This window comes from Leuresthes tenuis, unplaced genomic scaffold, assembly GCF_036924035.1.
Source record: "Leuresthes tenuis unplaced genomic scaffold, fLeuTen1.0.hap1 SCAF_5, whole genome shotgun sequence".
In the NCBI taxonomy this organism is placed as follows: Eukaryota; Metazoa; Chordata; class Actinopteri; order Atheriniformes; family Atherinopsidae; genus Leuresthes; species Leuresthes tenuis.
This window is the reverse complement of record NW_027325359.1, coordinates 36,229,805-36,301,893: the sequence shown is the minus strand read 5'-3', so window position 1 is coordinate 36,301,893 and position 72,089 is coordinate 36,229,805. Positions and strand designations below refer to the sequence as shown.

At 49.2% G+C, this 72,089-nt stretch overlaps 1 protein-coding gene across 1 annotated transcript; it reads left to right on the top strand.

Annotated features, from left to right (window-relative positions):
* The first annotated feature begins 32,873 nt into the window (after window positions 1-32,873).
* LOC140306720 (Iroquois homeobox protein 5a-like) lies at window positions 32,874-35,762 on the top strand. The gene is made up of 3 exons (XM_072385312.1): window positions 32,874-33,317; window positions 33,769-34,165; window positions 35,087-35,762. Exons 1-3 carry the CDS (start codon window positions 33,087-33,089, stop codon window positions 35,611-35,613), a joined length of 1,155 nt encoding a protein of 384 aa, XP_072241413.1. The 5' UTR covers window positions 32,874-33,086; the 3' UTR covers window positions 35,614-35,762.
* The last annotated feature ends 36,327 nt before the right edge of the window (window positions 35,763-72,089 follow it).

The window sequence follows — 72,089 nt, the reverse complement described above, 5'->3', positions numbered from 1 at the left end:
TTCTTCCTGTTCCTGGGAGCATATATCAGGGCGTCTGAAGTGTAAAACTCCTTCTTCCTGTTCCTGGGAGCATATATCAGGGCGTCTGAAGTGTAAAACTCCTTCTTCCTGTTCCTAGGAGCATATATCAGGGCGTCTGAAGTGTAAAACTCCTTCTTCCTGCTCCTGGGAGCATATATCAGGGCGTCTGAAGTGTAAAACTCCTTCTTCCTGTTCCTGGGAGCAGATATCAGGGCGTCTGAAGTGTAAAACTCCTTCTTCCTGTTCCTGGGAGCATATATCAGGGCGTCTGAAGTGTAAAACTCCTTCTTCCTGTTCCTGGGAGCATATATCAGGGCATCTGAAGTGTAAAACTCCTTCTTCCTGCTCCTGGGAGCATATATCAGGGCGTCTGAAGTGTAAAACTCCTTCTTCCTGCTCCTAGGAGCATATATCAGGGCATCTGAAGTGTAAAACTCCTTCTTCCTGCTCCTGGGAGCATATATCAGGGCGTCTGAAGTGTAAAACTCCTTCTTCCTGTTCCTGGGAGCAGATATCAGGGCGTCTGAAGTGTAAAACTCCTTCTTCCTGTTCCTGGGAGCATATATCAGGGCGTCTGAAGTGTAAAACTCCTTCTTCCTGTTCCTGGGAGCATATATCAGGGCATCTGAAGTGTAAAACTCCTTCTTCCTGCTCCTGGGAGCATATATCAGGGCGTCTGAAGTGTAAAACTCCTTCTTCCTGCTCCTAGGAGCATATATCAGGGCATCTGAAGTGTAAAACTCCTTCTTCCTGCTCCTGGGAGCATATATCAGGGCGTCTGAAGTGTAAAACTCCTTCTTCCTGTTCCTGGGAGCAGATATCAGGGCGTCTGAAGTGTAAAACTCCTTCTTCCTGTTCCTGGGAGCATATATCAGGGCGTCTGAAGTGTAAAACTCCTTCTTCCTGCTCCTAGGAGCATATATCAGGGCATCTGAAGTGTAAAACTCCTTCTTCCTGCTCCTGGGAGCATATATCAGGGCGTCTGAAGTGTAAAACTCCTTCTTCCTGTTCCTGGGAGCATATATCAGGGCGTCTGAGGTGTAAAACTCCTTCTTCCTGCTCCTGGGAGCATATATCAGGGCGTCTGAAGTGTAAAACTCCTTCTTCCTGCTCCTGGGAGCATATATCAGGGCGTCTGAAGTGTAAAACTCCTTCTTCCTGTTCCTGGGAGCATATATCAGGGCATCTGAAGTGTAAAACTCCTTCTTCCTGCTCCTAGGAGCATATATCAGGGCGTCTGAAGTGTAAAACTCCTTCTTCCTGCTCCTAGGAGCATATATCAGGGCGTCTGAAGTGTAAAACTCCTTCTTCCTGTTCCTGGGAGCATATATCAGGGCGTCTGAAGTGTAAAACTCCTTCTTCCTGTTCCTGGGAGCATATATCAGGGAGTCTGAAGTGTAAAACTCCTTCTTCCTGCTCCTAGGAGCATATATCAGGGCGTCTGAAGGGTAAAACTCCTTCTTCCTGTTCCTGGGAGCATATATCAGGGCGTCTGAAGTGTAAAACTCCTTCTTCCTGTTCCTGGGAGCATATATCAGGGAGTCTGAAGTGTAAAACTCCTTCTTCCTGCTCCTAGGAGCATATATCAGGGCGTCTGAAGTGTAAAACTCCTTCTTCCTGCTCCTAGGAGCATATATCAGGGCGTCTGAAGTGTAAAACTCCTTCTTCCTGCTCCTAGGAGCATATATCAGGGCGTCTGAAGTGTAAAACTCCTTCTTCCTGTTCCTGGGAGCATATATCAGGGCGTCTGAAGTGTAAAACTCCCCAAAAACACAACCCTGGTATATATTTAGTGTGAAAGTTCCTGCTTTAACGAGCCGTTCTGATTTTCATTTCTAAAGTACGTTGCTCCTTAAGTTGGCTCCGCCTCCTCTACTAAGCCCCGCCTCCTCTGCTAAGCCCCGCCCACTCACATCCACCCTGCTGGACGGATGAAGCCAGCTTCTGGTGGAAATGTTCTGCTGTCAGCTGCACTGAGGAGCATGCATCTTCCATCCAGCAGCAGCCTCAGAGGATATAAGAGCCCAGTGGATAAACTATATCTGAGGCTAATGTTCCAGCAGAGTTAGCTAAAGACTGTGAATGTGCAGCAAACACTTTTCATCCCACTGTTTTAACAACTTGGTCCAGTTCAACGCTGGACTGAAGGAACTGAGCCACAAAGAGGATCAGTTCCAACTCTCAGAGCCTGAACTTCAGAGCAGGGAAATGGAAGCATCTGAGAAATAACTCCTCATGGTTTATTTACTGATTTATTTCTTCCTTTAGCAGCAGCTAACGCTAACAGCTTAGCTAATGAAATAACTCCTCATGGTTTATTTACTGATTTATTTCTTCCTTTAGCAGCAGCTAACGCTAACAGCTTAGCTAATGAAATAACTCCTCATGGTTTATTTACTGATTTATTTCTTCCTTTAGCAGCAGCTAACGCTAACAGCTTAGCTAATGAAATAACTCCTCATGGTTTATTTACTGATTTATTTCTTCCTTTAGCAGCAGCTAACGCTAACAGCTTAGCTAATGAACATACACCAACTTCTAAGGAGTTACTGCTGTTCCTTCCTGAAAGATGAACATTATTGTTCCCACATTACTTTGTTAGCAGCAGCTAACGCTAACAGCTTAGCTAATGAAGATGACGTACTACGAGTTACGCTGTGCACATCTCCGGCTTGGTCCATTACTGCTGATGAGAAAGCATTGTTTGCTAGCATCTGCTGCTAACTTACAGCTAACTACTAACTCACAGCTAACTGCTAACTTACAGCTAACTGATAGTTTACAGCTAACTGCTAACTTACAGCTAACTGCTAACTTACAGCTAACTTACGGCTAACTTACAGCTAACTGATAACTCACAGCTAACTGCTAACTTACAGCTAACTGCTAACTTACAGCTGACTTCCAGCTAACTACTAACTTACAGCTAACTGCTAACTTACAGCTAACTGCTAACTTACAGCTAACTTACGGCTAACTTACAGCTAACTGATAACTTACAGTTTGCTGCTAACTTACAGCTAACTGCTAACTCACAGCTAACTGCTAACTTACAGCTAACTGCTAACTTACAGCTGACTTCCAGCTAACTACTAACTTCCAGCTAACTACTAACTTCCAGCTAACTGCTAACTCACAGCTAACTACTAACTCACAGCTAACTGCTAACTTCCAGCTAACTGCTAACTTACAGCTAACTGATAACTCACAGCTAACTGCTAACTTACAGCTAACTGCTAACTTACAGCTGACTTCCAGCTAACTACTAACTTACAGCTAACTGCTAACTTACAGCTAACTTACGGCTAACTTACAGCTAACTGATAACTTACAGTTTGCTGCTAACTTACAGCTAACTGCTAACTCACAGCTAACTGCTAACTTACAGCTAACTGCTAACTTACAGCTGACTTCCAGCTAACTACTAACTTACAGCTAACTACTAACTTACAGCTAACTGCTAACTCACAGCTAACTACTAACTCACAGCTAACTGCTAACTTCCAGCTAACTGCTAACTTACAGCTAGCTGCTAACTCACAGCTAACTGCTAACCTGTTTCCCTCTGGGATCAGTAACTATCTGTATCTATAGAGCTGGAGTGTTCAGGTCTGACTGTAGGAACAGCTTCATTAGCTTCATTAGCTTCATTATGTCTGTGTTGCTGCATTAGCAGCTGCTGACCTCACTAAAAGGGTGGAGCTGAGCTCCTGCTCCACCCTGAAAACAGACTGTTAACAAAGAGGTGTTAAAACAGGGCCGCTGTGCTTAATCAACACGTATTTTAACCAAACCCCGTCTCATACATCTCACTAAGGCCTCAGAAAATGTGTCAGATCATTTTAAAAAAGGGCCGAACATGTGTCCTTTAGCTCAGACCTCATCTAATTGACCTTGGGTTTGCAGAGATGTCCACCTGCAGAGGTAAGTGTTGCACAGCGATGACGCAGCATCACTGATGATCCAGGAGCAGCAACAATCCTCTCCTCAGCTGTGATTCAAACAGACTTATGTGCCGGCCACAGTTTCTCACGGCTCTGGGGCTTGAATGTTGCACCGCGCTTGTAAGGCGCTTTGGATAAAAGGATTATTCACTCATTAAGTCGTGCAGGTGTGTGTTACCTGAGTTCATCTCTGCTGAGGAGTTAAACTGACAAAATCCAAATTAAATACATAAAAGGCTCCAAAAAAAGACCAATAAAAGCTACAAAAATTTATTCAGGCAATAATTTGTTAAGAAAAAGTACTTTTTTAAAAAAAAAAAGCTTAATTTACTGATTTCATCATTTAGTTTTCATTTAACGTTCATTATACCCGTATTTGTTGCCTTCATTTTTTCTCACCTAACAAAAATATTAATTATTGCATTTAATTTTCATTTTAGAAGGTATTTTTAATAGATTACATCATTACATTGTTTGTGCTTCATTATGCAAATCTTTCAAAGTGTGTACAGTAAATAGAAATAAAATAGTTAAACTAGTTTATATGATGATAAATGCCAGTAAAATGCAATGAAAGTATTAATCATTATAATAATAATAGTACTAATAAAGTATTATATATCTGATTCTGAAAACATCCTTTTTGCAGAAATAACTCCATAAAGCTTGAAATGAATTAAAATGATGTGTAAAAGTAAATCTGCATCAGGATTTAAAAACAAATCTTCATATTTACACATATTCAGCTCTTTAAGGTTAAAGAGCCTGAAGCAGGTGAAATAATTTGGTTTGATTTGTCAGAACAAAGCAGCAGAAGATAAAAAACGAGCTGCTGTTAGCGTCACAAACCTCGTCAATAACCTAATAAACTAATAATCAATAACCTAATAAAGTAATAATCAATAACCTAATAAACTAATAATCAATAACCTAATAAACTAATCATCAATAACCTAATCAAACTAATAATCAATAACCTAATAAACTAATAATCAATAACCTAATAAACTAATAATCAATAACCTAATCAAACTAATAATCAATAACCTAATAAACTAATAATCAATGACCTAATAATCAATAAACTAATAAACTAATAATCAATAACCTAATAATCAATAACCTAATAAACTAATAACCAATAACCTAATCAAACTAATAATCAATAACCTAATCAAACTAATAATCAATAACCTAATCAAACTAATAATCAATAACCTAATAAACTAATAATCAATAACCTAATCAAACTAATATCAATAACCTAATCAAACTAATAATCAATAACCTAATCAAACTAATAATCAATAACCTAATAAACTAATAATCAATAACCTAATCAAACTAATAATCAATAACCTAATAAACTAATAATCAATGACCTAATAATCAATAACCTAATAATCAATAACCTAATAAACTAATAACTAATAACCTAATAAACTAATAATCAATAACCTAATAACCAATAACCTAATAACCTAATAATCAATAACCTAATAAACTAATAACCTAATAAACTAATAATCAATAACCTAATAAACTAATAACCAATAACCTAATAAACTAATAATCAATAACCTAATAACCAATAACCTAATAAACTAATAACCAATAACCTAATAACCTAATAATCAATAACCTAATAATCAATAACCTAATAATCAATAACCTAATAAACTAATAACCTAATAAACTAATAACCAATAACCTAATAACCTAATAATCAATAACCTAATAATCAATAACCTAATAAACTAATAACCTAATAAACTAATAATCAATAACCCAACGCAGCGAGCGTTTCTTCCATCATGGCGGCCCAGAACCTGACCCGGTTGAGCCTGAGCGTTAGATTCAGCCCCCCCCCCTGATTTAAAGGTATCCAGCAGCAGCGTGACGACCTCTCCAATAACCTGCTGCATTTACAGTTTTCTTTACTAAGCTGCAGCGCCTGCAGCGGCGTGGCTGGACCCGGCGCCGGCTGAACACGGCGGGTTAACCGTGATAAGGTGCCGGAGCCCCCCAGCCTCATTCCCCATGCAGCGAACCCCCAGTGAACACACACTAATGCAGGAGCCTAATCCTATTAGCATTCATATTAGTTCCTGTATCACCATCTGAGGAGGGGCTCATTCTGAGGGTAAATAACTTATCAGTTTCTCCATAATTCACATCAGTGAAGTCAATTTGCTGAAGTGCTGCAGAGGAAACTTATTTCTCTCAGATTCTGAGCTGCAGGAGAGGAAACCCTGTCCTGGTCACGGCCAGATTAACCCCCTGGGGGGCCAAAGCGGCTGCTGAGCCTCCATTGATCCTCCGCTATAAATATCACTTTCACTTCTGGTTCGGGCCTCCGAGATGAGCTGATCCGAGCTCTGACAAGTCCCTCCTTTTGTTTTTCAGGCAGAAAACACGAGAATATTTCGGGATTTCTGTTACTGGAAATGGGGAAATGTGCTGCTAACTGTCCTTTGGATGGCTTTGTACATTCTTTATATATTTCATATAAATAATAACGTCTGTTAATCGATTCATCAGAAAATTTAAGACCCAAATCAACAGCTTATTCGGTGTAATATCAGCAGGAAACATGACATCCTTTTCCATTCCCGATGCCAATATTTAGCAACACGTAGCTTTAATCATCGACGAAACCTGGTGAAACGAATCTACTTCCGGTTCCTGACTTCCGGTTAGTAACTCAGCAGTTACTCTTCTTATTTTTATTTTTTTATATATATACATGCTAAAGCAGATAAGCTCAACTCAAACTGTCAGAATCTGAGAAATAAATAAGCTAAAAGTAATACTAATAATTTTATTTCTCCTGGTTTTCAGCCCGATGATCAACAGACGAAGCCCCGCCCCCTAATTTGCATAATGACGCAAAAAGCGGAAACCGGAAATAAAGGAGGAAAAATTCAAAGAAAAGATGGAGAAGGGGAAATATTAGAGAAATAAATGGATCTAAACATTAATTTCATAAAAATAAGTTTGGAGGAACAAATAAAGTAAAATGGAATCAATAAATGATCATTTAATTAAGCGATTAATAAAATACTAATTAAAGATCAAAGTGATTCACATGATTAAAGCAGAAATGTTTTCATTTGTTGGCAATTTATTCATTGATCTTTCGTATATTTAGTTTTATTTTGGATAAAATAAGTTTTATTTTTCATACGCAGCAGCTAATAAGTTACTTTAAAAACTCATTTTTAAAAACATTAAACTGTTCAAACATGAAATAACAGAGAAAGTGAAGATTGAGGCTTTTCTTTTCCTTTAAAGTGTCTGTTGGTTGATGAGATATTGATTCAGATTCAGAGTGTGAGGAGCTGCTGACGAGCTGTTAACACTGACCTGTCAGGAATGAACAAGCTGCTCGTCTGTGATGAAAGGCAGCGCCATTCACAACGAAATAAGGATATTTAAAATAGTTCAAGATGAACAAATACATTATTGAAAACATCCGTGAAGTGACGAGCAGACGCGGGTGTATAATTACGTCTCCAAACCCACAAACTGCGCCTGAAAGTGGTTTTGAAGAAGGAGAAACGTGTCAGCAGATGAAGAAAGGCTGTCAGGACGGCCGGGCTTTGAACCTGATCAGAGGCATCATTTAAAGAAAGAACAAAGGCAGCAAATGTGGAAAAAACGCTACCTGAGAGCGCCGGAACAAAGGAGGACCAGACGTTTGGCTGCAGCTCTCAGCTCATGAATAAACATGTTCCGTCAGGCTCGGCTTCTCTGGACTCACCTCCTCTGCCTCGGTGACGACCAGCGCCGGGACGCCTGCTTCCTCGGCTTCGTCCTGATTGGCTGCTGCAGAAGTCCGGTCCAGGAGAGGGTGCTGAGCCCGGTTCTGGTCCGGAGGGGAGGCTGGGTGGAAAGAAACGGGAGGAAGGTCAGACGTGCGTGTGTGTGTGCACGTTTGTGCGTGTGCACGTGATCGTGTGCACGTTTGTGCGTGTGTGTGCACGTTTGTGCGTGTGTGAGCGTGTGCACGTGTGTGTGTGTGTGCACGTTTGTGCGTGTGTGTGCACGTTTGTGCGTGTGTGAGCGTGTGCACGTGTGTGTGTGTGTGTGCACGTTTGTGTGTGTGTGCACGTGATCGTGTGTGTGCACGTTTGTGTGTGTGTGCAGGTGTTCGCGAGCGTGTGTGTGCACGTGATCATGTGTGTGCACGTTTATGTGTGTGTGCGTGCACATTTGTGCGTGTGTGCGCGTGTGGGTGTGCATGTGTTCGCGAGCGTGTGTGTGCACGTTTGTGTGTGTGTGCACGTGACCATGTGAGGGGAGGCTGGGTGGAAAGAAACGGGAGGAAGGTCAGACATGTGCACGTTTGTGCGTGTGTGAGCGTGTGCACGTGTGTGTGTGCACGTTTGTGCGTGTGTGAGCGTGTGCACGTGATCGTGAGTGTGTGTGCACGTTTGTGTGTGTGCACGTTTGTGTGCACGTGATCGTGTGTGTGCGCGCGCGCACGTTTGTGCGTGTGTGCATGTGTTCGCGAGCGTGTGTGTGCACGTTTGTGTGTGTGCACGTGATCGTGTGTGTGCACGTTTGTGTGTGTGCACGTGATCGTGTGTGTGCACGTTTGTGTGTGTGCACATGATCGTGTGTGTGAGCGTGTGCACGTTTCAGTGTTAGATCTGATGGTGAAATCCAGAATGAACCATTTCATGAACTTCTTATCAGTGAATAATTGCAGCTGTGGTTAACGACCTTGTTGGTGTGACTAGTTTTTAGAGATGGTTCTGGTTCTGATTTTCTGGTTCTGATCGGCTCAGGTTCCATCGTTCTGTTTTATTAGCTCTGGTACCGTCTGTGTGAGCTGGGTCCTGAACAGAGTGGGTCAAAGTGCATCTATCTGTGGTAAGTGGGAAGATTTCCACCTTCCATGTGTGTGACCTGGGTTTAATTCCCCTCAGGAAAGACCCCCTAACTGCCTGCCTGTGTAAGTCACTTTGGATAAAAGCGTCTGCTAAATGCATAAACAACAAAGGCTATGATTCAGCACCATCCTAACCCCATCCTAACCCCACCCTATCCCCATCCTATCCCCACCCTATCCCCATCCTAACACCACCCTATCCCAATCCCATCCCCATCCTAACCCCATCCTATCCCCATCCTAACCCCATCCTAACACCACCCTATCCCCACCCTATCCCCATCCTATCCCCATCCTAACACCACCCTATCCCAATCCCATCCCCACCCTATCCCCACCCTATCCCCATCCTATCCCCATCCTAACACCACCCTATCCCCACCCTATCCCCATCCTAACCCCATCCTAACCCCATCCTATCCCCATCCTATCCCCATCCTATCCCCACCCTATCCCCATCCTAACACCACCCTATCCCAATCCCATCCCCATCCTAACCCCATCCTATCCCCATCCTAACACCACCCTATCCCAATCCCATCCCCACCCTATCCCCACCCTATCCCCATCCTATCCCCATCCTAACACCACCCTATCCCCACCCTATCCCCATCCTAACCCCATCCTAACCCCATCCTATCCCCATCCTATCCCCATCCTAACACCACCCTATCCCAATCCCATCCCCATCCTAACCCCATCCTATCCCCATCCTAACACCACCCTATCCCAATCCCATCCCCACCCTATCCCCACCCTATCCCCATCCTATCCCCATCCTAACACCACCCTATCCCCACCCTATCCCCATCCTAACCCCATCCTAACCCCATCCTATCCCCATCCTATCCCCATCCTATCCCCACCCTATCCCCATCCTAACACCACCCTATCCCAATCCCATCCCCATCCTAACCCCATCCTATCCCCATCCTAACCCCATCCTAACACCACCCTATCCCCACCCTATCCCCATCCTATCCCCATCCTAACACCACCCTATCCCAATCCCATCCCCACCCTATCCCCACCCTATCCCCATCCTATCCCCATCCTAACACCACCCTATCCCCACCCTATCCCCATCCTAACCCCATCCTAACACCACCCTATCCCCACCCTATCCCCATCCTAACCCCATCCTAACACCACCCTATCCCCACCCTATCCCCATCCTATCCCCATCCTAACACCACCCTATCCCAATCCCATCCCCACCCTATCCCCACCCTATCCCCATCCTATCCCCATCCTAACACCACCCTATCCCCACCCTATCCCCATCCTAACCCCATCCTATCCCCATCCTAACCCCATCCTAACCCCATCCTATCCCCATCCTAACCCCATCCTAACACCACCCTATCCCCACCCTATCCCCATCCTATCCCCATCCTAACACCACCCTATCCCCACCCTATCCCCATCCTATCCCCATCCTAACACCACCCTATCCCCACCCTATCCCCATCCTAACCCCATCCTATCCCCATCCTAACCCCATCATATCCCCATCCTAACCCCATCCTAACACCACCCTATCCCCACCCTATCCCCATCCTATCCCCATCCTAACACCACCCTATCCCCACCCTATCCCCATCCTAACCCCATCCTATCCCCATCCTAACCCCATCGTAAACCCATCCTATCCCCATCCTAACACCACCCTATCCCCACCCTATCCCCATCCTAACCCCACCCTAACCCCACCCTATCCCCATCCTATCCCCATCCTAACCCCACCCTAACCCCACCCTATCCCCATCCTATCCCCATCCTAACCCCACCCTATCCCCATCCTATCCCCATCCTAACCCCATCCTATCCCCATCCTATCCCCATCCTATCCCCACCCTATCCCCACCCTATCCCCATCCTAACACCACCCTATCCCCATCCTATCCCCATCCTATCCCCACCCTATCCCCACCCTATCCCCACCCTAACCCCACCCTATCCCCATCCTATCCCCATCCTAACCCCACCCTAACCCCACCCTATCCCCATCCTATCCCCATCCTAACCCCACCCTATCCCCATCCTATCCCCATCCTAACCCCACCCTAACCCCACCCTATCCCCACCCTATCCCCATCCTAACCCCATCCTAACCCCATCCTAACCCCATCCTAACCCCATCCTATCCCCATCCTAACCCCATCCTAACCCCTTCCTAACCCCATCCTAACCCCATCCTAACCCCATCCTATCCCCACCCTATCCCCACCCTATCCCCACCCTATCCCCACCCTATCCCCACCCTATCCCCACCCTATCCCCTTCCTATCCCCATCCTAACCCCATCCTAACCCCATCCTAACCCCATCCTAACCCCATCCTATCCCCATCCTAACCCCATCCTAACCCCTTCCTAACCCCACCCTATCCCCATCCTTACCCCACCCTAACCCCACTTTACCTTCACACACATCCACATGTCCTCAGAGTCAAACCTTCCCCCTGGTTATATTAATAGTTTATCATATCATCTGCTCAGGTAATCATTTCATTTCATTAACCATTTTTTAAACCTGAATCTCTTCGATAAGTAAACCTGTCGTGTCTTAAAGCCCTGAACCAGAGACGGTCTTCAGCATGAGAGGCTGAAACACAGCGCAGGCAGGGAAGCTGTGAGGCCACATCCTCACCTTCCTCTCAGCCCTTCATCTCAAAGCCACAGATCCACCGTGCACAGCACCTCTCAGAATAAAGGTGCGATCACACTGCATCCTGTCGTGGTCTGCTGCACTTTGACCAACCCCCGGGTTTCCCCAGCTGCAGCTGATGGCACAGAAGCTGCAGGGTGGTGGTGTTTCTGTGATCACATGCACACTCACGTGCACAGATTCAGCGCTCTTTGTGTCCGGCTCCTTCTGCCTCCTTCTTCTAAGCTGCACAAAACTGTTTCTTAAAGCAGTATTTTCAGGTTTTCTTTGGTTCGTTTGAGAAAATATTAAAATTTCTCCTTCAAGGACTGTCATAGAATCCTAAACCTGATGTTTCTCTCGTGTTTTTAATCATTTACCATCCAAAGCTGAGCAGATAGAAACGTGTTGAAGCATCACAGAACAGAAGCACCTTCTCACCTCTGTGCACAGAGTCCTGGTCCTGGTCCTGGTCCTGGACCCGGTCCTGGACTGGATCTGGCCCTCCCGGTGACTCAGACTCTGCTGGACGCTGGTCTGATACATGGACCTCCAGCAGACTATGTTGAGCTTGCTGCTGTTTGAGACCCCCGGGACTCTGTTCTGGGGTCAGGGGTCGGTCATCCTGAGTCACTGCAGCTGGGGGCTGCTGGGAAACGCCTTCCATCGCGGTTCAGCTCTGAAAGGAGACATCAAACAGACCGTAAAAATGAGTAGAATTAGTTGAACTCGTCTCATGATGCTGCATTTAATGACTTCCCAGTCAGGAAAGTCAAACTTTACATTTTACATACATACTTGTTGTCAAGAGTAAAACCAACATGGCAGCCATGTTGTTCCCCACTTATCATATAAGACTTCTGTCCCTGCTCATGCTCAGCTCTGATGATGCAGGTGAAAAACAAAAAGAACACCTTTAAAAGGCACCTGAGTGGCAGCAGCATCTGTCCTGTGGAGGCCGGCTGAGCTAATTCTAAATTCTTGCTAATGCTAAATTCTTATATTGTCTTTATTTGACTACATTACCCACAATGCACCTCTAACAGATGATTTCCATTTATTAATCCCTGAAGGTAAATTATATCCCTTCAGTATTAATCATTATTAAAGCTCAGCTGCTGTTACAGATAATGAAATAAAATATGAACCAGCTGAAGTGTAGCAGAGAGGAAGGACCCTTCAGAGGTCTCCATCAGTGGGTTGGGCTGCTGTTTCTGTAGCTTTTAACTCTGAATCTACACTGAACTGCAGAAACAAATGAGCTGAAAACGAGGAAAAGCTTCTTTGTTTTGATGTTTGAATCAAAAATAACAAAAGAAAAATGTTTAATTTAGTTTGGAACGATGTTTCCTGCTGTCATTGAACACAACATAAAGTTGAATACTGGATGAAGCCTGATCAGGCCCCTGGAACTGAGCGATCAGGCCCCTGAAACTGAGCGATCAGGCCCCTGAAACTGAGCGATCAGGCCCCTGAAACTGAGCGATCAGGCCCCTGAAACTGAGCCATCAGGCCCCTGAAACTGAGCCATCAGGTCCCTGAAACTGAGCCATCAGGCCCCTGAAACTGAGCGAAAAGGCCCCTGGAGCTGAGCCATCAGGCCCCTGGAACTGAGCGATCAGGCCCCTGAAACTGAGCCATCAGGCCCCTGAAACTGAGCCATCAGGCCCCTGAAACTGAGCCATCAGGCCCCTGAAACTGAGCCATCAGGCCCCTGAAACTGAACGAAGAGGCCCCTGAAACTGAGCGAAGAGGCCCCTGAAACTGAGCCATCAGGCCCCTGAAACTGAGCGAAGAGGCCCCTGAAACTGAGCCATCAGGCCCCTGAAACTGAGCCATCAGGCCCCTGAAACTGAGCCATCAGGCCCCTGAAACTGAGCCATCAGGCCCCAGAAACTGAGCGATCGGGCCCCTGAAACTGAGCCATCAGGCCCCTGAAACTGAGCCATCAGGCCCCTGAAACTGAACGAAGAGGCCCCTGAAACTGAGCCATCAGGCCCCTGGAGCTGAGCCATCAGGCCCCTGGATCTGAGCCATCAGGCCCCTGGAACTGAGCGATCAGGCCCCTGAAACTGAGCCATCAGGCCCCTGAAACTGAACGAAGAGGCCCCTGAAACTGAGCCATCAGGCCCCTGGATCTGAGCCATCAGGCCCCTGGAACTGACTGATATTAGTTCTGAAACTAAAAAAGCCCAAAAGATGAAATGATCCCAAACTGAAGCAGCACCTTCTATACTTCCCGGCTGATGAAATGAGAGGTAGATTATTAAACTATTTATTATTAATTATTAAACTGCTGCTTCCTCACCTCCTGTGATTGGTCTGTTTCATGCATCCTTGTTTATTATCTGATCCGTGTGAACAAACCTGAAATCTCAGCGTACAGCAGAAGCTCCTCTGAAGCCATGATCTGCTCTGTGAAGTGTCTCACTTCCCAGCCGAGTCCCAGGGGCGGTAATTATGTCTGCGCTCAGATAACAAGCTCCATACTCGAATAATAACTATTAAAAAGGAGTGTTTTCCACTTAATTAAACACACTGTCTTTAAGCAGCCTCTGGACATTTGCCCCGAGGGCTGAGCTCATTCATCAGCTGCAGCGGGACAACAAACGCGCTCCTTTCATGTGAAAATCCTCCCAAAACAGCTGGTCCCACGGAGAATATGGAGGCCGCTGCTCTGCTGCTTCCCCTGAATATTCAACTTTGTTCATGCAAATTGTGAACAGAACTTTTTCTGCAGCACAGGGTCATCCCGGGCCTGCGGGGGTCTCGCCTTGGCGATGATGAAAGAGCTTTTCCGAGCCATTAGGTCCTCCTGCAGGAGCCTCTCGGCGGGTTTAATACCAGGAGAAGAAGAGCCGCGTTCACCTTTAATGAAAGATGCTTAAAAAAGCGTGAAAGTGCCAAATCCTTAATCTACTGGAGCCATCTGCAGAGGAGCAGCTCGCATCATTTCACCCGGCGCTGCAGAACAGCTCTTCACATTACTCTGGCCTCATTAGGCCAAATCAACATTGGTGTGGCGTCACGGGTCTGCTGCAGCGGGAGCTGGAGAGGATTCATACGTTCACAGAGAACCGTTTAAAGCTGTTAAAGCGGCAGAAGAAGAGATTAAAGCACTGAGATCAGCCTCCTCTGACAGGCTAAAAAGAAATGAAAACCAACTGCTTCCCTGTAGGAAGAACAGGTAAAGAGTCCAGAACCAGAATCCCGATCCAGATCCAGAGTCCTGATCCAGAGTCATGATCCAGATCCAGAGTCCAGACCCAGAGTCCAGAACCAGAGTCCAGACCCAGAGTCCTGATCCAGAGTCGTGATCCAGATCCAGAGTCCAGACCCAGAGTCATGATCCAGATCCAGAGTCCAGACCCAGAGTCCAGAACCAGAGTCCAGACCCAGACTCCTGATCCAGAGTCCTGATCCAGAGTCATGATCCAGACCCAGAGTCCAGAACCAGAGTCCAGACCCAGAGTCCTGATCCAGAGTCCAGATCCATAGTCCAGAACCAGAGTCCAGACCCAGAGTCCTGATCCAGAGTCCAGACCCAGAGTCCAGAACCAGAGTCCAGACCCAGAGTCCAGAACCAGAGTCCTGATCCAGAGTCCAGAACCAGAATCCCGATCCAGAGTCTAGAACCAGAGTCCTGATCCAGAGTCTAGAACCAGAGTCCTGATCCAGAGTCCTGATCCAGAGTCCTGATCCAGAGTCCAGAACCAGAATCCCGATCCAGAGTCCTGATCCAGAGTCATGATCCAGACCCAGAGTCCAGAACCAGAGTCCAGACCCAGAGTCCTGATCCAGAGTCCAGACCCAGAGTCCAGAACCAGAGTCCTGATCCAGAGTCCAGAACCAGAATCCCGATCCAGAGTCTAGAACCAGAGTCCTGATCCAGAGTCCTGATCCAGAGTCCTGATCCAGAGTCCAGACCCAGAGTCCAGACCCAGAGTCATGATCCAGAGTCATGATCCAGAGTCCAGAACCAGAATCCAGACCCAGAGTCTGGACCCAGAGTCCCGACCCAGAGTCTCGACCCAGAGTCCTGACCCAGAGTCCCGACCCAGAGTCTGGACCCAGAGTCCTGAACCAGAGTCCCGATCCAGTATCCCGACCCAGAGACCCGACCCAGAGACCCGATCTAGAGTCCCGACCCAGAGTCTCGACCCAGAGTCCTGACCCAGAGTCCCGATCCAGAGTCTCGACCCAGAGACCCGACCCAGAGACCCGATCTAGAGTCTTGACCCAGAGTCTTGACCCAGAGTCTTGACCCAGAGTCCAGACCCAGAGTCCAGACACAGAGTCCTGATCCAGTCTCGACCCACAGTCCCGACCCAGAGTCCCGACCCAGAGACCCGATCTAGAGTCCAGACCCAGAGTCCAGACACAGAGTCTTGATCCAGAGTCTCGACCCACAGTCCCGACCCAGAGACCCGACCCAGAGACCCGATCTAGAGTCCAGACCCAGAGTCCAGACACAGAGTCCTGATCCAGTCTCGACCCACAGTCCCGACCCAGAGACCCGACCCAGAGACCCGATCTAGAGTCCAGACCCAGAGTCCAGACACAGAGTCTTGATCCAGAGTCTCGACCCACAGTCCCGACCCAGAGTCCTGACCCAGAGTCCCAATCCAGTATCTCGACCCAGAGACCCAACCCAGAGACCCGATCTAGAGTCCTGATCCAGAGTCTGACCCAGAGACCAGACCAAGAGACCCGATCTAGAGTCCCGACCCAGAGACCCGACCCAGAGTCCCGATCCAGAGTCTCGACCCAGAGTCTCGACCCAGAGTCCTGACCCAGAGTCCCAATCCAGTATCTCGACCCAGAGACCCAACCCAGAGACCCGATCTAGAGTCCCGACCCAGAGTCTCGACCCAGAGTCCTGACCCAGAGTCTCGACCCAGTATCTCGACCCAGAGACCCGACCCAGAGACCCGATCTAGAGTCCTGACCCAGAGTCCAGGCCCAGAGTCCTGATCGAGAGTCTCGACCCACAGTCCCGACCCAGAGTCTCGACCCAGAGACCCGATCTAGAGTCCTGACCCAGAGTCCCGATCTAGAGTCTCGACCCACAGTCCCGACCCAGAGTCTCGACCCAGTATCTCGACCCAGAGACCCGACCCAGAGACCCGATCTAGAGTCCAGATCCAGAGTCCAGACCCAGAGTCCTGATCCAGAGTCTCGACCCACAATCCCGACCCAGAGTCTCGACCCAGAGTCCCGACCCAGAGTCCCGATCTAGAGTCTCGACCCACAGTCCCGACCCAGAGTCTCGACCCAGTATCTCGACCCAGAGACCCGACCCAGAGACCCGATCTAGAGTCCAGACCCAGAGTCCAGACCCAGAGTCCAGACCTAGAGTCCTGATCCAGAGTCTCGACCCACAGTCCCGACCCAGAGTCTCGACCCAGAGACCCGATCCAGTGTCTTGACCCAGAGACCCGATCTAGAGTCCCGACACAGAGTCTCGACCCAGAGACCCGATCTAGAGTCCCGATCCAGAGTCTCGACCCACAGTCCAGACCCAGAGACCTGATCTAGAGACCTGATCCAGAGTCCTGACCCAGAGTCCCGACCCAGAGTCCCGATCCAGAGTCTCGACCCAGAGACCCGACCCAGAGTCTCGACCCAGAGACCCGATCTAGAGTCCTGACCCAGAGTCCCGATCTAGAGTCTCGACCCACAGTCCCGACCCAGAGTCTCGACCCAGTATCTCGACCCAGAGACCCGACCCAGAGACCCGATCTAGAGTCCAGATCCAGAGTCCAGACCCAGAGTCCTGATCCAGAGTCTCGACCCACAGTCCCGACCCAGAGTCTCGACCCAGAGTCCCGACCCAGAGTCCCGATCTAGAGTCTCGACCCACAGTCCCGACCCAGAGTCTCGACCCAGTATCTCGACCCAGAGACCCGACCCAGAGACCCGATCTAGAGTCCAGACCCAGAGTCCAGACCCAGAGTCCAGACCTAGAGTCCTGATCCAGAGTCTCGACCCACAGTCCCGACCCAGAGTCTCGACCCAGAGACCCGATCCAGTGTCTTGACCCAGAGACCCGATCTAGAGTCCCGACACAGAGTCTCGACCCAGAGACCCGATCTAGAGTCCCGATCCAGAGGCTCGACCCACAGTCCAGACCCAGAGACCTGATCTAGAGACCCGATCCAGAGTCTCGACCCACAGTCCCTACCCAGAGTCCCGACCCAGAGACCCGATGTAGAGTCCCGACCCAGAGACCCGACCCAGAGACCCGACCCAGAGTCTCGACCCACAGTCCAGACCCAGAGACCTGATCTAGAGACCTGATCCAGAGTCCTGACCCAGAGTCCCGACCCAGAGTCCCGATCCAGAGTCTCGACCCAGAGACCCGACCCAGAGACCCGATCTAGAGTCCCGATCCAGAGGCTCGACCCACAGTCCAGACCCAGAGACCTGATCTAGAGACCCGATCCAGAGTCTCGACCCACAGTCCCTACCCAGAGTCCCGACCCAGAGACCCGATGTAGAGTCCCGACCCAGAGACCCGACCCAGAGACCCGACCCAGAGTCCCGATCCAGAGTCTCGACCCACAGTCCCGACCCAGAGTCTCGACACAGAGACCCGATCCAGTGTCTTGACCCAGAGACCCGATCTAGAGTCCCGACACAGAGTCTCGACCCAGAGACCCGATCTAGAGTCCCGATCCAGAGTCTCGACCCACAGTCCAGACCCAGAGACCTGATCTAGAGACCCGATCCAGAGTCCTGACCCAGAGTCCCGACCCAGAGTCCCGATCCAGAGTCTCGACCCAGAGACCCGACCCAGAGACCCGATCTAGAGTCTTGACCCAGAGTCTTGACCCAGAGTCTTGACCCAGAGTCCAGACCCAGAGTCCAGACACAGAGTCCTGATCCAGTCTCGACCCAGAGTCCCGACCCAGAGTCCCGATCCAGAGTCTCGACCCAGAGACCCGACGCAGAGACCCGATCTAGAGTCCAGACCCAGAGTCCAGACACAGAGTCTTGATCCAGAGTCTCGACCCACAGTCCCGACCCAGAGTCCTGACCCAGAGTCCCAATCCAGTATCTCGACCCAGAGACCCAACCCAGAGACCCAACCCAGAGTCCCGATCCAGAGTCTCGACCCAGAGTCTCGACCCAGAGTCCTGACCCAGAGTCCCAATCCAGTATCTCGACCCAGAGACCCAACCCAGAGACCCGATCTAGAGTCCCGACCCAGAGTCTCGACCCAGAGTCCTGACCCAGAGTCTCGACCCAGTATCTCGACCCAGAGACCCGACCCAGAGACCCGATCTAGAGTCCTGACCCAGAGTCCAGACCCAGAGTCCAGGCCCAGAGTCCTGATCGAGAGTCTCGACCCACAGTCCCGACCCAGAGTCTCGACCCAGAGACCCGATCTAGAGTCCTGACCCAGAGTCCCTATCTAGAGTCTCGACCCACAGTCCCGACCCAGAGTCTCGACCCAGTATCTCGACCCAGAGACCCGACCCAGAGACCCGATCTAGAGTCCAGATCCAGAGTCCAGACCCAGAGTCCTGATCCAGAGTCTCGACCCACAGTCCCGACCCAGAGTCTCGACCCAGAGTCCCGACCCAGAGTCCCGATCTAGAGTCTCGACCCACAGTCCCGACCCAGAGTCTCGACCCAGTATCTCGACCCAGAGACCCGACCCAGAGACCCGATCTAGAGTCCAGACCCAGAGTCCAGACCCAGAGTCCAGACCTAGAGTCCTGATCCAGAGTCTCGACCCACAGTCCCGACCCAGAGTCTCGACCCAGAGACCCGATCCAGTGTCTTGACCCAGAGACCCGATCTAGAGTCCCGACACAGAGTCTCGACCCAGAGACCCGATCTAGAGTCCCGATCCAGAGTCTCGACCCACAGTCCAGACCCAGAGACCTGATCTAGAGACCTGATCCAGAGTCCTGACCCAGAGTCCCGACCCAGAGTCCCGATCCAGAGTCTCGACCCAGAGACCCGACCCAGAGACCCGATCTAGAGTCCCGATCCAGAGGCTCGACCCACAGTCCAGACCCAGAGACCTGATCTAGAGACCCGATCCAGAGTCTCGACCCACAGTCCCTACCCAGAGTCCCGACCCAGAGACCCGATGTAGAGTCCCGACCCAGAGACCCGACCCAGAGACCCGACCCAGAGTCCCGATCCAGAGTCTCGACCCACAGTCCCGACCCAGAGTCTCGACACAGAGACCCGATCCAGTGTCTTGACCCAGAGACCCGATCTAGAGTCCCGACACAGAGTCTCGACCCAGAGACCCGATCTAGAGTCCCGATCCAGAGTCTCGACCCACAGTCCAGACCCAGAGACCTGATCTAGAGACCCGATCCAGAGTCCTGACCCAGAGTCCCGACCCAGAGTCCCGATCCAGAGTCTTTACCCAGAGACCCGACCCAGAGACCCGATCTAGAGTCCCGATCCAGAGGCTCGACCCACAGTCCAGACCCAGAGACCTGATCTAGAGACCCGATCCAGAGTCTCGACCCACAGTCCCTACCCAGAGTCCCACCCAGAGACCCGATCTAGAGTCCCGACCCAGAGACCCGACCCAGAGACCCGATCTAGAATCCTGACCCAGAGTCTCGACACACAGTCCCGACCCAGAGTCCTGACCCAGTATCTCGACCCAGAGACCCGACCCAGAGACCCGATCTAGAGTCCAGACCCAGAGTCCAGACCCAGAGTCCAGACCTAGAGTCCTGATCCAGAGTCTCGACCCACAGTCCCGACCCAGAGTCTCGACCCAGAGACCCGATCCAGTGTCTTGACCCAGAGACCCGATCTAGAGTCCCGACACAGAGTCTCGACCCAGAGACCCGATCTAGAGTCCCGATCCAGAGTCTCGACCCACAGTCCAGACCCAGAGACCTGATCTAGAGACCCGATCCAGAGTCTCGACCCAGAGACCCGACCCAGAGACCCGATCTAGAGTCCCGATCCAGAGGCTTGACCCACAGTCCAGACCCAGAGACCTGATCCAGAGTCCCGATCCAGATACTCAACCCAGAAACCCGACCCAGAGTCCCGACCCAGAGTCCCGATCTAGAGTCCTGACCCAGAGTCTCGACCCAGAGTCCCGATCTAGAATCCTGACCCAGAGTCTCGACACACAGTCCCGATCCAGTATCTCGACCCAGAGACCCGACCCAGAGACCCGATCTAGAGTCTTGACCCAGAGTCTTGACCCAGAGTCCCGACCCAGAGTCCCCACCCAGAGTCCAGACCCAGAGTCTCGACCCAGAGTCCCGTTCCAGAGTCTCGACCCACAATCCAGACCCAGAGACCTGATCCAGAGTCCCGATCCAGATACTCAACCCAGAAACCCGACCCAGAGTCCCGACCCAGAGTCCCGACCCAGAGTCCCGATCTAGAGTCCTGACCCAGAGTCTCGACCCAGAGTCCCGACCCAGAGTCCCGATCTAGAGTCCTGACCCAGAGTCCAGACCCAGAGTCCTGACCCAGAGTCTCGACCCAGAGTCCCGACCCAGAGTCCCGATCTAGAGTCCTGACCCAGAGTCCAGACACAGAGTCTTGATCCAGAGTCTCGACCCACAGTCCCGATCTAGAGTCCTGACCCAGAGTCCCAATCCAGTATCTCGACCCAGAGACCAGACCAAGAGACCCGATCTAGAGTCCCGACCCAGAGACCCGACCCAGAGACCCGACCCAGAGTCCCGATCCAGAGTCTCGACCCAGAGTCTCGACCCAGAGTCCTGACCCAGAGTCCCAATCCAGTATCTCGACCCAGAGACCCAACCCAGAGACCCGATCTAGAGTCCCGACCCAGAGTCTCGACCCAGAGTCCTGACCCAGAGTCTCGACCCAGTATCTCGACCCAGAGACCCGACCCAGAGACCCGATCTAGAGTCCTGACCCAGAGTCCAGACCCAGAGTCCAGACCCAGAGTCCTGATCCAGAGTCTCGACCCACAGTCCCGACCCAGAGTCTCGACCCAGAGACCCGATCTAGAGTCCTGACCCAGAGTCTCGACCCAGAGTCCAGACCCAGAGTCCTGATCCAGAGTCTCGACCCACAGTCCCGACCCAGAGTCTCGACCCACAGACCCGATCCAGTGTCTTGACCCAGAGACCCGATCTAGAGTCCCGACACAGAGTCTCGACCCAGAGACCCGATCTAGAGTCCCGATCCAGAGTCTCGACCCACAGTCCAGACCCAGAGACCTGATCTAGAGACCCGATCCAGAGTCCTGACCCAGAGTCCCGACCCAGAGTCCCGATCCAGAGTCTCGACCCAGAGACCCGACCCAGAGACCCGATCTAGAGTCCCGATCCAGAGGCTCGACCCACAGTCCAGACCCAGAGACCTGATCTAGAGACCCGATCCAGAGTCTCGACCCACAGTCCCTACCCAGAGTCCCGACCCAGAGACCCGATCTAGAGTCCCGACCCAGAGACCCGACCCAGAGACCCGACCCAGAGTCCCGATCCAGAGTCTCGACCCAGAGACCCGACCCAGAGACCCAATCTAGAGACCCGATCCAGAGTCTCGACCCACAGTCCCTACCCAGAGTCCCGACCCAGAGACCCGATCCAGTATCTCGACCCAGAGACCCAACCCAGAGACCCGATCTAGAGTCCCAACCCAGAGTCTCGACCCAGAGTCCTGACCCAGAGTCTCGACCCAGTATCTCGACCCAGAGACCCGACCCAGAGACCCGATCTAGAGTCCTGACCCAGAGTCCAGACCCAGAGTCCAGACCCAGAGTCCTGATCCAGAGTCTCGACCCACAGTCCCGACCCAGAGTCTCGACCCAGAGACCCGATCTAGAGTCCTGACCCAGAGTCTCGACCCAGAGTCCAGACCCAGAGTCCTGATCCAGAGTCTCGACCCACAGTCCCGACCCAGAGTCTCGACCCACAGACCCGATCCAGTGTCTTGACCCAGAGACCCGATCTAGAGTCCCGACACAGAGTCTCGACCCAGAGACCCGATCTAGAGTCCCGATCCAGAGTCTCGACCCACAGTCCAGACCCAGAGACCTGATCTAGAGACCCGATCCAGAGTCCTGACCCAGAGTCCCGACCCAGAGTCCCGATCCAGAGTCTCGACCCAGAGACCCGACCCAGAGACCCGATCTAGAGTCCCGATCCAGAGGCTCGACCCACAGTCCAGACCCAGAGACCTGATCTAGAGACCCGATCCAGAGTCTCGACCCACAGTCCCTACCCAGAGTCCCGACCCAGAGACCCGATCTAGAGTCCCGACCCAGAGACCCGACCCAGAGACCCGACCCAGAGTCCCGATCCAGAGTCTCGACCCAGAGACCCGACCCAGAGACCCAATCTAGAGACCCGATCCAGAGTCTCGACCCACAGTCCCTACCCAGAGTCCCGACCCAGAGACCCGATCTAGAGTCCCGACCCAGAGACCCGACCCAGAGACCCGATCTAGAATCCTGACCCAGAGTCTCGACCCAGAGTCCAGACCCAGAGTCCTGATCCAGAGTCTCGACCCACAGTCCCGACCCAGAGTCTCGACCCACAGACCCGATCCAGTGTCTTGACCCAGAGACCCGATCTAGAGTCCCGACACAGAGTCTCGACCCAGAGACCCGATCTAGAGTCCCGATCCAGAGTCTCGACCCACAGTCCAGACCCAGAGACCTGATCTAGAGACCCGATCCAGAGTCCTGACCCAGAGTCCCGACCCAGAGTCCCGATCCAGAGTCTCGACCCAGAGACCCGACCCAGAGACCCGATCTAGAGTCCCGATCCAGAGGCTCGACCCACAGTCCAGACCCAGAGACCTGATCTAGAGACCCGATCCAGAGTCTCGACCCACAGTCCCTACCCAGAGTCCCGACCCAGAGACCCGATCTAGAGTCCCGACCCAGAGACCCGACCCAGAGACCCGACCCAGAGTCCCGATCCAGAGTCTCGACCCAGAGACCCGACCCAGAGACCCGATCTAGAGACCCGATCCAGAGTCTCGACCCACAGTCCCTACCCAGAGTCCCGACCCAGAGACCCGATCTAGAGTCCCGACCCAGAGACCCGACCCAGAGACCCGATCTAGAATCCTGACCCAGAGTCTCGACACACAGTCCCGACCCAGAGTCCTGACCCAGAGTCCCGATCCAGTATCTCGACCCAGAGACCCGACCCAGAGACCCGATCTAGAGTCTTGACCCAGAGTCTTGACCCAGAGTCCCGACCCAGAGTCCCCACCCAGAGTCCAGACCCAGAGTCTCGACCCAGAGTCCCGTTCCAGAGTCTCGACCCACAATCCAGACCCAGAGACCTGATCCAGAGTCCCGATCCAGATACTCGACCCAGAAACCCGACCCAGAGTCCCGACCCAGAGTCCCGACCCAGAGTCCCGACCCAGAGACCTGATCTAGAGACCTGATCTAGAGTCCCGATCCAGAGTCTCGACCCAGAGACCCGATCTAGAGTCCCAATCCAGAGTCTCGACCCACAGTCCAGACCCAGAGACCTGATCTAGAGACCCGATCCAGAGTCCTGACCCAGAGTCCCGACCCAGAGTCCCGATCCAGAGTCTCGACCCAGAGACCCGACCCAGAGACCCGATCTAGAGTCCCGATCCAGAGGCTCGACCCACAGTCCAGACCCAGAGACCTGATCTAGAGACCCGATCCAGAGTCTCGACCCACAGTCCCTACCCAGAGTCCCGACCCAGAGACCCGATCTAGAGTCCCGACCCAGAGACCCGACCCAGAGACCCGACCCAGAGTCCCGATCCAGAGTCTCGACCCAGAGACCCGACCCAGAGACCCAATCTAGAGACCCGATCCAGAGTCTCGACCCACAGTCCCTACCCAGAGTCCCGACCCAGAGACCCGATCTAGAGTCCCGACCCAGAGACCCGACCCAGAGACCCGATCTAGAATCCTGACCCAGAGTCTCGACCCAGAGTCCAGACCCAGAGTCCTGATCCAGAGTCTCGACCCACAGTCCCGACCCAGAGTCTCGACCCACAGACCCGATCCAGTGTCTTGACCCAGAGACCCGATCTAGAGTCCCGACACAGAGTCTCGACCCAGAGACCCGATCTAGAGTCCCGATCCAGAGTCTCGACCCACAGTCCAGACCCAGAGACCTGATCTAGAGACCCGACCCAGAGACCCGACCCAGAGACCCGATCTAGAATCCTGACCCAGAGTCTCGACCCAGAGTCCAGACCCAGAGTCCTGATCCAGAGTCTCGACCCACAGTCCCGACCCAGAGTCTCGACCCACAGACCCGATCCAGTGTCTTGACCCAGAGACCCGATCTAGAGTCCCGACACAGAGTCTCGACCCAGAGACCCGATCTAGAGTCCCGATCCAGAGTCTCGACCCACAGTCCAGACCCAGAGACCTGATCTAGAGACCCGATCCAGAGTCCTGACCCAGAGACCCGATCTAGAGTCCCGATCCAGAGGCTCGACCCACAGTCCAGACCCAGAGACCTGATCTAGAGACCCGATCCAGAGTCTCGACCCACAGTCCCTACCCAGAGTCCCGACCCAGAGACCCGATCTAGAGTCTCGACCCAGAGTCCTGACCCAGAGTCCCAATCCAGTATCTCGACCCAGAGACCCAACCCAGAGACCCGATCTAGAGTCCCGACCCAGAGTCTCGACCCAGAGTCCTGACCCAGAGTCTCGACCCAGTATCTCGACCCAGAGACCCGACCCAGAGACCCGATCTAGAGTCCTGACCCAGAGTCCAGACCCAGAGTCCAGACCCAGAGTCCTGATCCAGAGTCTCGACCCAAAGTCCCGACCCAGAGTCTCGACCCAGAGACCCGATCTAGAGTCCTGACCCAGAGTCTCGACCCAGAGTCCAGACCCAGAGTCCTGATCCAGAGTCTCGACCCACAGTCCCGACCCAGAGTCTCGACCCACAGACCCGATCCAGTGTCTTGACCCAGAGACCCGATCTAGAGTCCTGACACAGAGTCTCGACCCAGAGACCCGATCTAGAGTCCCGATCCAGAGTCTCGACCCACAGTCCAGACCCAGAGACCTGATCTAGAGACCCGATCCAGAGTCCTGACCCAGAGTCCCAACCCAGAGTCCCGATCCAGAGTCTCGACCCAGAGACCCGACCCAGAGACCCGATCTAGAGTCCCGATCCAGAGGCTCGACCCACAGTCCAGACCCAGAGACCTGATCTAGAGACCCGATCCAGAGTCTCGACCCACAGTCCCTACCCAGAGTCCCGACCCAGAGACCCGATCTAGAGTCCCGACCCAGAGACCCGACCCAGAGACCCGACCCAGAGTCCCGATCCAGAGTCTCGACCCAGAGACCCGACCCAGAGACCCGATCTAGAGACCCGATCCAGAGTCTCGACCCACAGTCCCTACCCAGAGTCCCGACCCAGAGACCCGATCTAGAGTCCCGACCCAGAGACCCGACCCAGAGACCCGATCTAGAATCCTGACCCAGAGTCTCGACACACAGTCCCGACCCAGAGTCCTGACCCAGAGTCCCGATCCAGTATCTCGACCCAGAGACCCGACCCAGAGACCCGATCTAGAGTCTTGACCCAGAGTCTTGACCCAGAGTCCCGACCCAGAGTCCCCACCCAGAGTCCAGACCCAGAGTCTCGACCCAGAGTCCCGTTCCAGAGTCTCGACCCACAATCCAGACCCAGAGACCTGATCCAGAGTCCCGATCCAGATACTCGACCCAGAAACCCGACCCAGAGTCCCGACCCAGAGTCCCGACCCAGAGTCCCGACCCAGAGACCTGATCTAGAGACCTGATCTAGAGTCCCGATCCAGAGTCTCGACCCAGAGACCCGATCTAGAGTCCCAATCCAGAGTCTCGACCCACAGTCCAGACCCAGAGACCTGATCTAGAGACCCGATCCAGAGTCCTGACCCAGAGTCCCGACCCAGAGTCCCGATCCAGAGTCTCGACCCAGAGACCCGACCCAGAGACCCGATCTAGAGTCCCGATCCAGAGGCTCGACCCACAGTCCAGACCCAGAGACCTGATCTAGAGACCCGATCCAGAGTCTCGACCCACAGTCCCTACCCAGAGTCCCGACCCAGAGACCCGATCTAGAGTCCCGACCCAGAGACCCGACCCAGAGACCCGACCCAGAGTCCCGATCCAGAGTCTCGACCCAGAGACCCGACCCAGAGACCCAATCTAGAGACCCGATCCAGAGTCTCGACCCACAGTCCCTACCCAGAGTCCCGACCCAGAGACCCGATCTAGAGTCCCGACCCAGAGACCCGACCCAGAGACCCGATCTAGAATCCTGACCCAGAGTCTCGACCCAGAGTCCAGACCCAGAGTCCTGATCCAGAGTCTCGACCCACAGTCCCGACCCAGAGTCTCGACCCACAGACCCGATCCAGTGTCTTGACCCAGAGACCCGATCTAGAGTCCCGACACAGAGTCTCGACCCAGAGACCCGATCTAGAGTCCCGATCCAGAGTCTCGACCCACAGTCCAGACCCAGAGACCTGATCTAGAGACCCGATCCAGAGTCCTGACCCAGAGTCCCGACCCAGAGTCCCGATCCAGAGTCTCGACCCAGAGACCCGACCCAGAGACCCGATCTAGAGTCCCGATCCAGAGGCTCGACCCACAGTCCAGACCCAGAGACCTGATCTAGAGACCCGATCCAGAGTCTCGACCCACAGTCCCTACCCAGAGTCCCGACCCAGAGACCCGATCTAGAGTCCCGACCCAGAGACCCGACCCAGAGACCCGACCCAGAGTCCCGATCCAGAGTCTCGACCCAGAGACCCGACCCAGAGACCCGATCTAGAGACCCGATCCAGAGTCTCGACCCACAGTCCCTACCCAGAGTCCCGACCCAGAGACCCGATCTAGAGTCCCGACCCAGAGACCCGACCCAGAGACCCGATCTAGAATCCTGACCCAGAGTCTCGACACACAGTCCCGACCCAGAGTCCTGACCCAGAGTCCCGATCCAGTATCTCGACCCAGAGACCCGACCCAGAGACCCGATCTAGAGTCTTGACCCAGAGTCTTGACCCAGAGTCCCGACCCAGAGTCCCCACCCAGAGTCCAGACCCAGAGTCTCGACCCAGAGTCCCGTTCCAGAGTCTCGACCCACAATCCAGACCCAGAGACCTGATCCAGAGTCCCGATCCAGATACTCGACCCAGAAACCCGACCCAGAGTCCCGACCCAGAGTCCCGACCCAGAGTCCCGACCCAGAGACCTGATCTAGAGACCTGATCTAGAGTCCCGATCCAGAGTCTCGACCCAGAGACCCGATCTAGAGTCCCAATCCAGAGTCTTGACCCAGAGACCCGATCTAGAGTCCCTACCCAGAGACCCAATCTAGAGTCCCGACCCAGAGTCTTGATCCAGAGACCCGACCCAGAGTCTCGACCCAGAGTCTCGACCCAGAGTCCCGACCCAGAGTCCCGAACCAGAGTCCTGACCCAGAGTCCCGATCTAGAGTCCCGACCCAGAGTCCAGACCCAGAGACCTGATCCAGAGTCTCGACCCAGAGTCCCGAACCAGAGTCCTGACCCAGAGTCCCGATCCAGTATCTCGACCCAGAGACCCGACCCAGAGACCCGATCTAGAGTCCCGATCCAGAGTCTCGACCCACAGTCCAGACCCAGAGACCTGATCTAGAGACCCGATCCAGAGTCGCGACCCAGAGACCCGACCCAGAGACCCGATCTAGAGTCCTGACCCAGAGTCCCGAACCAGAGTCCTGACCCAGAGTCCCGATCTAGAGTCCCGATCCAGAGTCCCGACCCAGAGTCCAGACCCAGAGACCTGATCCAGAGTCTCGACCCAGAGTCCCGAACCAGAGTCCTGACCCAGAGTCCCGATCCAGTATCTCGACCCAGAGACCCGACCCAGAGACCCGATCTAGAGTCCCGATCCAGAGTCTCGACCCACAGTCCAGACCCAGAGACCTGATCTAGAGACCCGATCTAGAGTCCTGACCCAGAGTCCCGAACCAGAGTCCTGACCCAGAGACCCGATCTAGAGTCCCTACCCAGAGACCCAATCTAGAGTCCCGACCCAGAGTCTTGATCCAGAGACCCGACCCAGAGTCTCGACCCAGAGTCTCGACCCAGAGTCCTGACCCAGAGTCCCGATCTAGAGTCCCGATCCAGAGTCCCGACCCAGAGTCCCGAACCAGAGTCCTGACCCAGAGTCCCGATCTAGAGTCCCGATCCAGAGTCCCGACCCAGAGTCCCGATCCAGTATCTCGACCCAGAGACCCGACCCAGAGACCCGATCTAGAGTCCCGATCCAGAGTCTCGACCCACAGTCCAGACCCAGAGACCTGATCTAGAGACCCGATCCAGAGTCGCGACCCAGAGACCCGACCCAGAGACCCGATCTAGAGTCCTGACCCAGAGTCCCGAACCAGAGTCCTGACCCAGAGTCCCGATCTAGAGTCCCGATCCAGAGTCCCGACCCAGAGTCCAGACCCAGAGACCTGATCCAGAGTCCCGATCCAGAGTCACGACCTAGAGTCTCAATTCAGGCAGAAAAAAGGCTCCTAACTCAAGGGATGAACCAGTGTTGTGTCGACACAGAACAGACAACTTAGCAAAGAAGCCATTTTAAACTGGATCTTTAGGCACTTTGTCACAGAGACACATCATTTGTTCCCATTTCTTTAGCTGCATCTATGAAAAACAGCAAAGAAAACACAGTTTGACAGACAGAAAATAGGATTTCTGCAGCAACAAGGTGATTCCCAAAGAGCTATTAGCTGAAAACTTGGCATATCTCAGCATGGTGTGCAGTGTGTCCTTAAAACATTTGAGGAAACTGGACAAGTGGAGGACAAAAGAAGAAGTGTCAGGCCTAAAAAACTATCTCCAGCAGATGAACAGGATCTGAAAGTGATGTCCTTAAGAAAGAGGAAAAAATCCAGCTGTGACCTGACAGGACCTGAGAGATGCATCTGGACCTTCAGCTGATCCATCTACTGTTGGCCCAAGCCTCATCAGAAATGGTCTCCATGGAAGGGTGGCTGTCAAGAAGCCGTTCTTAAGGAAGGGAAACAGGGAGAAAAGGCTGAGCTGTGCCAAATGACACAAGAAGTGGACTGAAAATCAGTGGCAACAGGTCTTATGGAGGGATGAATCCTCCCCAGAGCCCGGACCTCAACATTATTGCATCAGACTGAACTAAAATGTCTCACTTTTAGCATGTTTTCTATTTCTTTTGTGAATAAAATATTGTTTTATGAGGTTTATAAATCACTGGATTCTGTCTTAATTTACATTTTAGAACAGAGGTTACAGCTCAGAGCTCAGGAGGAAACAGATTTTCTTCTCAGCTCCTGACATCTTCCTCAGTTTCAGATGAAACTCCAGCTTCAGGCCCCAGGAGGTGAACAGAATGATGCTCACCTCGCAGCTCTGTTTTAAACTGGAAGCAGCTGCTCTGCACCCACAGAGACTCCACCTGAGCGTCTTCATCCATGAAGAGTTTGAGCTGTTCCCAGGGAGGAGGAGCCTCCTGGTGACCCACACTTCCTGTTTCCCTCGCGGTGGGATCCAGAAGCAGAGCTCCGGGTCCCTCTGAAGATGTTTTAAATGACAGAACCGAGCCTCCGGCTGTGATCAGCCCCAGCAGCTCAGCCTCTCTCTTACCTGCAGAGGTGGAGCTCCCTCGGCCCGACCTGCACCTCCACCCGACAGGCTGCTCGTCCACAGAAGCCCCGACACAACTCTCTGAGGCACTTTCGCTCTTCGGCTGACAGGAAAAAAGCTTCCGCTCTGCTAATTATAGAAGCACAAATCAGATTAAGGCAGATCTTTACTCAGAGAGCTGCTGTCAGGACAGAGCAGTTTACTGGACTCCACTTCTCCTCAGCCGGAGCCCTAATTAGTTTCATTTCTGATGTTTCTGTCTGGGATTAATAGCACCTGCTGAGGGAGAAGCTGAAGCCGGGAGAAGTTTCCCTTAATTAAACACCAGAAGAAGAATCCCTGAAATGTTTCAGCGACCAACAGTTTGTTCAAGGCAACATTCGTGTGGAAAGGTCCATTTTACATTTACTGCTTTATTTCCACAGAGAGAAAAGAACTGATCCAACATGAGCAAACGGACCCAAAACCAAAGCCTTTCTTAGACTGATTTAGGTTTAAATCCAGTCAATGAACCCTGATCTTCAGCGAGAAAGTCCGTCCAAATGGGTCCATTTTACCTGAATAAAGTAAAGTTAATATAATAAAGTAAAGTTTATATAATAAAGTTAATATAATAAAGTAAAGTTAATATAATATTAAAGTTAATATAATAAAGTTAATATAATATTAAAGTTAATGCAGGACATGAAACTGTTTGATGTAAACGTTCAGAAACACTTTGTAGCAGAGCTGGAAGGTTCTGTCTGATCCAGTAACTTTTCCACCTGCTGTCAGTCGGTTAATGTCAGATATTAATAAAAACATAGATGGATATAATGGTTAAACACAGTTATATAAGTATTTTACATGTTTTCATGCTACAGGAACCACGTCTGGTTCTGGTTCTGGTTCTGGAGCAGAACATAAATAATCAAAACTACCAAGAAAAAGTTCTGATGTCAAAAATATGAACAGAACCGCCACCTTTCCTTTGATGTTCAGATGATTTTCCATCATTTAAAATGAAAGGAAGGAAGGAAGGAAGGAAGGAAGGAAGGAAGGAAGGAAGAAAGAAAGAAAGAAAGAAAGAAAGAAAGAAAGAAAGAAAGAAAGAAAGAAAGAAAGAAAGAAAGAAAGAAAGAAAGAAAGAAAGAAAGAAAGAAAGAAAGAAAGAAAGAAAGAACATTTTCAGCCAGTGTTTCCTAAATATCTGTCTGACACTTTAGAAAATGTTCTGATATTCAGCTAAAATATTACAGATTTGACGGTAAAATAATACAGATTTTATGGTAGATTAATACAGATTTGACGGTAAAATAATACAGATTTGATGGTAGATTAATACAGATTTGACGGTAAAATATTACAGATTTTGACGGTAAAATAATACAGATTTTATGGTAAAATAATATAGATTTTGACGGTAAATTAATACAGATTTGATGGTAGATTAATACAGATTTGACGGTAAAATATTACAGATTTTGACGGTAAAATAATACAGATATTATGGTAAAATAATATAGATTTTGACGGTAAATTAATATAGATTTTGATGGTAAAATATTACAGATTTTATGGTAAATTAATACAGATTTTATGGTAAATTAATACAGATTTTATGTTAAATTAATACAGATTTTGACAGTAAATTAATACACATTTGACGGTAAATTAATACAGATTTGACGGTAAATGACTCTTTGGACCGCTGATATGAATCATCAGTGTGCACGAGGCGCTCGTCCTCGGCTGCTGTGGCAGAAACTCTTTCAGGGTTCATGTGGGACACCTGAGCAGTCACCACCAGTCACTTCCTCCTCTAAAATAACCAGAATCAGAGCTGGGATTGGCTCAGCGCAGGAGTCACGTGACCGAAGATGACCTCATGGGGCTGATGTCACAGGTGTGGTTTCAGAGCGCCTGTCAATCATAAAGTTCTCCTGGGAACTTTTCACATTTTTAATACTTTAACAGATGAACGTGGGACAGATTAAGGTCTCAGATGTGGATTTAATTCGGGTTTATCGATCTGTTCAGAACCGGTTTGAGCGACACTGAGGTCCAACTGAAAAACAGATGAAAAACAGTTAAAAATGTCATTTTAATGGTCTGATTTCTCATGAATAAACGCTACATTTTCTACACTAAATCAACCCTTTTTATACTTTTTAGGGAGGGGGGGTGTCCCGCGTCATCAACCCGCGGGTAATTAGTGTTTTGTTGCAGAGAAAATGAGAATCTGTGCGTTATTTGGGTCGTTGTGAGGGTCGGAGCAGTAAAAATGTCATTTTAATGGTCTGATTTCTCATGAATAAACGCTGTAACATTTTTACGTTACATTTTCTACACTAAATAGACCCTTTTTATACTTTTTTAGGGGGGGGGGGGGGTGTCCCGCGTCATCAACCCGCGGGTAATTAGTGTTTTGTTGCAGAGAAAATGAGAATCTGTGCGTTATTTGGGTCGTTGTGAGGGTCGGAGCAGGGAAAATGTCATTTTAATGGTCTGATTTCTCATGAATAAACGCTGTAACATTTTTACGTTACATTTTCTACACTAAATCAACCCTTTTTATACTTTTTTAAGGGGGGGGGGGGGTGTCCCGCGTCATCAACCCGCGGGTAATTAGTGTTTTGTTGCAGAGAAAATGAGAATCTGTGCGTTATTTGGGTCGTTGTGAGGGTCGGAGCAGGGAAAGTGTCACCTGCAGGTACCTGAGCGCGCTCAGCTGCACAGCCTGAACTGTTTGCTGCTGGCAGCGCAGCGGAGTGACGGGAGGAGCAGCTGAAGCGCTGTTTGCGGGAGGTGGAGCTCAGCATCCTCCTCCCTCTCTGAGTCCTCAGTGTGTCCGCGGGTTCCGCAGCAGCCGGAGCGGAAAACCTGCAGCGGGAACTCAAAGAACACCTGAACGCACCTGCGATGCTCCTCCGCCGTCCCGGGGAATGTGAGTTCGCCTGTGCGTAATTGTCCGGCTCCGCGCGCGCCGCCCGTCATGGCTTATCCTCAGGGCTTCCTCTTCCAGCCCTCCGTGTCCCTGGCTCTGCACTCGTGTCCGTCCTTCAGCTCCGGGGTCATCCTGGGACCGCGGACCGAGGAGTTCGGCCGCTCCTCCTCGGGTTCCGCCTTCGCTCCGTACTCCGGATCCGCGGGCTCTCCGGGATTCGGCTCCCACCTCCCGTACGGCGGAGAGCCGCGGGCCGCCGCCACCCTCAGCTCCTTCGTGGTGAGTGTCCGCGCGGGGCTGGAGCGGGTCGGAACCGCCGAGGGTTCTGGTGTGAGATCACAGTTTATTATTCAGATCAGTTCAGCTTCAGGAAAGCTACAGATTTAAATCCACTTTGGGTGATTTAACATGTTTCTGTAAATTGTTTTAAAGTTTTCCTCCTTTTTGTGATTTTTATTCAGTCGTTTTCTGACCTTTTTGTCATCTGAGGAGCTTCCTCACATCTGTGCTGGTCTGAAGCTCGCGCGCAGCCCTGTGCGCGCGCCCTTCTTTCAGCACGCAAATGAAATTTTGTTTGTATGTTTGGTTTCATTTAACCTCTCGTGAACCGAGGTGAGATTAAGGATCCAGAGGCGAGCTGCCAACAAAGCAGCTTCCGCTCCCGGTAAAGCTGCTCAGGCTGCGGGTTCGGGTCAGGAAACTCTTCTAATCTCACCGCTTCCTGTTGCAGACTCCGGCCTTCGACGCGTCCTCCGGGTCCTTGGACTACCACCCGTTCGGGCCCCTGGGGCCCTACCCGTACGGAGACCCCACCTACAGGAAGAACGCCACGCGGGACGCCACGGCCACGCTGAAGGCCTGGCTCGGCGAGCACCGGAAGAACCCGTACCCCACCAAGGGGGAGAAGATCATGCTGGCCATCATCACCAAGATGACGCTGACCCAGGTGTCCACCTGGTTCGCCAACGCCCGCCGGCGGCTGAAGAAGGAGAACAAGATGACCTGGACCCCCCGGAACCGGAGCGAGGACGAGGAGGAGGAGGACAACATCGACCTGGAGCGCACCGAGGAGGACGAGGAGCCGATGAAGCCGAGTACCGAGGAGGCAGAGCTGAGGGGTGAGACCGGTGAGTGAGAGGGGGGGGGGGGGGGGGGGGGGGGGGGTGATCAGCTTCACCGATAAATGATCAATGATTAGATCGAATTTCAAATGAAAACACAGAACAGCTTGAAGTGGCTCCAGGACTTCTGGGTCCCTCAGTTTGTGTTCCTCAGGCCAAGAGTAATGCAAATTATAATTATTATAATTATTATAATTATGATTATATTAATTATAATAATTATAATTATTATTATATTAATTATTACAATTATTATACTAATTATAACAATTATTATAATTAATATAATAATTATAATTATGAATATATTAATTATTATAATTAATGTAATAATTATAATACTAATTATTATAATTATTACACGAATTATAATAATTATTATACTAATTATCATATTAATTATACTAATTATACTAATTATAATAATAATAACTACAGCAGCTCAGAACAAAGAGTTTTACATGAAATTTAATTTAATGAAATTAATTAAAACACATTTTCTGACATTTAATAAAAAGTCAATAATCAATAATGAGGAAAATTAACTGATGACAGAAACTCAGAGTTTCAGGTTCTGTGGTCATGTGACCATTATTGATTATTATCAGGAACCCATTAAAGGATCAATAATCAATAATCAGCTGAACTGTTGTTTTAACCTCTTAATAATTAAATAATCAATAATTAAAGATATCGATCTGATTGGGAAAATTTAACTAAACAAATCATTAATTGATCCAAACATGATCAATAAATATGTCTGAACTAAAGCCTGTAGCGACCCGTTTAGCTCAGTTCTGACCTGCTCTTCCCGGTTCTGACCCGCTCTGCCCAGTTCTGACCCGCTCTGCTCGGTTCTGACCTGTTTAGCTCGGTTCTGACCCGCTCTGCCCGGTTCTGACCCGCTCTGCCCTCCTCTCTCCACAGGCCCCCGTCGGCCCTCGGTCTCGGACCCATGTGGGTTGATGTTCCGGGACTCCAGCGACTCGGACCGAGCCTTCGCTGATCCGGACTCTGGGAGGCTGCCGGGCCCTGCCTCTGCCCCAGGGGCCCCCCCTCCAACCGGGCCCCTGGGGACCCCCCGGGTCACAGAGTCGTCATTGAGCCCATCGTCTAAGGAGGACATCCAGGGTCCAAACCCGGCTCCTAAACCCAAACTGTGGTCCCTGGCTGAAATCGCCACGTCCTCGGACAGAACCAGAGGCAGTGACTCCCCACAGAGCGGCGCCGCGGGCCGGAGCCCGTTCCCCCACGGCGCCGCTCTGCCCCGGAGCCTCTACTACGCCCCCCCCTTCGTCCCGGGATACTTCGGGCCCCCGCTGCACGGCGCCGGCTCGCAGCTCAGTGGATTACAGCAGAAGATGCTGCAGCGGGCCGAGGCGGCGGCCCGAGACTGCAGGCTGCGCTGCCAGAACCAGCCGCATGAACTCAAGAGAGGCACCACGAACGTGTAGGGCGCCGTTTACCCACCAGAACCAGCCGCCGGAGGACAGATTTCTGAGGAACTCCAGAACCCAGACTTTGATTTAGAGACGGTTCTGACGGTTTTTATATGTGGCTCAGATGTAACCTTTGTAGTGCGTTTCTGCACCAACTCCAAGTCTCATTAAAAGATAGTTTTATTAACCAGGAGGTCTGCGTTTGTTTGCCGTAACACGAGGTCATCAGAGGTCATCAGAGGTCATCAGAGGTCATCAGAGGTCATCAGAGGTCGTCAGAGGTCGTCTGACCCGGGCAGAAAGAGTGGCGTTAGAGCTCAGAATCAGACGCCGTTTGTTAAATAACAGACGGGCAAATCTGTGGGCAGCTAAGTGCTGACGGGGGATTAAAATGGGTCAAAAATACTGTAACTGATGGAGGAGGAGAACCTCCACCTTAATGTAACCTGACCATTTCACAGGGTGTTCAGTAACTGATGGAGGAGGAGAACCTCCACCTTAATGTAACCTGACCATTTCACAGAGTGTTCAGTAACTGATGGAGGAGGAGACCCTCCACCTTAATGTAACCTGACCATTTCACAGGGTGTTCAGTAACTGATGGAGGAGGAGGAGACCCTCCACCTTAATGTAACCTGACCATTTCACAGAGTGTTCAGTAACTGATGGAGGAGGAGACCCTCCACCTTAATGTAACCTGACCATTTCACAGGGTGTTCAGTAACTGATGGAGGAGGAGGAGACCCTCCACCTTAATGTAACCTGACCATTTCACAGTGTTCAGTAACTGATGGAGGAGGAGAACCTCCACCTTAATGTAACCTGACCATTTCACAGAGTGTTCAGTAACTGATGGAGGAGGAGACCCTCCACCTTAATGTAACCTGACCATTTCACAGGGTGTTCAGTAACTGATGGAGGAGGAGGAGACCCTCCACCTTAATGTAACCTGACCATTTCACAGTGTGTTCAGTAACTGATGGAGGAGGAGGAGACCCTCCACCTTAATGTAACCTGACCATTTCACAGAGTGTTCAGTAACTGATGGAGGAGGAGACCCTCCACCTTAATGTAACCTGACCATTTCACAGGGTGTTCAGTAACTGATGGAGGAGGAGGAGACCCTCCACCTTAATGTAACCTGACCATTTCACAGTGTTCAGTAACTGATGGAGGAGGAGGAGACCCTCCACCTTAATGTAACCTGACCATTTCACAGAGTGTTCAGTAACTGATGGAGGAGGAGACCCTCCACCTTAATGTAACCTGACCATTTCACAGTGTTCAGTAACTGATGGAGGAGACCCTCCACCTTAATGTAACCTGACCATTTCACAGTGTTCAGTAACTGATGGAGGAGGAGAACCTCCACCTTAATGTAACCTGACCATTTCACAGTGTGTTCAGTAACTGATGGAGGAGGAGACCCTCCACCTTAATGTAACCTGATCATTTCACAGCGTTTTCAGTAACTGATGGAGGAGGAGGAGAACCTCCACCTTAATGTAACCTGATCATTTCACAGCGTTTTCAGTAACTGATGGAGGAGGAGGAGACCCTCCACCTTAATGTAACCTGACCATTTCACAGAGTGTTCAGTAACTGATGGAGGAGGAGACCCTCCACCTTACTGTAACCTGACCATTTCACAGGGTGTTCAGTAACTGATGGAGGAGGAGGAGACCCTCCACCTTAATGTAACCTGACCATTTCACAGGGTGTTCAGTAACTGATGGAGGAGGAGGAGACCCTCCACCTTAATGTAACCTGACCATTTCACAGAGTGTTCAGTAACTGATGGAGGAGGAGGAGACCCTCCACCTTAATGTAACCTGACCATTTCACAGTGTTCAGTAACTGATGGAGGAGGAGGAGACCCTCCACCTTAATGTAACCTGACCATTTCACAGGGTGTTCAGTAACTGATGGAGGAGGAGACCCTCCACCTTACTGTAACCTGACCATTTCACAGGGTGTTCAGTAACTGATGGAGGAGGAGACCCTCCACCTTAATGTAACCTGACCATTTCACAGGGTGTTCAGTAACTGATGGAGGAGGAGGAGACCCTCCACCTTAATGTAACCTGACCATTTCACAGAGTGTTCAGTAACTGATGGAGGAGGAGGAGACCCTCCACCTTAATGTAACCTGACCATTTCACAGGGTGTTCAGTAACTGATGGAGGAGGAGGAGACCCTCCACCTTAATGTAACCTGACCATTTCACAGTGTTCAGTAACTGATGGAGGAGGAGACCCTCCACCTTAATGTAACCTGACCATTTCACAGTGTGTTCAGTAACTGATGGAGGAGGAGACCCTCCACCTTAATGTAACCTGACCATTTCACAGAGTGTTCAGTAACTGATGGAGGAGGAGACCCTCCACCTTAATGTAACCTGACCATTTCACAGAGTGTTCAGTAACTGATGGAGGAGGAGAACCTCCACCTTAATGTAACCTGACCATTTCACAGAGTGTTCAGTAACTGATGGAGGAGGAGGAGACCCTCCACCTTAATGTAACCTGACCATTTCACAGTGTGTTCAGTAACTGATGGAGGAGGAGAACCTCCACCTTAATGTAACCTGACCATTTCACAGGGTGTTCAGTAACTGATGGAGGAGGAGAACCTCCACCTTAATGTAACCTGACCATTTCACAGTGTGTTCAGTAACTGATGGAGGAGGAGACCCTCCACCTTAATGTAACCTGACCATTTCACAGTGTGTTCAGTAACTGATGGAGGAGGAGACCCTCCACCTTAATATAACCTGACCATTTCACAGTGTGTTCAGTAACTGAAGGAGGAGGAGAACCTCCACCTTAATGTAACCTGACCATTTCACAGTGTGTTCAGTAACTGATGGAGGAGGAGACCCTCCACCTTAATGTAACCTGACCATTTCACAGGGTTCAGTAACTGATGGAGGAGACCCTCCACCTTAATGTAACCTGACCATTTCACAGTGTTCAGTAACTGATGGAGGAGGAGGAGACCCTCCACCTTAATGTAACCTGACCATTTCACAGAGTGTTCAGTAACTGATGGAGGAGGAGACCCTCCACCTTAATGTAACCTGACCATTTCACAGTGTGTTCAGTAACTGATGGAGGAGGAGACCCTCCACCTTAATGTAACCTGACCATTTCACAGTGTGTTCAGTAACTGATGGAGGAGACCCTCCACCTTAATGTAACCTGACCATTTCACAGTGTGTTCAGTAACTGATGGAGGAGGAGGAGACCCTCCACCTTAATGTAACCTGACCATTTCACAGGGTGTTCAGTAACTGATGGAGGAGGAGGAGAACCTCCACCTTACTGTAACCTGACCATTTCACAGAGTGTTCAGTAACTGATGGAGGAGGAGACCCTCCACCTTAATGTAACCTGACCATTTTACAGTGTGTTCAGTAACTGATGGAGGAGGAGGATACCCTCCACCTTAATGTAACCTGACCATTTCACAGTGTGTTCAGTAACTGATGGAGGAGGAGACCCTCCACCTTAATGTAACCTGACCATTTCACAGAGTGTTCAGTAACTGATGGAGGAGGAGACCCTCCACCTTAATGTAACCTGACCATTTCACAGTGTGTTCAGTAACTGATGGAGGAGGAGGAGACCCTCCACCTTAATGTAACCTGACCATTTCACAGTGTTCAGTAACTGATGGAGGAGGAGGAGACCCTCCACCTTAATGTAACCTGACCATTTCACAGTGTGTTCAGTAACTGATGGAGGAGGAGGAGACCCTCCACCTTACTGTAACCTGACCATTTCACAGGGTGTTCAGTAACTGATGGAGGAGGAGGAGAACCTCCACCTTACTGTAACCTGACCATTTCACAGAGTGTTCAGTAACTGATGGAGGAGGAGGAGACCCTCCACCTTAATGTAACCTGACCATTTCACAGTGTGTTCAGGAACTGATGGAGGAGGAGACCCTCCACCTTAATGTAACCTGACCATTTCACAGTGTGTTCAGTAACTGATGGAGGAGGAGACCCTCCACCTTAATGTAACCTGACCATTTCACAGTGTTCAGTAACTGATGGAGGAGGAGACCCTCCACCTTACTGTAACCTGACCATTTCACAGTGTGTTCAGTAACTGATGGAGGAGGAGACCCTCCACCTTAATGTAACCTGACCATTTCACAGTGTTCAGTAACTGATGGAGGAGGAGACCCTCCACCTTACTGTAACCTGACCATTTCACAGTGTGTTCAGTAACTGATGGAGGAGGAGACCCTCCACCTTAATGTAACCTGACCATTTCACAGAGTGTTCAGTAACTGATGGAGCAGGAGGAGACCCTCCACCTTAATGTAACCTGACCATTTCACAGTATTCAGTAACTGATGGAGGAGACCCTCCACCTTAATGTAACCTGACCATTTCACAGTGTTCAGTAACTGATGGAGGAGGAGACCCTCCACCTTAATGTAACCTGACCATTTCACAGTGTGTTCAGTAACTGATGGAGGTGGAGGAGAACCTCCACCTTAATGTAACCTGACCATTTCACAGTGTGTTCAGTAACTGATGGAGGAGGAGACCCTCCACCTTAATGTAACCTGACCATTTCAGTGTGTTCAGTAACTGATGGAGGAGGAGACCCTCCACCTTACTGTAACCTGACCATTTCACAGTGTGTTCAGTAACTGATGGAGGAGGAGACCCTCCACCTTAATGTAACCTGACCATTTCACAGTGTTCAGTAACTGATGGAGGAGGAGGAGAACCTCCACCTTAATGTAACCTGACCATTTCACAGTGTTCAGTAACTGATGGAGGAGGAGACCCTCCACCTTAATGTAACCTGACCATTTCACAGTGTGTTCAGTAACTGATGGAGGTGGAGGAGAACCTCCACCTTAATGTAACCTGACCATTTCACAGTGTTCAGTAACTGATGGAGGAGGAGGAGACCCTCCACATTAATGTAACCTGACCATTTCACAGAGTGTTCAGTAACTGATGGAGGAGGAGACCCTCCACCTTAATGTAACCTGACCATTTCACAGAGTGTTCAGTAACTGATGGAGGAGGAGACCCTCCACCTTAATGTAACCTGACCATTTCAGTGTGTTCAGTAACTGATGGAGGAGGAGACCCTCCACCTTAATGTAACCTGACCATTTCACAGTGTGTTCAGTAACTGATGGAGGAGGAGGAGACCCTCCACCTTAATGTAACCTGACCATTTCACAGAGTGTTCAGTAACTGATGGAGGAGGAGGAGACCCTCCACCTTACTGTAACCTGACCATTTCACAGGGTGTTCAGTAACTGATGGAGGAGACCCTCCACCTTAATGTAACCTGACCATTTCACAGTGTGTTCAGTAACTGATGGAGGAGGAGACCCTCCACCTTAATGTAACCTGACCATTTCACAGTGTGTTCAGTAACTGATGGAGGAGGAGACCCTCCACCTTAATGTAACCTGACCATTTTACAGTGTGTTCAGTAACTGATGGAGGAGGAGAACCTCCACCTTAATGTAACCTGACCATTTTACAGTGTGTTCAGTAACTGATGGAGGTGGAGGAGAACCTCCACCTTAATGTAACCTGACCATTTCACAGTGTTCAGTAACTGATGGAGGAGGAGGAGACCCTCCACCTTAATGTAACCTGACCATTTCACAGAGTGTTCAGTAACTGATGGAGGAGGAGACCCTCCACCTTAATGTAACCTGACCATTTCACAGTGTGTTCAGTAACTGATGGAGGAGGAGGATACCCTCCACCTTAATGTAACCTGACCATTTCACAGTGTGTTCAGTAACTGATGGAGGAGGAGACCCTCCACCTTAATGTAACCTGACCATTTCACAGTGTGTTCAGTAACTGATGGAGGAGGAGACCCTCCACCTTAATGTAACCTGACCATTTCACAGTGTGTTCAGTAACTGATGGAGGAGGAGGAGAACCTCCACCTTAATGTAACCTGACCATTTCACAGTGTTCAGTAACTGATGGAGGAGGAGACCCTCCACCTTAATGTAACCTGACCATTTCACAGTGTGTTCAGTAACTGATGGAGGAGGAGACCCTCCACCTTAATGTAACCTGACCATTTCACAGTGTGTTCAGTAACTGATGGAGGAGGAGAACCTCCACCTTAATGTAACCTGACCATTTTACAGTGTGTTCAGTAACTGATGGAGGAGGAGACCCTCCACCTTAATGTAACCTGACCATTTCACAGTGTTCAGTAACTGATGGAGGAGGAGGAGACCCTCCACCTTAATGTAACCTGACCATTTCACAGAGTGTTCAGTAACTGATGGAGGAGGAGACCCTCCACCTTAATGTAACCTGACCATTTCACAGGGTGTTCAGTAACTGATGGAGGAGGAGAACCTCCACCTTAATGTAACCTGACCATTTCACAGTGTGTTCAGTAACTGATGGAGGAGGAGACCCTCCACCTTAATGTAACCTGACCATTTCACAGTGTGTTCAGTAACTGATGGAGGAGGAGGAGACCCTCCACCTTAATGTAACCTGACCATTTCACAGAGTGTTCAGTAACTGATGGAGGAGGATAACCTCCACCTTAATGTAACCTGACCATTTCACATGGTGTTCAGTAACTGATGGAGGAGACCCTCCACCTTAATGTAACCTGACCATTTCACAGTGTGTTCAGTAACTGATGGAGGAGGAGACCCTCCACCTTAATGTAACCTGACCATTTCACAGTGTGTTCAGTAACTGATGGAGGAGGAGGAGACCCTCCACCTTAATGTAACCTGACCATTTCACATGGTGTTCAGTAACTGATGGAGGAGGAGACCCTCCACCTTAATGTAACCTGACCATTTCACAGAGTGTTCAGTAACTGATGGAGGAGGAGGAGACCCTCCACCTTAATGTAACCTGACCATTTCACATGGTGTTCAGTAACTGATGGAGGAGGAGGAGACCCTCCACCTTAATGTAACCTGACCATTTCACAGTGTGTTCAGTAACTGATGGAGGAGGAGGAGAACCTCCACCTTAATGTAACCTGACCATTTCACAGTGTGTTCAGTAACTGATGGAGGAGGAGGAGAACCTCCACCTTAATGTAACCTGACCATTTCACAGTGTGTTCAGTAACTGATGGAGGAGGAGGAGACCCTCCACCTTAATGTAACCTGACCATTTCACAGTGTGTTCAGTAACTGATGGAGGAGGAGACCCTCCACCTTAATGTAACCTGACCATTTCACAGTGTGTTCAGTAACTGATGGAGGAGGAGGAGACCCTCCACCTTAATGTAACCTGACCATTTCACAGTGTGTTCAGTAACTGATGGAGGAGGAGGAGAACCTCCACCTTAATGTAACCTGACCATTTCACAGGGTGTTCAGTAACTTATGGAGGAGGAGGAGACCCTCCACCTTAATGTAACCTGACCATTTCACAGAGTGTTCAGTAACTGATGGAGGAGACCCTCCACCTTAACATAACCTGACCATTTCACAGAGTGTTCAGTAACTGATGGAGGAGACCCTCCACCTTAATGTAACCTGACCATTTCACAGAGTGTTCAGTAACTGATGGAGGAGGAGGAGAACCTCCACCTTAATGTAACCTGACCATTTCACAGTGTTCAGTAACTGATGGAGGAGGAGGAGACCCTCCACCTTAATGTAACCTGACCATTTAACAGTGTGTTCAGTAACTGATGGAGGAGGAGGAGACCCTCCACCTTAATGTAACCTGACCATTTCACAGTGTGTTCAGTAACTGATGGAGGAGGAGGAGACCCTCCACCTTAATGTAACCTGACCATTTCACAGTGTGTTCAGTAACTGATGGAGGAGGAGACCCTCCACCTTAATGTAACCTGACCATTTCAAAGTGTGTTCAGTAACTGATGGAGGAGGAGGAGACCCTCCACCTTAATGTAACCTGACCATTTCACAGTGTGTTCAGTAACTGATGGAGGAGACCCTCCACCTTAATGTAACCTGACCATTTCACAGAGTGTTCAGTAACTGATGGAGGAGGAGGAGAACCTCCACCTTAATGTAACCTGACCATTTCACAGTGTGTTCAGTAACTGATGGAGGAGACCCTCCACCTTAATGTAACCTGACCATTTCACAGAGTGTTCAGTAACTGATGGAGGAGGAGGAGACCCTCCACCTTACTGTAACCTGACCATTTCACAGGGTGTTCAGTAACTGATGGAGGAGACCCTCCACCTTAATGTAACCTGACCATTTCACAGTGTGTTCAGTAACTGATGGAGGAGGAGACCCTCCACCTTAATGTAACCTGACCATTTTACAGTGTGTTCAGTAACTGATGGAGGAGGAGAACCTCCACCTTAATGTAACCTGACCATTTTACAGTGTGTTCAGTAACTGATGGAGGTGGAGGAGAACCTCCACCTTAATGTAACCTGACCATTTCACAGTGTTCAGTAACTGATGGAGGAGGAGGAGACCCTCCACCTTAATGTAACCTGACCATTTCACAGAGTGTTCAGTAACTGATGGAGGAGGAGACCCTCCACCTTAATGTAACCTGACCATTTCACAGTGTGTTCAGTAACTGATGGAGGAGGAGGATACCCTCCACCTTAATGTAACCTGACCATTTCACAGTGTGTTCAGTAACTGATGGAGGAGGAGACCCTCCACCTTAATGTAACCTGACCATTTCACAGTGTGTTCAGTAACTGATGGAGGAGGAGACCCTCCACCTTAATGTAACCTGACCATTTCACAGTGTGTTCAGTAACTGATGGAGGAGGAGGAGAACCTCCACCTTAATGTAACCTGACCATTTCACAGTGTTCAGTAACTGATGGAGGAGGAGACCCTCCACCTTAATGTAACCTGACCATTTCACAGTGTGTTCAGTAACTGATGGAGGAGGAGACCCTCCACCTTAATGTAACCTGACCATTTCACAGTGTGTTCAGTAACTGATGGAGGAGGAGAACCTCCACCTTAATGTAACCTGACCATTTTACAGTGTGTTCAGTAACTGATGGAGGAGGAGACCCTCCACCTTAATGTAACCTGACCATTTCACAGAGTGTTCAGTAACTGATGGAGGAGGAGGAGACCCTCCACCTTAATGTAACCTGACTATTTCACAGAGTGTTCAGTAACTGATGGAGGAGGAGACCCTCCACCTTAATGTAACCTGACCATTTCACAGGGTGTTCAGTAACTGATGGAGGAGGAGGAGACCCTCCACCTTAATGTAACCTGACCATTTCACAGTGTTCAGTAACTGATGGAGGAGGAGGAGACCCTCCACCTTAATGTAACCTGACCATTTCACAGGGTGTTCAGTAACTGATGGAGGAGGAGGAGACCCTCCACCTTAATGTAACCTGACCATTTCTCAGTGTTCAGTAACTGATGGAGGAGGAGGAGACCCTCCACCTTAATGTAACCTGACCATTTCACAGGGTGTTCAGTAACTGATGGAGGAGGAGGAGACCCTCCACCTTAATGTAACCTGACCATTTCACAGGGTGTTCAGTAACTGATGGAGGAGGAGGAGACCCTCCACCTTAATGTAACCTGACCATTTCACAGAGTGTTCAGTAACTGATGGAGGAGGAGGAGACCCTCCACCTTAATGTAACCTGACCATTTCTCAGTGTTCAGTAACTGATGGAGGAGGAGGAGACCCTCCACCTTAATGTAACCTGACCATTTTACAGTGTGTTCAGTAACTGATGGAGGTGGAGGAGAACCTCCACCTTAATGTAACCTGACCATTACACAGGGTGTTCAGTAACTGATGGAGGAGGAGGAGACCCTCCACCTTAATGTAACCTGACCATTTCACAGTGTGTTCAGTAACTGATGGAGGAGGAGACCCTCCACCTTAATGTAACCTGACCATTTCACAGTGTGTTCAGTAACTGATGGAGGAGGAGGAGAACCTCCACCTTAATGTAACCTGACCATTTCACAGTGTTCAGTAACTGATGGAGGAGGAGACCCTCCACCTTAATGTAACCTGACCATTTCACAGTGTGTTCAGTAACTGATGGAGGAGGAGGAGACCCTCCACCTTAATGTAACCTGACCATTTCACAGTGTGTTCAGTAACTGATGGAGGAGCAGACCCTCCACCTTAATGTAACCTGACCATTTCACAGTGTGTTCAGTAACTGATGGAGGAGGAGGAGAACCTCCACCTTAATGTAACCTGACCATTTCACAGTGTTCAGTAACTGATGGAGGAGGAGACCCTCCACCTTAATGTAACCTGACCATTTCACAGTGTGTTCAGTAACTGATGGAGGAGGAGAGCCTCCACCTTAATGTAACCTGACCATTTCACAGTGTGTTCAGTAACTGATGGAGGTGGAGGAGAACCTCCACCTTAATGTAACCTGACCATTTACAGTGTGTTCAGTAACTGATGGAGGTGGAGGAGAACCTCCACCTTAATGTAACCTGACCATTTCACAGTGTGTTCAGTAACTGATGGAGGAGCAGACCCTCCACCTTAATGTAACCTGACCATTTCACAGTGTGTTCAGTAACTGATGGAGGAGGAGGAGAACCTCCACCTTAATGTAACCTGACCATTTCACAGTGTTCAGTAACTGATGGAGGAGGAGACCCTCCACCTTAATGTAACCTGACCATTTCACAGTGTGTTCAGTAACTGATGGAGGAGGAGAGCCTCCACCTTAATGTAACCTGACCATTTCACAGTGTGTTCAGTAACTGATGGAGGTGGAGGAGAACCTCCACCTTAATGTAACCTGACCATTTACAGTGTGTTCAGTAACTGATGGAGGTGGAGGAGAACCTCCACCTTAATGTAACCTGACCATTTACAGTGTGTTCAGTAACTGATGGAGGTGGAGGAGAACCTCCACCTTAATGTAACCTGACCATTTCACAGTGTGTTCAGTAACTGATGGAGGAGGAGGAGAGCCTCCACCTTAATGTAACCTGACCATTTCACAGAGTGTTCAGTAACTGATGGAGGAGGAGGAGACCCTCCACCTTAATGTAACCTGACCATTTCACAGAGTGTTCAGTAACTGATGGAGGAGGAGGAGACCCTCCACCTTAATGTAACCTGACCATTTCACAGTGTGTTCAGTAACTGATGGAGGAGGAGACCCTCCACCTTAATGTAACCTGACCATTTCACAGTGTGTTCAGTAACTGATGGAGGAGGAGGAGAACCTCCACCTTAATGTAACCTGACCATTTCACAGTGTTCAGTAACTGATGGAGGAGGAGACCCTCCACCTTAATGTAACCTGACCATTTTACAGTGTGTTCAGTAACTGATGGAGGAGGAGGATACCCTCCACCTTAATGTAACCTGACCATTTCACAGTGTGTTCAGTAACTGATGGAGGAGGAGACCCTCCACCTTAATGTAACCTGACCATTTCACAGAGTGTTCAGTAACTGATGGAGGAGGAGACCCTCCACCTTAATGTAACCTGACCATTTCACAGTGTGTTCAGTAACTGATGGAGGAGGAGGAGACCCTCCACCTTAATGTAACCTGACCATTTCACAGGGTGTTCAGTAACTGATGGAGGAGGAGGAGAACCTCCACCTTACTGTAACCTGACCATTTCACAGAGTGTTCAGTAACTGATGGAGGAGGAGACCCTCCACCTTAATGTAACCTGACCATTTCACAGGGTGTTCAGTAACTGATGGAGGAGGAGGAGACCCTCCACCTTAATGTAACCTGACCATTTCACAGGGTGTTCAGTAACTGATGGAGGAGGAGGAGACCCTCCACCTTAATGTAACCTGACCATTTCACAGAGTGTTCAGTAACTGATGGAGGAGGAGACCCTCCACCTTACTGTAACCTGACCATTTCACAGGGTGTTCAGTAACTGATGGAGGAGGAGGAGACCCTCCACCTTAATGTAACCTGACCATTTCACAGGGTGTTCAGTAACTGATGGAGGAGGAGGAGACCCTCCACCTTAATGTAACCTGACCATTTCACAGAGTGTTCAGTAACTGATGGAGGAGGAGGAGACCCTCCACCTTAATGTAACCTGACCATTTCACAGTGTTCAGTAACTGATGGAGGAGGAGGAGACCCTCCACCTTAATGTAACCTGACCATTTCACAGGGTGTTCAGTAACTGATGGAGGAGGAGACCCTCCACCTTACTGTAACCTGACCATTTCACAGGGTGTTCAGTAACTGATGGAGGAGGAGACCCTCCACCTTAATGTAACCTGACCATTTCACAGGGTGTTCAGTAACTGATGGAGGAGGAGGAGACCCTCCACCTTAATGTAACCTGACCATTTCACAGAGTGTTCAGTAACTGATGGAGGAGGAGGAGACCCTCCACCTTAATGTAACCTGACCATTTCACAGGGTGTTCAGTAACTGATGGAGGAGGAGGAGACCCTCCACCTTAATGTAACCTGACCATTTCACAGTGTTCAGTAACTGATGGAGGAGGAGGAGACCCTCCACCTTAATGTAACCTGACCATTTCACAGAGTGTTCAGTAACTGATGGAGGAGGAGACCCTCCACCTTAATGTAACCTGACCATTTCACAGAGTGTTCAGTAACTGATGGAGGAGGAGAACCTCCACCTTAATGTAACCTGACCATTTCACAGAGTGTTCAGTAACTGATGGAGGAGGAGGAGACCCTCCACCTTAATGTAACCTGACCATTTCACAGTGTGTTCAGTAACTGATGGAGGAGGAGAACCTCCACCTTAATGTAACCTGACCATTTCACAGGGTGTTCAGTAACTGATGGAGGAGGAGAACCTCCACCTTAATGTAACCTGACCATTTCACAGTGTGTTCAGTAACTGATGGAGGAGGAGACCCTCCACCTTAATGTAACCTGACCATTTCACAGTGTGTTCAGTAACTGATGGAGGAGGAGACCCTCCACCTTAATATAACCTGACCATTTCACAGTGTGTTCAGTAACTGAAGGAGGAGGAGAACCTCCACCTTAATGTAACCTGACCATTTCACAGTGTGTTCAGTAACTGATGGAGGAGGAGACCCTCCACCTTAATGTAACCTGACCATTTCACAGGGTTCAGTAACTGATGGAGGAGACCCTCCACCTTAATGTAACCTGACCATTTCACAGTGTTCAGTAACTGATGGAGGAGGAGGAGACCCTCCACCTTAATGTAACCTGACCATTTCACAGAGTGTTCAGTAACTGATGGAGGAGGAGACCCTCCACCTTAATGTAACCTGACCATTTCACAGTGTGTTCAGTAACTGATGGAGGAGGAGACCCTCCACCTTAATGTAACCTGACCATTTCACAGTGTGTTCAGTAACTGATGGAGGAGACCCTCCACCTTAATGTAACCTGACCATTTCACAGTGTGTTCAGTAACTGATGGAGGAGGAGGAGACCCTCCACCTTAATGTAACCTGACCATTTCACAGGGTGTTCAGTAACTGATGGAGGAGGAGGAGAACCTCCACCTTACTGTAACCTGACCATTTCACAGAGTGTTCAGTAACTGATGGAGGAGGAGACCCTCCACCTTAATGTAACCTGACCATTTTACAGTGTGTTCAGTAACTGATGGAGGAGGAGGATACCCTCCACCTTAATGTAACCTGACCATTTCACAGTGTGTTCAGTAACTGATGGAGGAGGAGACCCTCCACCTTAATGTAACCTGACCATTTCACAGAGTGTTCAGTAACTGATGGAGGAGGAGACCCTCCACCTTAATGTAACCTGACCATTTCACAGTGTGTTCAGTAACTGATGGAGGAGGAGGAGACCCTCCACCTTAATGTAACCTGACCATTTCACAGTGTTCAGTAACTGATGGAGGAGGAGGAGACCCTCCACCTTAATGTAACCTGACCATTTCACAGTGTGTTCAGTAACTGATGGAGGAGGAGGAGACCCTCCACCTTACTGTAACCTGACCATTTCACAGGGTGTTCAGTAACTGATGGAGGAGGAGGAGAACCTCCACCTTACTGTAACCTGACCATTTCACAGAGTGTTCAGTAACTGATGGAGGAGGAGGAGACCCTCCACCTTAATGTAACCTGACCATTTCACAGTGTGTTCAGGAACTGATGGAGGAGGAGACCCTCCACCTTAATGTAACCTGACCATTTCAGTGTGTTCAGTAACTGATGGAGGAGGAGACCCTCCACCTTACTGTAACCTGACCATTTCACAGTGTGTTCAGTAACTGATGGAGGAGGAGACCCTCCACCTTAATGTAACCTGACCATTTCACAGTGTTCAGTAACTGATGGAGGAGGAGACCCTCCACCTTACTGTAACCTGACCATTTCACAGTGTGTTCAGTAACTGATGGAGGAGGAGACCCTCCACCTTAATGTAACCTGACCATTTCACAGAGTGTTCAGTAACTGATGGAGCAGGAGGAGACCCTCCACCTTAATGTAACCTGACCATTTCACAGTATTCAGTAACTGATGGAGGAGACCCTCCACCTTAATGTAACCTGACCATTTCACAGTGTTCAGTAACTGATGGAGGAGGAGACCCTCCACCTTAATGTAACCTGACCATTTCACAGTGTGTTCAGTAACTGATGGAGGTGGAGGAGAACCTCCACCTTAATGTAACCTGACCATTTCACAGTGTGTTCAGTAACTGATGGAGGAGGAGACCCTCCACCTTAATGTAACCTGACCATTTCAGTGTGTTCAGTAACTGATGGAGGAGGAGACCCTCCACCTTACTGTAACCTGACCATTTCACAGTGTTCAGTAACTGATGGAGGAGGAGGAGAACCTCCACCTTAATGTAACCTGACCATTTCACAGTGTTCAGTAACTGATGGAGGAGGAGACCCTCCACCTTAATGTAACCTGACCATTTCACAGTGTGTTCAGTAACTGATGGAGGTGGAGGAGAACCTCCACCTTAATGTAACCTGACCATTTCACAGTGTTCAGTAACTGATGGAGGAGGAGGAGACCCTCCACATTAATGTAACCTGACCATTTCACAGAGTGTTCAGTAACTGATGGAGGAGGAGACCCTCCACCTTAATGTAACCTGACCATTTCACAGAGTGTTCAGTAACTGATGGAGGAGGAGACCCTCCACCTTAATGTAACCTGACCATTTCAGTGTGTTCAGTAACTGATGGAGGAGGAGACCCTCCACCTTAATGTAACCTGACCATTTCACAGTGTGTTCAGTAACTGATGGAGGAGGAGGAGACCCTCCACCTTAATGTAACCTGACCATTTCACAGAGTGTTCAGTAACTGATGGAGGAGGAGGAGACCCTCCACCTTACTGTAACCTGACCATTTCACAGGGTGTTCAGTAACTGATGGAGGAGACCCTCCACCTTAATGTAACCTGACCATTTCACAGTGTGTTCAGTAACTGATGGAGGAGGAGACCCTCCACCTTAATGTAACCTGACCATTTCACAGTGTGTTCAGTAACTGATGGAGGAGGAGACCCTCCACCTTAATGTAACCTGACCATTTTACAGTGTGTTCAGTAACTGATGGAGGAGGAGAACCTCCACCTTAATGTAACCTGACCATTTTACAGTGTGTTCAGTAACTGATGGAGGTGGAGGAGAACCTCCACCTTAATGTAACCTGACCATTTCACAGTGTTCAGTAACTGATGGAGGAGGAGGAGACCCTCCACCTTAATGTAACCTGACCATTTCACAGAGTGTTCAGTAACTGATGGAGGAGGAGACCCTCCACCTTAATGTAACCTGACCATTTCACAGTGTGTTCAGTAACTGATGGAGGAGGAGGATACCCTCCACCTTAATGTAACCTGACCATTTCACAGTGTGTTCAGTAACTGATGGAGGAGGAGACCCTCCACCTTAATGTAACCTGACCATTTCACAGTGTGTTCAGTAACTGATGGAGGAGGAGACCCTCCACCTTAATGTAACCTGACCATTTCACAGTGTGTTCAGTAACTGATGGAGGAGGAGGAGAACCTCCACCTTAATGTAACCTGACCATTTCACAGTGTTCAGTAACTGATGGAGGAGGAGACCCTCCACCTTAATGTAACCTGACCATTTCACAGTGTGTTCAGTAACTGATGGAGGAGGAGACCCTCCACCTTAATGTAACCTGACCATTTCACAGTGTGTTCAGTAACTGATGGAGGAGGAGAACCTCCACCTTAATGTAACCTGACCATTTTACAGTGTGTTCAGTAACTGATGGAGGAGGAGACCCTCCACCTTAATGTAACCTGACCATTTCACAGTGTTCAGTAACTGATGGAGGAGGAGGAGACCCTCCACCTTAATGTAACCTGACCATTTCACAGAGTGTTCAGTAACTGATGGAGGAGGAGACCCTCCACCTTAATGTAACCTGACCATTTCACAGGGTGTTCAGTAACTGATGGAGGAGGAGAACCTCCACCTTAATGTAACCTGACCATTTCACAGTGTGTTCAGTAACTGATGGAGGAGGAGACCCTCCACCTTAATGTAACCTGACCATTTCACAGTGTGTTCAGTAACTGATGGAGGAGGAGGAGACCCTCCACCTTAATGTAACCTGACCATTTCACAGAGTGTTCAGTAACTGATGGAGGAGGATAACCTCCACCTTAATGTAACCTGACCATTTCACATGGTGTTCAGTAACTGATGGAGGAGACCCTCCACCTTAATGTAACCTGACCATTTCACAGTGTGTTCAGTAACTGATGGAGGAGGAGACCCTCCACCTTAATGTAACCTGACCATTTCACAGTGTGTTCAGTAACTGATGGAGGAGGAGGAGACCCTCCACCTTAATGTAACCTGACCATTTCACATGGTGTTCAGTAACTGATGGAGGAGGAGACCCTCCACCTTAATGTAACCTGACCATTTCACAGAGTGTTCAGTAACTGATGGAGGAGGAGGAGACCCTCCACCTTAATGTAACCTGACCATTTCACATGGTGTTCAGTAACTGATGGAGGAGGAGGAGACCCTCCACCTTAATGTAACCTGACCATTTCACAGTGTGTTCAGTAACTGATGGAGGAGGAGGAGAACCTCCACCTTAATGTAACCTGACCATTTCACAGTGTGTTCAGTAACTGATGGAGGAGGAGGAGAACCTCCACCTTAATGTAACCTGACCATTTCACAGTGTGTTCAGTAACTGATGGAGGAGGAGGAGACCCTCCACCTTAATGTAACCTGACCATTTCACAGTGTGTTCAGTAACTGATGGAGGAGGAGACCCTCCACCTTAATGTAACCTGACCATTTCACAGTGTGTTCAGTAACTGATGGAGGAGGAGGAGACCCTCCACCTTAATGTAACCTGACCATTTCACAGTGTGTTCAGTAACTGATGGAGGAGGAGGAGAACCTCCACCTTAATGTAACCTGACCATTTCACAGGGTGTTCAGTAACTTATGGAGGAGGAGGAGACCCTCCACCTTAATGTAACCTGACCATTTCACAGAGTGTTCAGTAACTGATGGAGGAGACCCTCCACCTTAACATAACCTGACCATTTCACAGAGTGTTCAGTAACTGATGGAGGAGACCCTCCACCTTAATGTAACCTGACCATTTCACAGAGTGTTCAGTAACTGATGGAGGAGGAGGAGAACCTCCACCTTAATGTAACCTGACCATTTCACAGTGTTCAGTAACTGATGGAGGAGGAGGAGACCCTCCACCTTAATGTAACCTGACCATTTAACAGTGTGTTCAGTAACTGATGGAGGAGGAGGAGACCCTCCACCTTAATGTAACCTGACCATTTCACAGTGTGTTCAGTAACTGATGGAGGAGGAGGAGACCCTCCACCTTAATGTAACCTGACCATTTCACAGTGTGTTCAGTAACTGATGGAGGAGGAGACCCTCCACCTTAATGTAACCTGACCATTTCAAAGTGTGTTCAGTAACTGATGGAGGAGGAGGAGACCCTCCACCTTAATGTAACCTGACCATTTCACAGTGTGTTCAGTAACTGATGGAGGAGACCCTCCACCTTAATGTAACCTGACCATTTCACAGAGTGTTCAGTAACTGATGGAGGAGGAGGAGAACCTCCACCTTAATGTAACCTGACCATTTCACAGTGTGTTCAGTAACTGATGGAGGAGACCCTCCACCTTAATGTAACCTGACCATTTCACAGAGTGTTCAGTAACTGATGGAGGAGGAGGAGACCCTCCACCTTACTGTAACCTGACCATTTCACAGGGTGTTCAGTAACTGATGGAGGAGACCCTCCACCTTAATGTAACCTGACCATTTCACAGTGTGTTCAGTAACTGATGGAGGAGGAGACCCTCCACCTTAATGTAACCTGACCATTTCACAGTGTGTTCAGTAACTGATGGAGGAGGAGACCCTCCACCTTAATGTAACCTGACCATTTTACAGTGTGTTCAGTAACTGATGGAGGAGGAGAACCTCCACCTTAATGTAACCTGACCATTTTACAGTGTGTTCAGTAACTGATGGAGGTGGAGGAGAACCTCCACCTTAATGTAACCTGACCATTTCACAGTGTTCAGTAACTGATGGAGGAGGAGGAGACCCTCCACCTTAATGTAACCTGACCATTTCACAGAGTGTTCAGTAACTGATGGAGGAGGAGACCCTCCACCTTAATGTAACCTGACCATTTCACAGTGTGTTCAGTAACTGATGGAGGAGGAGGATACCCTCCACCTTAATGTAACCTGACCATTTCACAGTGTGTTCAGTAACTGATGGAGGAGGAGACCCTCCACCTTAATGTAACCTGACCATTTCACAGTGTGTTCAGTAACTGATGGAGGAGGAGACCCTCCACCTTAATGTAACCTGACCATTTCACAGTGTGTTCAGTAACTGATGGAGGAGGAGGAGAACCTCCACCTTAATGTAACCTGACCATTTCACAGTGTTCAGTAACTGATGGAGGAGGAGACCCTCCACCTTAATGTAACCTGACCATTTCACAGTGTGTTCAGTAACTGATGGAGGAGGAGACCCTCCACCTTAATGTAACCTGACCATTTCACAGTGTGTTCAGTAACTGATGGAGGAGGAGAACCTCCACCTTAATGTAACCTGACCATTTTACAGTGTGTTCAGTAACTGATGGAGGAGGAGACCCTCCACCTTAATGTAACCTGACCATTTCACAGTGTTCAGTAACTGATGGAGGAGGAGGAGACCCTCCACCTTAATGTAACCTGACCATTTCACAGAGTGTTCAGTAACTGATGGAGGAGGAGACCCTCCACCTTAATGTAACCTGACCATTTCACAGGGTGTTCAGTAACTGATGGAGGAGGAGAACCTCCACCTTAATGTAACCTGACCATTTCACAGTGTGTTCAGTAACTGATGGAGGAGGAGACCCTCCACCTTAATGTAACCTGACCATTTCACAGTGTGTTCAGTAACTGATGGAGGAGGAGGAGACCCTCCACCTTAATGTAACCTGACCATTTCACAGTGTGTTCAGTAACTGATGGAGGAGGAGGAGACCCTCCACCTTAATGTAACCTGACCATTTCACATGGTGTTCAGTAACTGATGGAGGAGACCCTCCACCTTAATGTAACCTGACCATTTCACAGTGTGTTCAGTAACTGATGGAGGAGGAGACCCTCCACCTTAATGTAACCTGACCATTTCACAGTGTGTTCAGTAACTGATGGAGGAGGAGGAGACCCTCCACCTTAATGTAACCTGACCATTTCACATGGTGTTCAGTAACTGATGGAGGAGGAGACCCTCCACCTTAATGTAACCTGACCATTTCACAGAGTGTTCAGTAACTGATGGAGGAGGAGACCCTCCACCTTAATGTAACCTGACCATTTCACATTGAGTTCAGTAAATGATGGAGGAGGAGGAGACCCTCCACCTTAATGTAACCTGACCATTTCACATGGTGTTCAGTAACTGATGGAGGAGGAGGAGACCCTCCACCTTAATGTAACCTGACCATTTCACAGTGTGTTCAGTAACTGATGGAGGAGGAGACCCTCCACCTTAATGTAACCTGACCATTTCACAGTGTGTTCAGTAACTGATGGAGGAGGAGGAGAACCTCCACCTTAATGTAACCTGACCATTTCACAGGGTGTTCAGTAACTGATGGAGGAGGAGGAGACCCTCCACCTTAATGTAACCTGACCATTTCACAGAGTGTTCAGTAACTGATGGAGGAGACCCTCCACCTTAACATAACCTGACCATTTCACAGAGTGTTCAGTAACTGATGGAGGAGACCCTCCACCTTAATGTAACCTGACCATTTCACAGAGTGTTCAGTAACTGATGGAGGAGGAGGAGAACCTCCACCTTAATGTAACCTGACCATTTCACAGTGTTCAGTAACTGATGAAGGAGGAGGAGACCCTCCACCTTAATGTAACCTGACCATTTAACAGTGTGTTCAGTAACTGATGGAGGAGGAGGAGACCCTCCACCTTAATGTAACCTGACCATTTCACAGTGTGTTCAGTAACTGATGGAGGAGGAGGAGACCCTCCACCTTAATGTAACCTGACCATTTCACAGAGTGTTCAGTAACTGATGGAGGAGGAGGAGACCCTCCACCTTACTGTAACCTGACCATTTCACAGTGTGTTCAGTAACTGATGGAGGAGACCCTCCACCTTAATGTAACCTGACCATTTCAAAGTGTGTTCAGTAACTGATGGAGGAGGAGGAGACCCTCCACCTTAATGTAACCTGACCATTTCACAGTGTGTTCAGTAACTGATGGAGGAGACCCTCCACCTTAATGTAACCTGACCATTTCACAGAGTGTTCAGTAACTGATGGAGGAGGAGGAGAACCTCCACCTTAATGTAACCTGACCATTTCACAGTGTGTTCAGTAACTGATGGAGGAGACCCTCCACCTTAATGTAACCTGACCATTTCACAGAGTGTTCAGTAACTGATGGAGGAGGAGACCCTCCACCTTAATGTAACCTGACCATTTCACAGTGTGTTCAGTAACTGATGGAGGAGGAGACCCTCCACCTTACTGTAACCTGACCATTTCACAGAGTGTTCAGTAACTGATGGAGGAGGAGGAGAACCTCCACCTTAATGTAACCTGACCATTTCACAGTGTTCAGTAACTGATGGAGGAGGAGGAGACCCTCCACCTTAATGTAACCTGACCATTTAACAGTGTGTTCAGTAACTGATGGAGGAGGAGGAGACCCTCCACCTTAATGTAACCTGACCATTTCACAGTGTGTTCAGTAACTGATGGAGGAGGAGGAGACCCTCCACCTTACTGTAACCTGACCATTTCACAGAGTGTTCAGTAACTGATGGAGGAGGAGACCCTCCACCTTAATGTAACCTGACCATTTCACAGAGTGTTCAGTAACTGATGGAGGAGACCCTCCACCTTAATGTAACCTGACCATTTCACAGTGTGTTCAGTAACTGATGGAGGAGGAGGAGACCCTCCACCTTAATGTAACCTGACCATTTCACAGAGTGTTCAGTAACTGATGGAGGAGGAGGAGACCCTCCACCTTAATGTAACCTGACCATTTCACAGAGTGTTCAGTAACTGATGGAGGAGGAGGAGACCCTCCACCTTAATGTAACCTGACCATTTCACAGAGTGTTCAGTAACTGATGGAGGAGGAGGAGACCCTCCACCTTAATGTAACCTGACCATTTCACAGAGTGTTCAGTAACTGATGGAGGAGGAGGAGACCCTCCACCTTAATGTAACCTGACCATTTCACAGCATGTTCAGTAACTGATGGAGAAGGAGGAGACCCTCCACCTTAATGTAACCTGACCATTTCACAGGGTGTTCAGTAACTGATGGAGGAGGAGACCCTCCACCTTAATGTAACCTGACCATTTCACAGTGTGTTCAGTAACTGATGGAGGAGACCCTCCACCTTAATGTAACCTGACCATTTCACAGTGTATTCAGTAACTGATGGAGGAGGAGACCCTCCACCTTAATGTAACCTGACCATTTCACAGTGTATTCAGTAACTGATGGAGGAGGAGACCCTCCACCTTAATGTAACCTGACCATTTCACAGGGTGTTCAGTAACTGATGGAGGAGGAGGAGAGCCTCCACCTTAATGTAACCTGACCATTTCACAGCATGTTCAGTAACTGATGGAGGAGGAGACCCTCCACCTTAATGTAACCTGACCATTTCACAGAGTGTTCAGTAACTGATGGAGGAGGAGGAGACCCTCCACCTTAATGTAACCTGACCATTTCACAGAGTGTTCAGTAACTGATGGAGGAGGAGGAGACCCTCCACCTTAATGTAACCTGACCATTTCACAGTGTATTCAGTAACTGATGGAGGAGGAGGAGACCCTCCACCTTAATGTAACCTGACCATTTCACAGTGTGTTCAGTAACTGATGGAGGAGGAGACCCTCCACCTTAATGAAACCTGACCATTTCACAGTGTATTCAGTAACTGATGGAGGAGGAGACCCTCCACCTTAATGTAACCTGACCATTTCACAGGGTGTTCAGTAACTGATGGAGGAGGAGGAGAGCCTCCACCTTAATGTAACCTGACCATTTCACAGCATGTTCAGTAACTGATGGAGGAGGAGACCCTCCACCTTAATGTAACCTGACCATTTCACAGTGTGTTCAGTAACTGATGGAGGAGGAGGAGACCCTCCACCTTAATGTAACCTGACCATTTCACAGTGTATTCAGTAACTGATGGAGGAGGAGGAGAGCCTCCACCTTAATGTAACCTGACCATTTCACAGTGTGTTCAGTAACTGATGGAGGAGGAGACCCTCCACCTTAATGAAACCTGACCATTTCACAGTGTATTCAGTAACTGATGGAGGAGGAGACCCTCCACCTTAATGTAACCTGACCATTTCACAGGGTGTTCAGTAACTGATGGAGGAGGAGACCCTCCACCTTAATGTAACCTGACCATTTCACAGGGTGTTCAGTAACTGATGGAGGAGGAGACCCTCCACCTTAATGTAACCTGACCATTTCACAGTGTGTTCAGTAACTGATGGAGGAGGAGACCCTCCACCTTAATGTAACCTGACCATTTCACAGAGTGTTCAGTAACTGATGGAGGAGGAGGAGACCCTCCACCTTAATGTAACCTGACCATTTCACAGTGTGTTCAGTAACTGATGGAGGAGGAGACCCTCCACCTTAATGTAACCTGACCATTTCACAGAGTGTTCAGTAACTGATGGAGGAGGAGGAGACCCTCCACCTTAATGTAACCTGACCATTTCACAGAGTCCAGTAACTGATGGAGGAGGAGGAGACCCTCCACCTTAATGTAACCTGACCATTTCACAGTGTTCAGTAACTGATGGAGGAGGAGGAGACCCTCCACCTTAATGTAACCTGACCATTTCACAGTGTGTTCAGTAACTGATGGAGGAGGAGACCCTCCACCTTAATGTAACCTGACCATTTCACAGAGTCCAGTAACTGATGGAGGAGGAGGAGACCCTCCACCTTAATGTAACCTGACCATTTCACAGTGTTCAGTAACTGATGGAGGAGGAGGAGACCCTCCACCTTAATGTAACCTGACCATTTCACAGTGTGTTCAGTAACTGATGGAGGAGGAGGAGACCCTCCACCTTAATGTAACCTGACCATTTCACAGAGTGTTCAGTAACTGATGGAGGAGGAGGAGACCCTCCACCTTAATGTAACCTGACCATTTCACAGAGTGTTCAGTAACTGATGGAGGAGGAGACCCTCCACCTTAATGTAACCTGACCATTTCACAGAGTGTTCAGTAACTGATGGAGGAGGAGGAGACCCTCCACCTTAATGTAACCTGACCATTTCACAGTGTGTTCAGTAACTGATGGAGGAGACCCTCCACCTTAATGTAACCTGACCATTTCACAGTGTGTTCAGTAACTGATGGAGGAGGAGACCCTCCACCTTAATGTAACCTGACCATTTCACAGAGTCCAGTAACTGATGGAGGAGGAGGAGACCCTCCACCTTAATGTAACCTGACCATTTCACAGTGTTCAGTAACTGATGGAGGAGGAGGAGACCCTCCACCTTAATGTAACCTGACCATTTCACAGTGTGTTCAGTAACTGATGGAGGAGGAGACCCTCCACCTTAATGTAACCTGACCATTTCAAAGAGTCCAGTAACTGATGGAGGAGGAGGAGACCCTCCACCTTAATGTAACCTGACCATTTCACAGTGTTCAGTAACTGATGGAGGAGGAGGAGACCCTCCACCTTAATGTAACCTGACCATTTCACAGTGTGTTCAGTAACTGATGGAGGAGGAGGAGAACCTCCACCTTAATGTAACCTGACCATTTCACAGTGTGTTCAGTAACTGATGGAGGAGGAGACCCTCCACCTTAATGTAACCTGACCATTTCACAGAGTGTTCAGTAACTGATGGAGGAGGAGGAGACCCTCCACCTTAATGTAACCTGACCATTTCACAGTGTTTTCAGTAACTGATGGAGGAGGAGGAGAACCTCCACCTTAATGTAACCTGACCATTTCACAGAGTGTTCAGTAACTGATGGAGGAGGAGGAGACCCTCCACCTTAATGTAACCTGACCATTTCACAGGGTGTTCAGTAACTGATGGAGGAGGAGGAGACCCTCCACCTTAATGTAACCTGACCATTTCACAGTGTTTTCAGTAACTGATGGAGGAGGAGGAGACCCTCCACCTTAATGTAACCTGACCATTTCACAGTGTGTTCAGTAACTGATGGAGGAGACCCTCCACCTTAATGTAACCTGACCATTTCACAGTGTGTTCAGTAACTGATGGAGGAGGAGGAGAACCTCCACCTTAATGTAACCTGACCATTTCACAGAGTGTTCAGTAACTGATGGAGGAGGAGACCCTCCACCTTAATGTAACCTGACCATTTCACAGTGTGTTCAGTAACTGATGGAGGAGGAGACCCTCCACCTTAATGTAACCTGACCATTTCACAGAGTGTTCAGTAACTGATGGAGGAGGAGGAGACCCTCCACCTTAATGTAACCTGACCATTTCACAGTGTGTTCAGTAACTGATGGAGGAGGAGACCCTCCACCTTAATGTAACCTGACCATTTCACAGTGTGTTCAGTAACTGATGGAGGAGGAGGAGAACCTCCACCTTAATGTAACCTGACCATTTCACAGAGTGTTCAGTAACTGATGGAGGAGGAGACCCTCCACCTTAATGTAACCTGACCATTTCACAGGGCGTTCAGTAACTGATGGAGGAGGAGACCCTCCACCTTAATGTAACCTGACCATTTCACAGTGTGTTCAGTAACTGATGGAGGAGGAGGAGACCCTCCACCTTAATGTAACCTGACCATTTCACAGAGTGTTCAGTAACTGATGGAGGAGGAGACCCTCCACCTTACTGTAACCTGACCATTTCACAGGGTGTTCAGTAACTGATGGAGGAGGAGGAGACCCTCCACCTTAATGTAACCTGACCATTTCACAGAGTGTTCAGTAACTGATGGAGGAGGAGGAGACCCTCCACCTTAATGTAACCTGACCATTTCACAGTGTGTTCAGTAACTGATGGAGGAGGAGACCCTCCACCTTAATGTAACCTGACCATTTCACAGAGTGTTCAGTAACTGATGTAGGAGGAGGAGACCCTCCACCTTAATGTAACCTGACCATTTCACAGGGTGTTCAGTAACTGATGGAGGAGGAGGAGACCCTCCACCTTAATGTAACCTGACCATTTCACAGAGTGTTCAGTAACTGATGGAGGAGGAGACCCTCCACCTTAATGTAACCTGACCATTTCACAGTGTGTTCAGTAACTGATGGAGGAGGAGACCCTCCACCTTAATGTAACCTGACCATTTCACAGGGCGTTCAGTAACTGATGGAGGAGGAGACCCTCCACCTTAATGTAACCTGACCATTTCACAGAGTGTTCAGTAACTGATGGAGGAGGAGACCCTCCACCTTACTGTAACCTGACCATTTCACAGGGTGTTCAGTAACTGATGGAGGAGGAGGAGACCCTCCACCTTAATGTAACCTGACCATTTCACAGAGTGTTCAGTAACTGATGGAGGAGGAGGAGACCCTCCACCTTAATGTAACCTGACCATTTCACAGTGTGTTCAGTAACTGATGGAGGAGGAGACCCTCCACCTTAATGTAACCTGACCATTTCACAGAGTGTTCAGTAACTGATGTAGGAGGAGGAGACCCTCCACCTTAATGTAACCTGACCATTTCACAGGGTGTTCAGTAACTGATGGAGGAGGAGGAGACCCTCCACCTTAATGTAACCTGACCATTTCACAGAGTGTTCAGTAACTGATGGAGGAGGAGGAGACCCTCCACCTTAATGTAACCTGACCATTTCACAGTGTGTTCAGTAACTGATGGAGGAGGAGACCCTCCACCTTAATGTAACCTGACCATTTCACAGTGTGTTCAGTAACTGATGGAGGAGACCCTCCACCTTAATGTAACCTGACCATTTCACAGTGTGTTCAGTAACTGATGGAGGAGGAGACCCTCCACCTTAATGTAACCTGACCATTTAACAGAGTGTTCAGTAACTGATGGAGGAGGAGACCCTCCACCTTAATGTAACCTGACCATTTCACAGTGTGTTCAGTAACTGATGGAGGAGGAGACCCTCCACCTTAATGTAACCTGACCATTTCACAGGGTGTTCAGTAACTGATGGAGGAGGAGACCCTCCACCTTAATGTAACCTGACCATTTCACAGCGTGTTCAGTAACTGATGGAGGAGGAGGAGACCCTCCACCTTAATGTAACCTGACCATTTCACAGTGTGTTCAGTAACTGATGGAGGAGGAGAACCTCCACCTTAATGTAACCTGACCATTTAACAGAGTGTTCAGTAACTGATGGAGGAGGAGACCCTCCACCTTAATGTAACCTGACCATTTCACAGTGTGTTCAGTAACTGATGGAGGAGGAGACCCTCCACCTTAATGTAACCTGACCATTTCACAGCGTGTTCAGTAACTGATGGAGGAGGAGGAGACCCTCCACCTTAATGTAACCTGACCATTTCACAGTGTGTTCAGTAACTGATGGAGGAGGAGAACCTCCACCTTAATGTAACCTGACCATTTAACAGAGTGTTCAGTAACTGATGGAGGAGGAGACCCTCCACCTTAATGTAACCTGACCATTTCACAGCGTGTTCAGTAACTGATGGAGGAGGAGGAGACCCTCCACCTTAATGTAACCTGACCATTTCACAGTGTGTTCAGTAACTGATGGAGGAGGAGACCCTCCACCTTAATGTAACCTGACGATTTAACAGTGTGTTCAGTAACTGATGGAGGAGGAGACCCTCCACCTTACTGTAACCTGACCATTTAACAGTGTGTTCAGTAACTGATGGAGGAGGAGACCCTCCACCTTAATGTAACCTGACCATTTCACAGTGTGTTCAGTAACTGAAGGAGGAGGAGAGCCTCCACCTTAATATAACCTGACCATTTCACAGTGTGTTCAGTAACTGATGGAGGAGGAGGAGACCCTCCACCTTACTGTAACCTGACCATTTCACAGGGTGTTCAGTAACTGATGGAGGAGGAGGAGAACCTCCACCTTAATGTAACCTGACCATTTCACAGGGTGTTCAGTAACTGAAGGAGGAGGAGAACCTCCACCTTAATGTAACCTGACCATTTCACAGTGTGTTCAGTAACTGATGGAGGAGGAGGAGAACCTCCACCTTAATGTAACCTGACCATTTCACAGGGTGTTCAGTAACTGATGGAGGAGGAGACCCTCCACCTTAATGTAACCTGACCATTTCACAGCGTGTTCAGTAACTGATGGAGGAGGAGGAGACCCTCCACCTTAATGTAACCTGACCATTTAACAGTGTGTTCAGTAACTGATGGAGGAGGAGACCCTCCACCTTAATGTAACCTGACCATTTCACAGAGTGTTCAGTAACTGAAGGAGGAGGAGAGCCTCCACCTTAATATAACCTGACCATTTCACAGTGTGTTCAGTAACTGATGGAGGAGGAGGAGACCCTCCACCTTACTGTAACCTGACCATTTCACAGGGTGTTCAGTAACTGATGGAGGAGGAGGAGAACCTCCACCTTAATGTAACCTGACCATTTCACAGGGTGTTCAGTAACTGAAGGAGGAGGAGAACCTCCACCTTAATGTAACCTGACCATTTCACAGTGTGTTCAGTAACTGATGGAGGAGGAGGAGAACCTCCACCTTAATGTAACCTGACCATTTCACAGGGTGTTCAGTAACTGATGGAGGAGGACGAGACCCTCCACCTTAATGTAACCTGACCATTTCACAGGGTGTTCAGTAACTGAAGGAGGAGGAGAACCTCCACCTTAATGTAACCTGACCATTTCACAGTGTGTTCAGTAACTGATGGAGGAGGAGGAGAACCTCCACCTTACTGTAACCTGACCATTTCACAGGGTGTTCAGTAACTGATGGAGGAGGAGGAGAACCTCCACCTTAATGTAACCTGACCATTTAACAGAGTGTTCAGTAACTGATGGAGGAGGAGGAGACCCTCCACCTTAATGTAACCTGACCATTTCACAGTGTGTTCAGTAACTGATGGAGGAGAACCTCCACCTTAATGTAACCTGACCATTTCACAGTGTGTTCAGTAACTGATGGAGGAGGAGGAGAACCTCCACCTTAATGTAACCTGACCATTTCACAGTGTGTTCAGTAACTGATGGAGGAGGAGAACCTCCACCTTAATGTAACCTGACCATTTAACAGAGTGTTCAGTAACTGATGGAGGAGGAGACCCTCCACCTTAATGTAACCTGACCATTTCACAGTGTGTTCAGTAACTGATGGAGGAGGAGAACCTCCACCTTAATATAACCTGACCATTTCACAGAGTGTTCAGTAACTGATGGAGGAGGAGAACCTCCACCTTAATATAACCTGACCATTTCACAGAGTGTTCAGTAACTGATGGAGGAGGAGACCCTCCACCTTAATGTAACCTGACCATTTCACAGTGTGTTCAGTAACTGATGGAGGAGGAGACCCTCCACCTTACTGTAACCTGACCATTTCACAGTGTGTTCAGTAACTGATGGAGGAGGAGGAGACCCTCCACCTTAATGTAACCTGACCATTTCACAGAGTGTTCAGTAACTGATGGAGGAGACCCTCCACCTTAATGTAACCTGACCATTTCACAGTGTGTTCAGTAACTGATGGAGGAGGAGACCCTCCACCTTAATGTAACCTGACCATTTCACAGTGTGTTCAGTAACTGATGGAGGAGGAGACCCTCCACCTTAATGTAACCTGACCATTTCACAGTGTGTTCAGTAACTGATGGAGGAGACCCTCCACCTTAATGTAACCTGACCATTTCACAGTGTGTTCAGTAACTGATGGAGGAGGAGGAGACCCTCCACCTTAATGTAACCTGACCATTTCACAGTGTGTTCAGTAACTGATGGAGGAGGAGGAGACCCTCCACCTTAATGTAACCTGACCATTTCACAGTGTGTTCAGTAACTGATGGAGGAGACCCTCCACCTTAATGTAACCTGACCATTTCACAGTGTGTTCAGTAACTGATGGAGGAGGAGGAGACCCTCCACCTTAATGTAACCTGACCATTTCACAGAGTGTTCAGTAACTGATGGAGGAGACCCTCCACCTTAATGTAACCTGACCATTTCACAGTGTGTTCAGTAACTGATGGAGGAGGAGACCCACCACCTTAATGTAACCTGACCATTTCACAGTGTGTTCAGTAACTGATGGAGGAGGAGACCCTCCACCTTAATGTAACCTGACCATTTCACAGTGTGTTCAGTAACTGATGGAGGAGACCCTCCACCTTAATGTAACCTGACCATTTCACAGTGTGTTCAGTAACTGATGGAGGAGGAGACCCTCCACCTTAATGTAACCTGACCATTTCACAGTGTGTTCAGTAACTGATGGAGGAGGAGACCCTCCACCTTACTGTAACCTGACCATTTCACAGAGTGTTCAGTAACTGATGGAGGAGGAGGAGACCCTCCACCTTAATGTAACCTGACCATTTCACAATGTGTTCAGTAACTGATGGAGGAGACCCTCCACCTTACTGTAACCTGACCATTTCACTGTGTTCAGTAACTGATGGAGGAGGAGACCCTCCACCTTAATGTAACCTGACCATTTCACAGTGTGTTCAGTAACTGATGGAGGAGGAGACCCTCCACCTTAATGTAACCTGACCATTTCACAGAGTGTTCAGTAACTGATGGAGGAGGAGGAGACCCTCCACCTTAATGTAACCTGACCATTTCACAATGTGTTCAGTAACTGATGGAGGAGACCCTCCACCTTAATGTAACCTGACCATTTCACAGGGTGTTCAGTAACTGATGGAGGAGGAGGAGACCCTCCACCTTAATGTAACTTGACCATTTCACAGTATTCAGTAACTGATGGAGGAGACCCTCCACCTTAATGTAACCTGACCATTTCACTGTGTTCAGTAACTGATGGAGGAGGAGACCCTCCACCTTAATGTAACCTGACCATTTCACAGAGTGTTCAGTAACTGATGGAGGAGGAGGAGACCCTCCACCTTAATGTAACCTGACCATTTCACAATGTGTTCAGTAACTGATGGAGGAGACCCTCCACCTTAATGTAACCTGACCATTTCACAGTGTGTTCAGTAACTGATGGAGGAGGAGACCCTCCACCTTAATGTAACCTGACCATTTCACAGTATTCAGTAACTGATGGAGGAGACCCTCCACCTTAATGTAACCTGACCATTTCACTGTGTTCAGTAACTGATGGAGGAGGAGACCCTCCACCTTAATGTAACCTGACCATTTCACAGTGTGTTCAGTAACTGATGGAGGAGGAGGAGACCCTCCACCTTAATGTAACCTGACCATTTCACAGTGTGTTCAGTAACTGATGGAGGAGGAGACCCTCCACCTTAATGTAACCTGACCATTTCACAGTGTGTTCAGTAACTGATGGAGGAGGAGGAGACCCTCCACCTTAATGTAACCTGACCATTTCACAGTGTGTTCAGTAACTGATGGAGGAGGAGGAGACCCTCCACCTTAATGTAACCTGACCATTTCACAGAGTGTTCAGTAACTGATGGAGGAGGAGGAGACCCTCCACCTTAATGTAACCTGACCATTTCACAGTGTGTTCAGTAACTGATGGAGGAGGAGGAGACCCTCCACCTTAATGTAACCTGACCATTTCACAGGGTGTTCAGTAACTGATGGAGGAGGAGGAGACCCTCCACCTTAATGTAACCTGACCATTTCACAGAGTGTTCAGTAACTGATGGAGGAGGAGGAGACCCTCCACCTTAATGTAACCTGACCATTTCACAGAGTGTTCAGTAACTGATGGAGGAGGAGGAGACCCTCCACCTTACTGTAACCTGACCATTTCACAATGTGTTCAGTAACTGATGGAGGAGACCCTCCACCTTAATGTAACCTGACCATTTCACAGGGTGTTCAGTAACTGATGGAGGAGGAGGAGACCCTCCACCTTAATTTAACCTGACCATTTCACAGAGTGTTCAGTAACTGATGGAGGAGGAGGAGACCCTCCACCTTAATGTAACCTGACCATTTCACAGTGTGTTCAGTAACTGATGGAGGAGGAGGAGACCCTCCACCTTACTGTAACCTGACCATTTCACAGTGTGTTCAGTAACTGATGGAGGAGGAGGAGACCCTCCACCTTACTGTAACCTGACCATTTCACAGTGTGTTCAGTAACTGATGGAGGAGGAGGAGACCCTCCACCTTACTGTAACCTGACCATTTCACAGAGTGTTCAGTAACTGATGGAGGAGGAGACCCTCCACCTTACTGTAACCTGACCATTTCACAGAGTGTTCAGTAACTGATGGAGGAGGAGACCCTCCACCTTAATGTAACCTGACCATTTCACAGTGTGTTCAGTAACTGATGGAGGAGGAGGAGACCCTCCACCTTAATGTAACCTGACCATTTCACAGTGTTCAGTAACTGATGGAGGAGGAGGAGACCCTCCACCTTACTGTAACCTGACCATTTCACAGTGTGTTCAGTAACTGATGGAGGAGGAGGAGACCCTCCACCTTACTGTAACCTGACCATTTCACAGAGTGTTCAGTAACTGATGGAGGAGGAGACCCTCCACCTTAATGTAACCTGACCATTTCACAGTGTGTTCAGTAACTGATGGAGGAGGAGGAGACCCTCCACCTTAATGTAACCTGACCATTTCACAGTGTTCAGTAACTGATGGAGGAGGAGGAGACCCTCCACCTTACTGTAACCTGACCATTTCACAGTGTGTTCAGTAACTGATGGAGGAGGAGGAGACCCTCCACCTTAATGTAACCTGACCATTTCACAGTGTGTTCAGTAACTGATGGAGGAGGAGGAGACCCTCCACCTTACTGTAACCTGACCATTTCACAGTGTGTTCAGTAACTGATGGAGGAGGAGGAGACCCTCCACCTTACTGTAACCTGACCATTTCACAGAGTGTTCAGTAACTGATGGAGGAGGAGACCCTCCACCTTACTGTAACCTGACCATTTCACAGAGTGTTCAGTAACTGATGGAGGAGGAGACCCTCCACCTTAATGTAACCTGACCATTTCACAGTGTGTTCAGTAACTGATGGAGGAGGAGGAGACCCTCCACCTTAATGTAACCTGACCATTTCACAGTGTTCAGTAACTGATGGAGGAGGAGGAGACCCTCCACCTTACTGTAACCTGACCATTTCACAGTGTGTTCAGTAACTGATGGAGGAGGAGGAGACCCTCCACCTTACTGTAACCTGACCATTTCACAGAGTGTTCAGTAACTGATGGAGGAGGAGACCCTCCACCTTAATGTAACCTGACCATTTCACAGTGTGTTCAGTAACTGATGGAGGAGGAGGAGACCCTCCACCTTAATGTAACCTGACCATTTCACAGTGTTCAGTAACTGATGGAGGAGGAGGAGACCCTCCACCTTACTGTAACCTGACCATTTCACAGTGTTCAGTAACTGATGGAGGAGGAGGAGACCCTCCACCTTACTGTAACCTGACCATTTCACAGTGTGTTCAGTAACTGATGGAGGAGGAGGAGACCCTCCACCTTAATGTAACCTGACCATTTCACAGAGTGTTCAGTAACTGATGGAGGAGGAGACCCTCCACCTTAATGTAACCTGACCATTTCACAGTGTGTTCAGTAACTGATGGAGGAGGAGGAGACCCTCCACCTTAATGTAACCTGACCATTTCACAGTGTGTTCAGTAACTGATGGAGGAGGAGACCCTCCACCTTAATGTAACCTGACCATTTCACAGTGTGTTCAGTAACTGATGGAGGAGGAGGAGACCCTCCACCTTAATGTAACCTGACCATTTCACAGTGTGTTCAGTAACTGATGGAGGAGGAGGAGACCCTCCACCTTAATGTAACCTGACCATTTCACAGAGTGTTCAGTAACTGATGGAGGAGGAGGAGACCCTCCACCTTAATGTAACCTGACCATTTCACAGTGTGTTCAGTAACTGATGGAGGAGGAGGAGACCCTCCACCTTAATGTAACCTGACCATTTCACAGGGTGTTCAGTAACTGATGGAGGAGGAGGAGACCCTCCACCTTAATGTAACCTGACCATTTCACAGAGTGTTCAGTAACTGATGGAGGAGGAGGAGACCCTCCACCTTAATGTAACCTGACCATTTCACAGAGTGTTCAGTAACTGATGGAGGAGGAGGAGACCCTCCACCTTACTGTAACCTGACCATTTCACAATGTGTTCAGTAACTGATGGAGGAGACCCTCCACCTTAATGTAACCTGACCATTTCACAGGGTGTTCAGTAACTGATGGAGGAGGAGGAGACCCTCCACCTTAATTTAACCTGACCATTTCACAGAGTGTTCAGTAACTGATGGAGGAGGAGGAGACCCTCCACCTTAATGTAACCTGACCATTTCACAGTGTGTTCAGTAACTGATGGAGGAGGAGGAGACCCTCCACCTTACTGTAACCTGACCATTTCACAGTGTGTTCAGTAACTGATGGAGGAGGAGGAGACCCTCCACCTTACTGTAACCTGACCATTTCACAGTGTGTTCAGTAACTGATGGAGGAGGAGGAGACCCTCCACCTTACTGTAACCTGACCATTTCACAGAGTGTTCAGTAACTGATGGAGGAGGAGACCCTCCACCTTACTGTAACCTGACCATTTCACAGAGTGTTCAGTAACTGATGGAGGAGGAGACCCTCCACCTTAATGTAACCTGACCATTTCACAGTGTGTTCAGTAACTGATGGAGGAGGAGGAGACCCTCCACCTTAATGTAACCTGACCATTTCACAGTGTTCAGTAACTGATGGAGGAGGAGGAGACCCTCCACCTTACTGTAACCTGACCATTTCACAGTGTGTTCAGTAACTGATGGAGGAGGAGGAGACCCTCCACCTTACTGTAACCTGACCATTTCACAGAGTGTTCAGTAACTGATGGAGGAGGAGACCCTCCACCTTAATGTAACCTGACCATTTCACAGTGTGTTCAGTAACTGATGGAGGAGGAGGAGACCCTCCACCTTAATGTAACCTGACCATTTCACAGTGTTCAGTAACTGATGGAGGAGGAGGAGACCCTCCACCTTACTGTAACCTGACCATTTCACAGTGTGTTCAGTAACTGATGGAGGAGGAGGAGACCCTCCACCTTAATGTAACCTGACCATTTCACAGTGTGTTCAGTAACTGATGGAGGAGGAGGAGACCCTCCACCTTACTGTAACCTGACCATTTCACAGTGTGTTCAGTAACTGATGGAGGAGGAGGAGACCCTCCACCTTACTGTAACCTGACCATTTCACAGAGTGTTCAGTAACTGATGGAGGAGGAGACCCTCCACCTTACTGTAACCTGACCATTTCACAGAGTGTTCAGTAACTGATGGAGGAGGAGACCCTCCACCTTAATGTAACCTGACCATTTCACAGTGTGTTCAGTAACTGATGGAGGAGGAGGAGACCCTCCACCTTAATGTAACCTGACCATTTCACAGTGTTCAGTAACTGATGGAGGAGGAGGAGACCCTCCACCTTACTGTAACCTGACCATTTCACAGTGTGTTCAGTAACTGATGGAGGAGGAGGAGACCCTCCACCTTACTGTAACCTGACCATTTCACAGAGTGTTCAGTAACTGATGGAGGAGGAGACCCTCCACCTTAATGTAACCTGACCATTTCACAGTGTGTTCAGTAACTGATGGAGGAGGAGGAGACCCTCCACCTTAATGTAACCTGACCATTTCACAGTGTTCAGTAACTGATGGAGGAGGAGGAGACCCTCCACCTTACTGTAACCTGACCATTTCACAGTGTTCAGTAACTGATGGAGGAGGAGGAGACCCTCCACCTTACTGTAACCTGACCATTTCACAGTGTGTTCAGTAACTGATGGAGGAGGAGGAGACCCTCCACCTTAATGTAACCTGACCATTTCACAGAGTGTTCAGTAACTGATGGAGGAGGAGACCCTCCACCTTAATGTAACCTGACCATTTCACAGTGTGTTCAGTAACTGATGGAGGAGGAGGAGACCCTCCACCTTAATGTAACCTGACCATTTCACAGTGTTCAGTAACTGATGGAGGAGGAGGAGACCCTCCACCTTACTGTAACCTGACCATTTCACAGAGTGTTCAGTAACTGATGGAGGAGGAGACCCTCCACCTTAATGTAACCTGACCATTTCACAGAGTGTTCAGTAACTGATGGAGGAGGAGGAGACCCTCCACCTTAATGTAACCTGACCATTTCACAGTGTGTTCAGCAACTGATGGAGGAGACCCTCCACCTTAATGTAACCTGACCATTTCACAGTGTGTTCAGCAACTGATGGAGGAGACCCTCCACCTTACTGTAACCTGACCATTTCACAGTGTGTTCAGTAACTGATGGAGGAGGAGACCCTCCACCTTAATGTAACCTGACCATTTCACAGAGTGTTCAGTAACTGATGGAGGAGGAGGAGACCCTCCACCTTAATGTAACCTGACCATTTCACAGTGTGTTCAGCAACTGATGGAGGAGACCCTCCACCTTACTGTAACCTGACCATTTCACAGAGTGTTCAGTAACTGATGGAGGAGGAGGAGACCCTCCACCTTAATGTAACCTGACCATTTCACAGTGTGTTCAGCAACTGATGGAGGAGACCCTCCACCTTACTGTAACCTGACCATTTCACAGTGTGTTCAGTAACTGATGGAGGAGGAGACCCTCCACCTTAATGTAACCTGACCATTTCACAGAGTGTTCAGTAACTGATGGAGGAGGAGGAGACCCTCCACCTTAATGTAACCTGACCATTTCACAGTGTGTTCAGCAACTGATGGAGGAGACCCTCCACCTTACTGTAACCTGACCATTTCACAGTGTGTTCAGTAACTGATGGAGGAGGAGACCCTCCACCTTAATGTAACCTGACCATTTCACAGAGTGTTCAGTAACT

Coding starts and splice junctions, on each gene's coding strand:
- LOC140306720 (XM_072385312.1), top strand. CDS start 33,087: ATGGCTTATCCTCAGGGCTTCCTCTTCCAGCCCTCCGTGTCCCTGGCT. Junction 33,318..33,768: donor CCACCCTCAGCTCCTTCGTG/GTGAGTGTCCGC, acceptor TTCCTGTTGCAG/ACTCCGGCCTTCGACGCGTC. Junction 34,166..35,086: donor AGAGCTGAGGGGTGAGACCG/GTGAGTGAGAGG, acceptor CTCTCTCCACAG/GCCCCCGTCGGCCCTCGGTC.